The sequence below is a fragment of the Dromiciops gliroides genome, chromosome 1 (genome assembly GCF_019393635.1).
Source record: "Dromiciops gliroides isolate mDroGli1 chromosome 1, mDroGli1.pri, whole genome shotgun sequence".
Classification (NCBI taxonomy): domain Eukaryota; kingdom Metazoa; phylum Chordata; class Mammalia; order Microbiotheria; family Microbiotheriidae; genus Dromiciops; species Dromiciops gliroides.
Genome location: NC_057861.1, coordinates 125981635 through 126053723, shown reverse-complemented (window position 1 = coordinate 126053723; position 72089 = coordinate 125981635). Strand labels below are relative to the sequence as shown.

The 72089-nt window shown below is 35.1% G+C and overlaps 1 pseudogene; it reads right to left on the bottom strand.

Annotated features, from left to right (window-relative positions):
- Positions 1 to 45305: 45305 nt before the first annotated feature.
- Positions 45306 to 54451, bottom strand: LOC122746421 (annotated as a pseudogene).
- Between the last annotated feature and the right edge of the window lie 17638 nt (positions 54452 to 72089).

Genomic DNA, 72089 nt, shown 5'->3' with positions numbered 1-72089 from the left:
TAAAGCACTGGCCCTGGATTCAGGAGTACCTGAGTTCAAATCCGGCCTCAGACGCTTGACACTTACTAGCTGTGTGACCCTGGGCAAGTCACTTAACCCCCATTGCCTGCAAAAAAATTAATAAATAAAAATAAATAAACTGATGGAAGAAAAAATTAGGAAATGAAATAAAGATGATACAAGAAAATTATGAAAATAGTTTGAGAAACAAAGGACTAAAATACTGAAGAAAAGACCTTTAAAATAGAATTGGCCAAATGGAAAAAGAGGTACATAAGCTTACTGTTGAAAATGTTTTAAGAATTAAAATTGGGCAAGTGGAAGTTAATGATTCCATGAATCACAAGGAACCATAAAAATCAAATTAAAAGGATGAAAATAGAACATGTGTAATATTTCATCAGAAAAAAACCAACAACAACAAACCTGGAAAATAGATAAAGTGGAGAGAATTTAAGAAATGCTGAAATTGTTGAATGCCATGATCAGTGAAAGAATCTAGATATCATATTTCAAGAAAATATAATGGAAAACTAATTTTTGAGGGGAGTGGGGCAATGAGGTTTGTGACTTGTCCAGGGTCACACAGCTAGTAATTGTCAAGTGTCTGAGGCCAGATTTGAACTCAGGTCCTCCTGAATCCAGGGCCAGTGCTTTATCCACTGTGATACCTAGCTGCCCCCAGGAAAACTATTTTGATATCATAGACTAGAGCGTAAAATAGAAATTGAAAGAATCCACTCATTACATCTTTAAAGCAATCCCAAAATTAAAACTCCCAGAAATACTGTAGCCAAATTCCAGAGTTCTCAAGTTAAAGAGAAAATATTTCAAGCAGTCAAAAGTAAATCATTCAAATATCATAGAACTTTAGTCAGAATCACACAAAATACATCAGTTTTGATATCAAAGGAAAAGATGGCTTGGGATATCATATTCTGGAAGGAAAAGAAGCCAGAACAGAGAAAAAATAAATATAATTATTTAATAGAAAAAGTATTTAATTGATGAATTATAGGACTTTCAAGCATTCTTGATAAAATAACTGAGATGAAAAGAAAATTTGCCTTTGAGATCCATGACACAAAAGAAGCATATAAAGGTAAATACAAAACAGAAATTATAAGGAATTCAATGAGGATAAACTTTTTAATTCTATATGCAAAAATGATACATGTAACTCCTGAGAACTTTATCATTATTAGATAAGTTAGAAAGCCACTTAAATATATGAAGGATAAGGAAATGAATTGATTATGTTGGGATAATTTTAAAAGATAGATGGGTAAAAAAAGTTTCACTTGGAGAACGGAAAAAGGAGGTAGAGAATGGGAGGAAATATATAAAAGAGTCACACAAGTAAGAGCTTTTACAATGGAGAGCAAGTGGTGGAGGGTAGGGGAAAAGTTCTTGAACTTCACTCTCATCTGAATTGGTTCAAAGAGGAAACATATGTGTATACATATATATACTCCCCCATTCAGTTTGATATAGAAATTTATCTTACCCATCAGGGTAATAGGGGGGAAAGGGGGGGGGCGAGAAAGAAGGAGAGAAGATAAAAGGGAGAACATATTAAGGGACACAAAAATAGACTTGTGTGTCATTTGAAAATTTATGGGGTGCCCTATCTGTGTTCCAAGTTTTAGGTAATTTAGTTGGTATTTCTAATATATTGTTACCTAGAAATTAGAGGTTATAGCCTCAGTTTGGGGCATTAAGCATTTATTAAAACATATTAAATATTAGTAAAGAGAGAGCCATGCCCCAAAAGTTCAGAGGGGAGAAAGAAAAAAAAAAGCATGTCTGCTCCCTCCAGCATGAGAGAGAGAGAGAGAGAGAGAGAGAGAGAGAGAGAGAGAGAGAGAGAGAGAGAGAGCATAAGATACCTGTGGGTTCAGAGGAGAGGCAGCCCTTCCACACTACTCAAAGCTAATTTGCTAGCATCATTCCAATCTATTGGTTTACTAGACTTGAGGGTGTTCCATGAGCAGTACATGCTGAGGTCAGAGTACAGAGGATAGACCCTTTGAGGGGAAGGCTTTCAGGTAGGTGTGGTTTTAATCTCTAATTGTCTCTATTCACAGTCCAAGGTCCAACTACATTTCTTTTGAAATTCTGCTGACTCTGGGCTGGCCTTAAGAAAGAACAGGTGGGGGCAGCTAGGTGCCACAGTGGATAAAAGCACCAGCCCTGGATTCAGGAGGAGTTGAGTTCAAATCTTGCCTCAGACACTTGACACTTATGAGCTGTGTAACCCTGGGCAAGTCACTTAACCGTCATTGCCCTGCCCCCACCCCCAAAAAAAAAATCAGGCAAAGCTCTCTGGGTCTCATAGAACCCCATTATTTTCTCACACTTCAGAATTAAAAAGATTCAAAGAAAGAGTGATGGAAGGATAAACAGAAGAAAATAAGATGGATGGAAATACACAGTAATCATATCTTTGAATATGAATGGTATGATTTCACCCACAAAACAGAAGTGGAAAAAAGAAAGAATGAGAAGCCAGAATTCAAAAATATATTGTTTGGAAGAAGCACACTTGACAGAGAGAGAAACACACAGAGCTAAAATAGAAGTTGGAGTAGAATCTATAATGCTTCAATTATGATCGCAGGCAAAGCAAAACTAAAAATTGACCTAATTTTTAAAAGATAAGGAGGGAAACTAATTCTTGTTAAAAGGTACAATAGACAATGAAATTTATTTAATGTTTTAAGTTCCAAATTCTATCCCTCTCTCATTCCCTCCCTCCCTACCCCTGCCCCCAGGTGGTAAGCAACCAAATATTGGTTATACATGTGCAATTATAAAGTCCCTGCTTTTGAGGAGCTCACAATCCAATGGAGGAGACAACTCCCAGGCATTCTTTTCTTTTCTTTTTTTTTTTTTTTTGGGACAATGAGGGTTAAATGACTTGCCCAGGCTCACACAGCTAGTAACTATCAAGTGTCTGAAACCGGATTTTGTGGCAAATAAAATTTTATGTGGTTTCCCTATAATTGTCCCAAGTGTTAGGGAATTTAGCTGGGATTTATAATATATTCATTACTTAGAAATTAGAGGCTACTGAACCAGTTTGGGGGCATTACACATTTATAACGTATATTAAATTAATATTTAATTTAATATATGTTTAAAGGGATAGTGCACATGGCTCAGAAAGTTAAGAAGCCATACATACCTAGGATAGAGGGGAAAGAGAGAGCAGTGTGGGAGAGGGAAAAGTGTGCCGAGAGAGTGAGAGACCCCTATCAAGGGCTTTTTAACCTGCCTCACGTAGAGGTGGGTCCCTCCACTTTGATCCAAGCTAATTAGCTGGTAACATTCAAGTCCGTTGATTGACATGACTTGAAGATGGTCTTAAGTTAGTTAACTTGCTTTAGTTAGGAAGGTTGATTTACATTTCCTTTGAAATTCTCCTGATTCTGGCCTGGCCCTGCAAAAATAGCCAGAATTCCTGTGTGTGTGTGTGTGTGTGTGTGTGTGTGTGTGTGTGTGTGTGTGTTTGTGTTTGTGGTTTGTGTTGGGGGGGTGTTCTCTGAGTCCCCAAAATCCCATTATTTTCTTACATACTCCCCCTTCATTAAGAAACAGGATTTCCTTAAACAAAGCAATGAATATGACAAAATATTTATAAAGAATTCCATGATGACTAACAGTGTAAGGGGAATGAAAAGAGAGAAAAGAATTTGTGTGATACATTGACAAAAAACTAAAGGGGGCAGTTCCCTTTAGGAAGTAGATATTACAAATAGCCTATGCAATAGGAAAAGGAAAACAAGAAAATGTCAATTTACGTCTTTGAAAGTCTTATCTCAGATGGTTCTTGGGATGTCATCTGGGTGTTACTCTAGATTCTGGATCTGGATTTTGGGCATGATCTCAGGTGAGGTTGTAGAGAAGTCTCTCTTGTGTGGATGGAATTTGGAATCAGTTATCCAGGGAATACTGGGGATTGCCTGGTTCTCCATGCTGCTGGAAGGTTTCCTAAAAAATTGATCTTAACACAACTTTAAATAGTTTTGCCATTAACCAAATCAATCAATGAATTCTCAAAAACATATGTCTAAGGAAATTCAGAATCCTTTATCTATTGTCCATTTGTTACATATGAAACAGATATAATAAAAACAAAAATTGAAATAATTTCTAAAACTTAATATTACTACATACCTCCCCCTGGAGAGTAAATTGAGACGATGTAATATAAAAATTGTCAGATTAATTTCAGTTATTAATAACTTCTAATAAAAGTGGAAGCTTCCTTAATTTACTTGCAAAAGAGTCCATAAGTTATGCTGGCATACCTTTCTTTAATACAGGGCTAAGACAATTGTGATATTAATAAAAAAATGATTTATATCCTGGTTTTATCACTTTTTGTCATCATGTACCTAATTATCCTCATGCTATTATGAGAAAGTAAAGAATCTAATATAACTGGTAACAGATGCCAAGGTCAAATTCAACATAGTGTTTATCATGACACCTGAGATAATTATGGTGTTACCTTAAAAGAATAGAGAAGTAAGGGAAATGAACACTGCCAGACCTCATGGCTCTGCAGACAGCCACTGCAATATGTGAAGGAGAAACTGAGTCAGGCCAAATCAGATGCATAGGAGTGAGATTTCCATAGCATCAGGCATATAGGAGGGGGAATCAAAGTCAGGCATGCAATGAGATGACTGGGATGAAAGCGTCCAGCCACCTTTATTACATAGTTGGGATGTCCAGTGGTAGGTATATGAGGGGAAAATGAAGCCAAGAGAAGCCAACTTCAGCTCTTGTCAATGGCCATTCTCTTGGACTTTCCCACAGCAGTGTAATACCTGTGCTTCATGTATGTCACCCATCCTGTGACAGTTCAATACCTGCTCTTGTATGTATTCCCCTCACGGATGGCCGGCATCTTGGCTGCTCTGATCTGATATCTCAGAATAAAGGCAATTAATGTCTCAAATCATACGTTCCCATAATCCAAAGCTCATATGGATTTAACAAATGAGGACAATGATGATAGCAAAAAGTGTGAATTAATTGACAAATATAATTATAATCACATATAGTAAATGACAAATATAAATGACTGATATTATTCATTATTACATAATTTCAAATAATGCATAAATAAGTAAAATCACATCACCTTGAGAATCAATGTAAGCTGTCTATGAATCCCATATATATATATAAAGTTTAGTAAAGATAATAATACTTCTAGAATTAATTTACACTTGCCATGCCAATCAATTTACCAAGGAAATACTTTATAGAATTTGATCAAATAACCAGTTGGAAAAATAAACAATTTATAATATGGGAGAATAATACTTCCATACTTCATACTTTATTATGAAATCAAAGACCTGGCATTGGTTCAAAAATAGAGAAATGGATGAATGGAACAAAGTACACAAGGAAGAATAAAAGATAATGAAACTCAATAACCTAGTGATTTTTTAAAAATGTAAAACATACCGTGAAAACTGGAAAGTTCTAACTAAATATGAACTTAATAGGCTTTTACTTTTGTGAAAAATCAGAACATATTCTAATACAAGTTAAAACAGAATTTTATAAGAATGAAAATCCCTATGACAATAAACCCATACTAATAATTTCAAAATGTCAATGCAATCGCATAAAAAAGAGAATTTGAGCTGACATTATTCTTCTGAGGGAACCTAGAACTGTTTTGATTTTGATATCTGAAGCCCCCAAATCTCATAGTAATATTTTGCTGTCTAATTCTACATCCCTGCAAAATGTGTCGCTGTTTACGGCAATGAAGGAAGTGGGTGGGAGAGTTCACAGGAGGAGAAGAGGAATCTGGGCTTCTCCTTCTGAGCAATAGTGGCTCCCCAGCAGTTCCAAGAGGAGCTGTGGCCACATGGCCTGGAGCAATAACTAGAAGAGTGTTCATAAATATGGGAGGAGTCAGAGGTTTCTTAGGCAAGGGTTCATTTGAAAAGGCAGGAGTGGGGGAGGGGAGGATAGAATCTGTGTGCCCTGTGGTAAGGATTCTAAGTCTGTTAGCAGGATTTTATAAAATTATAGTCTAATTAACCAGATTAAGGTTAGAGAAAAGAAAAGCAGGTATTTAGGATCAGAAGCAGGTAAAAGAAATGCATTTGAAAATTTAAAGGGACAGACACATAAAATCAGTGAGAATAGGTGAGACATAGAAACAGAATTTCTTACCCAGCTTGTTTGCAGAGAAGATCAGAAGACTTCGGGGTTCAACACACTCTTTGTGGTGAGCCAAACTGTGGCAAATAAAATTTTATGTGGTCACCCTATAATTTTCCCAAATGTAAGGGAATTTAGCTGGGATTTAAAATATATTTGTTACTTAGAAATTAGAAGCTACTGCACCAGTTTGGGGACGTTAAGCATTTATTAAAGTATATTAAATATTAAGAAAAGAGATAGAGCACATGACTCAGAAAGTTAAGAAGCCCTACATACCAAGCATAGAGGGGAAAGAGAGAGCAGCATGGGAGAGAGAAGAGCCTGCAAAAAGAGAGCCAGAGACCCCTCTCCAGTGCTTTTTAACCTTGATCCAAGCTAATTAATTGGCTGATAACATTCAAGTCCATTGATTGACATGACTTGAAGATGGTCTTAAGTTAATTAACTTGCTTTAGTTAGTTAGGAAGGTTGATCTACATTTCCTTTGAAATTCTCTTGACTCTGGGCTGGCCCTGCAAAATCAGCCAGAGTTTCTGTGTGTGTGTGGGGAAGGGGGGGAGGACGGGGTGGGGGAGTCTCTGAGTCCCCAAAACCCCAATCAGGTCCTCTAGCTTACCCTAGACAATGAAATAATATCTACAGTAAGCATAAATGCAACAAATGGCATAGCATCCAAATTCTTTTTTTTTTTTTTAGTGAGGCAATTGGGGTTAAGTGACTTGCCCAGGGTCACACAGCTAGTAAGTGTTAAGTGTCTGAGGCCGGATTTGAACTCAGGTACTCCTGACTCCAGGGCCGGTGCTCTATCCCCTGCACCACCTTGCTGCCCCAGCATCCAAATTCTTAAAGGAAAGGTTGAATGAGTTGTAAGAGTTAATAGATGGTAAAACTATACTCAAGGAGGACTTCAACTTCCCCTTTCAGAGCTATATAAAGATGACCTTGAAATAAAAAAAAAGTTAAGGAAATGAATAGAATTTTAGAAAAGTTAGATATGATAGACCTTTGAAAAATTAATTGGAATAGAAAGGGGTATGCAGCTTTTCTCAAATATACATGCCACCTTCACAAAAATTGACCATGTATTAGAGCTTAAGAATTTTACAGACAATTGGAGAAAAGCAGGCATAATGAAATGCACATTTTTCAGACCATAGTGAAAAAAATATGTAACATTCAACAAAGATCCTTGGAAGTATAGGTTTAAAATGAATTGGATGGGGGGCAGCTAGGTGGCACAGTGGATAAAGCACCAGCCCTAGATTCAGGAGAACCTGAGTTCAAATCCAGCCTCAGACACTTGAAACTTACTAGCTGTGTGACCCTGGGCAAGTCACTTAAACCCCAATGTCCCACAAAAAAAAAAAAGAAAAAGAAAGAAAGAGAGAGAGAGAGAAAGAGAGAAAAAATCTTATATAAAATTAATTGGGCAAGTCACTTAACCCCAATTGCCTCAGCAAAAAATTAAAATAAAATAAAATGAATTGGATGGGGTAGAAATTACACTATAGTAAATAACTATAGAAATCTAGTATATGATAACACAAAGATCCAAGCTTTTGGAACAAAAAGCTCATTAATAGGCAAAAACTCCTGGGAACACTGGAAATCAGTGTGGCAGAAACTAGGTATAGACTAACATTTCACAGCATATTCTAAAACAAGGTCAAAATGGGTACATGATTTACATAAAAAGGATGATACCATAAGCAAATTAAGAGAGCATGGAATCATTTATCTGTCAGATTTATGGGCAGAGGAAGAATTTAGGATCAAAGAAGATATAGGGAGCAAAACAAAATCTAAAATAGATCATGTTGATTACATAAAATCAAAAAGGTTTTGCACAAACAAAACTAATTTAACCAAAATTACAAGGGAAACAGAAAAATGGGAAATAATTTTTGAAAGAAGTATTTCATTTCTGAATTATAGAGATAACTAAGTCAAATTTAAAAAATTATAAGTCATTCCCCAATTGATAAGTGATCAAAGGATCTGAACAGTCAGTTTTCAGAAAAAGAAATCAAAGCTATCTATAATCATATACAAATGTTCTAGATTACTCTTGATAAGCAAAATGCATATTAAAACAATTCTGAGGTGTCACCTCACACCTCTCAGTGGCAAATAGAAAAAAAGGAAAATGTTGGATGTTGGAGGGGACTTAGGAAAGGTGGGACACTAATCCACTATTGGTGGAGTTGTGAACAGATGCAACCATTCTGGAAAGCAATTTGGAACTATGCCCAAAAGGCTATAGAACTGTGCATCTCCTTTGATCCAGCAATACCAGTGCTAGTTTTATATCCAAAAGATATCTCCCAAAAGAGAAAAAGACCTACTTGTACAAAATATATTTATAATAGCTTTTTTGTGGTGGCTAAGAATTGGAAATCAAAGGAATGCCCATCAATTGGGGAATAGTTAAACAAGCTATGGTATAGGATGGTGATAGAATTTTATTGTGCTATAAGAAATGACAAGCAGGATAATTTCAGAAAGGCCTGGAAATACTTGTATGAACTGATGTATAGCAAAGTTAGCAGAACCAAGAAAACATTGTGCACAGAGAAACAATATTGTTTGATGAAATGTGAATGACTTAACTATTCTCAACCATACAAAGATCCAAGACAATCCCAAAGGACTAATGATAAAATATACTATCTACCGCCAAAGGAAGAACTGATATTGACTGAACACAAACTGAAACATACTATTTTTCACTTTCTTTTTTCCTTTTATTCAAGTTTTCTTGTGCAAAATCAATAATATGATAATGTTTTACATAATTGCATATGTATAACCCATATCTGATTGCTTACTGTCTCAGGGAAGGGCAAGTAGAGGGAGGGAAGGAGGGATAAAATTTGAAACAAAACTAAAAATGAAATATTTATTATTTTAAAAATTGAATTGGAAACTAAATAACATAATCAGAAAGAATGTGTGGTCAAAGAACAAAAGAGAAAAAATTAATAATTTCATTAAATATAAAAACAATTCGACAACACTCCCAAATTTATGTGATGCAGCCAAAACAGTATTCAGGTGAAATTGCATATCTCTGAATGCATACAATCAGAAAAGAAAGAAGATCACTGGCTTGGGAATGCATTTTTAAATGAGAAAAAGTACATATTAAGATCTCCAATAAAATACCAAAATAGAAATCCTGAAAATTAAAGGAGAAATTTTAAAAAATCAAAAGTAGGAGGCATCTAGGTGACACAGGGGATAAAGCACCGGCCCTGGATTCAGGAGGACCTGAGTTCAAATCTGGCCTCAGACACTTGGCACTTACTACCTGTGTGACCTTGGGCAAGTCACTTAACCCTCTGCTCTGCAAAATAACCAACCAAACAAATAAGCAAAAATCAAAAGTAAAAAAAAAAAAGCCATTGAACTAATAAATAAAACTAGGAGATGCTTTTATGAAAAATTAAATTAGGTAAACTATTGATGAAGTTGATTTTTTATAAATAGACAGTGGTAAACCTATTACCGGTACTAGAAATGATAAAGGTCCATGTGTCATCAATGAAGATGAAATTAAAGCAATTTTAGGAGTAATTTTGCTAAATTATATGCAAATAAAACAACCCATATAAAATGGATGAATGTTTAATAAAATATAAATTGCCCAGGTGAACAGAAGATGAAGCTGAATACTTAGATAATACTATTTTAGAAAAAGAAATCTAACAAGCTAACAAGAAGCTCCCTTAAAATAAAAATCCTAAGGACCAGATAGATTTACAAGTGAATTCTACCAAAGATTCAAGGAAAACTCGATCCCAGTAAAACATAAACTACTGGGGAAAAAAATGGTTAATAAAAGAAAAGAGTCCTACCAAATACTTTTCATGGCACAAATATGGTTTTGATACCTAAACTGGAAGAGCAAAAACACAGAAAGAAAACCACAGACCAGTCAATGGAAAATACTACCAAGGAAATTATAGCATATATTATAAAGATCATATATAAGCTGAGCCAATGTAATAAAACATATAATTCGGAGTTAATTTATTTAGACAGTGACATACCAATCAAACTATCAAAGAAGTATTCTATAAAGCAAGTAAAATAACAGGATTCATCTGGAAGAACATAACATCATGAATATTAAGGGAATTTATGAAAAACATATGAAAGAAGGTGCTATAGCAGTACCTGATTTCAATCTATATTTATAAAATGGCAATCATGAAAACAATCTGGTGCTGACTGACAAATAGAATGGTGGGGGGGCAGCTAGGTGCGCAGTGGATAAAGTACCAGCCCTGGATTCAGGAGTAGCTGAGTTCAAATCCGGCCTCAGACACTTGACACTTACTAGCTGTGTGACCCTGTGCAAGTCACTTAACCCTCATTGCCCCACAAAAAAAAAAAAAAGAAAAGAAAAAGAAAAAGAAAAAATAGAAATAGAATGGTGGATCAGTGGAATTAATACATTGTGAGAGTTGGAATAATACCCCCTGCTGGGAGGAACATTGTGAGCTCTGGCCTGAAGACAAGCCATGAGGCTTTGGCGTCAGGAAGTGATATTTGCTCCTGGGTCCTGTCGATCAAAGTTGCCAACCAATTAGCTTGGAGCTATATGTGTGTAGATGGCCCTATTTCTGGTTTTGTGGGAGGTTTTGGGAGGAAGCCTGGGGAGGAGGCTCTCTCTTGTGCCTGAGACCTCGTGTGGAGTGCAGCAGAGATGCTGGTTCCGTTAGATAGATAGATGAAGGCATCTGGGCCTCTTTCTCTCTCCTCACCAAATTCTTATGCTTTTTAATAAATTCTTAAAAGTCTAAACTCTTTCTAAAGCTTCTAATTTAGGGTGACCACTTATTAGATTTTTAGACAGCCTAGCTAGAATTTTAGCACCTTACATATGGTGATATTACAACACATTTATGCTAGACCACATCAACTGTGCCCTTGATGCTGCTAGGCCATCCTTCTATACTTCCCTTCCCAATTCACTATGCAATTCTCTTCAGAGATTCTTCTAAACCGTTTCATCCCTCCTCAAACCTCCAATGGTTTTCTTTCCCTCTCCCTCCCCCAATTAATTCAGAACCTTGTGTTATACGTTACAGGAAAAAAAATTGAGGCCATTTTGGATAAGCTCCCTCTTCTCTCATCTTCCTCATCTCATATCACTCAGATACAACCTCACACTTTCTCCTCCTTCATCCTTGTATTGAATGAAAAGGTGATCTTATTGCTCACTAAGACAAATCTTTCTACCTGAAAAACAATCACATTCCATATTGTTTCCTCCAAGAAATTTCACCCTTTATTACCCTTGCTATCACTTATCTTTATTTTCTCTTTATCTACTGGGTCCTTCCCTACTACCTACAAAAACACCTATATTTCCTCAACCTCAAGATACCTTCATGCTCCTTTCTTCCCTTTCTGATATCGTCCTATATCTCTTCCACCATTTGTGGCTAAGCTCCTATAGAAGGTTGTCTATAATATGTGCCTTTGCATTCTCTCTTCATTCTCTCTTTTTTTGGGGGGAGTAATGGGGGGCGGGGAAAGGAGGGTTAAGTGACTTACCCAGGGTCACACAGCTAGTAAGTATCAAGTGTCTGAGGCCAGATTTTAACTCAAGTCCTCCTGAATTCAGAGCCGGTGCTTTATCCACCACACCACCTAGCTGCTCCCTCTTCATTCTCTTTTTAACTGCTTACAAACTTCTTCACCATTTATACCCTGTGCTTCATTCATTAATATTGGTTAGTATCAATTAGTCAGTCAGACAATTAACTTTTAGAAAAAGGAATTTACTAATGTGAAACAGCAAGAAGAAATAGTGCAAAATATTACCCCACAAATATGTCTCTGACACATCTTCTAACAAACACATAAAAATTCAAGGAGAAATGGGCCCAATTTTAAAAAGTACATGTGGCAAAGTTGTATCTCATAATTCTGTGCTCCTAGAAGTATTCTTCATGGAGTTCCCATGATATTCTTCTAAGATATGGTATAACTTTTCTATCAAGATATACAAAGGAGGGGCAACTAGGTGGCACAGTGGATAGAGCACTGGCCCTGGAGTCAGGAGGACCTGAGTTCAAATCCAGTCTCAGATAATAAATACTTACTAGCTGTGTGGCCCTGGGCAAATCACTTAACCCCAATTGCCTCACACACACATGCAAAAAAAAAGATATATAAAGGGTCTCAGAGCTATTTTTAATCATTATATGCAGTCTGTAATTTCCTCCTTGTAATACCAGCTACCATGGCTCTAAGGACAGGGCCAGAAGATAGATAAAATAATCCAAATTATCCAGTGATACCTACAAATTTACTGAGAACTAACTGATTTCCACCTACTCCCCCTTCCTAGGCTAATGAGTTTCCTGGGGCTAACCAATCTTTGTCAATTCCAGACTCTTGATCAGCTTATGGACCTTTCCCCAAGCAAAATGATCTCCCACCTTATTCCATGAACTTTATGTTATTATGTAAAAGGGTCCACCTACATTAAGTAGTTTCTATTTAGAGTTAAGTAGTGTCTATACTTTACTCAAGAGCAGTTCTATAGTTTCTTTTGTTAAAGGTTCATTTTTCATTAAGTAGTTAGTAGTTTCTGTACCAGAGCAGTCTTTTGGCTAGCTTTGTTCTGTTACCCCATAAAAACCCTGTCTTCTGTTCTAATTTTTGGGTATTCCTAGCTTCTTGTTTTAGAGCTATATAGTTCCTCTGCCCTGATTGAAGACCTTATTTCTCCTCTATTGATTGTTTCCTTAATTTCCAGGTTAACATCAGGCATCTTTTTATTTCTTAGGACCATATATTATTGATAATTACATAAATAGCCTTTTTGGTAATAATATGAATTTTTATTTAAAGTTTTGAATTCCAAATTCTATCCCTCTTTGTATCCTTCCCCTCCCTCCTCTGTGAGGCAATAAGCAATGAAATATGTTATACATGTGCACATATGTAAAACATCACCATATTAGTCATTATCAGTTTGTTTGTTTTTTTTTCCTTTGGAGGTGTATAGTTTGCTTCATCATAAGTCCTTTGGGATCATCTTGGGTCATTGTATTGTTGAGAATGGTTGTCATTCATGATTCTTTATTGAATAATATTGTTTTCACTGTGCATGATGTTCTCTTGATTCTGTTCACTTCACTATACATGAATTCATAAAAGTCTTTCCAGGACTTTCTGAAATCATCATGTTTGTCATTTCTTATAGCACAATAATATTCCATCACAATTGTATACCCCAGCTTGTTTAGCAATTCCCCAATTGATGGACATTCCTTTAATTTCCAATTCTTAGCCACCACAAAAAGAGCTGAAAATAGCTTTTTAAATACACGAAGATAGCTCTTCTGTTCCCCAGCCCCTAAACTTTTCTTTTTGCCATGATAAATATTCCCCACCAGCACTCACATGAAATCAACTCAAAGTCCTTCACCATTGTGTTTGATCATCCATAAATATTACTTCACCCCAAATTTCTTCATTTCTAAAATGGGACAATAATAATTATGCTATTTTATAGGAATACTGTCATAATCAATGGAATAACATATTTTGTAAGTCTTAGAGTTTGAAACAATGGAATTTGTAAGGTATTTTTAAATTTTGCAATGCTAGGCCACATTCCTTGAAAATATTTTTTCATTGATTTGCTTCATTTTTGAATATTTGTTGTTCAAGATTCATTTTGTTATATTTTTTCTAGCTCTATAAAATAATACTTTGGTAGTTTGGTTTAGCAATGAATAAGTAATTAATTTTGTTAGAATTGTCATTTTTATTATGTTGGCTTGGTATACCAATGAGCTATTAATATTGCTCTAATTATTTAGCTTGGTATTTGTGTTACAATTTTATTTTAATTGTGTTCATATAATGCCTAGGTTTGTCTTGCCATTTAAACTCCCAAGTATTTTATATTGTCTGAAATTATTTAAAATATAATTTCTTTGTTTATGTCTTGCTGCTGGGTTTTGTTTTGTTGGTAGTATATATAAATGCTGGTGATTTATGTGACTTTATTTTGTATCCTGCAATTTTCTGAAGTTTTTAATTGTTTCAACTAGTTGTTTATTTTTTTGTTTTTTTTTTTGTTTTAGTGGACTCTTTAAGGTTTTCTAAGTGCATCAGATCATCTACAAAGAGTGAGAGTTTTATTTTTTCTCTGTCTATTATATTCCTACAATTTCTTTTTCTTGTCATTGCAATAGCTAACATTTCTAGTATAATACTGAATAATAGAGGTGGTAATGAACATGCTTACTGTATTCCTGATCTTACTGGGAAGGTGTTAAGCTTATCTTCATTACAGATAATGCTTCATCTTAGTTTTAGATCAATATTAATTTTCTTTTTAAGAAAGGCTTTGGGGACAGAGCCAAGATGGCAGAGGAAAGACATTAAACGCACAGAGCTCCTGATACAATCACTGCCAAAAACAGCAATAAAAGAACCCCTGGAGCAGAAAAACACGCAAAAATACGAGCTGAGATTATACTCCAGCTATAGATAGATTTCAGGGGGCCATGCTGGACCACGAGTAAAGTCTAACCCCACAGTTGAGCTGACAGTTACACCAGACATGCCAGAGGAATTTACCCAGGAGCCTCTGAATTAACTACAGTGCTGGGGTCTTCTGGAGATGAGTATACCGTCTGGTGAGAAGGCTGATCAGCTGGACAGGGGGCGGGAAGAAACTGAAGGGGTAGCAGCAGGACGGGGAAGAATTTGGCTATCCCACACCAGCAGGGAACCAGGAAGAAATCCTGAGTGGTGGGAGGCTCAGGTGGGGGAGGTGTGCAGGCTCATTGAAGCTAAGAACCACATGACAGAAAGCTTTGCTTGTTGGTTATTTAGTAAGTAGGCCTGAGGTTATCTCCAGACCAGAGAACAGGCCAGGTGAGAGCAAAACCAGCCCTCTCTCACCTCAAATCAAAACACCTGGGAACCTCTGAAGCTGGGAACAGGAGTGGAGAGGAGAAGCAGTGCCCTGCCCACCCCCCAGTGGAGAGATTAAAATCAATTAAAAGATGAGCAAAGAAAGAAAGTTCAAAACTATAGAAAGCTTTTTCAGTGACAAGGAAGATCAAGGTGCAGCCTCAGATGCGGAAATCAACCACAGGGCCCCTACATCCAAAGCTTCCAAGAAAAATATAAACTGGTCTCAGGCCATGGAAGCTCTAAAAAAGGGACTTTGAAGAGAAAATAGGAGAGATAGAAGGAAGATATAGAGAGAGGGAGGAAAGAATGGAAAGAGAAATGAGAGCAATGCAGCAGTTATGAGAAAAAAGTCAACAGCTTAAAAAAAAAACAAATGGAAAAGGAGATTAAAAAACCATCTGATAACAATAATTGCCTAAGAATTAGGATTGAACAAATGGAAGCTAGTGACCTTATGAGAAACCAAGACATAGTAAAGCAAATCTAATTTAATGAAAAAATAGAGGACAATGTGAAATATCTCCTTTGAAAAACAGCTGACCTGGAAAATAAAGCCAGGAGAGATCATTTGAAAATAATTGGACTACCTGAAAACCATGACCAAAGCAAGAGCTTAGACACCATCCTCCAAGAGATTGTGAGGGAAAATTGTCCTCATATTCTAGAAGCAGAAGTTAAAATAGAAATTGAAAGCATCCACTTATCACCTCCAGAAAGAGACCCAAAAGGAAAACCTCCAAGAATATTATAGCCAAATTCCAGAACTCCCAGGTCAAGGAGAAAATATTGCAAGAAGCTAGAAAAAAGCAATTCAAATACTGTGGAGCTGCAATAAGGATAAAGTAAGATCTAGCAGCTTCTACATTAAAGGACCAGAGGACATGGAATATGATATTCCAGAGGGCAAAGGAACTAGGACGACAGCCTAAAATCATGTACCCAGCAAAACTTGTATAGTTTTTCAGGGAGAAAAATGGAATTTCAATGAAAAAGAGTACTTTCAGGCATTTGTAATGAAAAGACCTAACTGAATAGAAAATTTGACTTTCAAATACAAGACCCTGGAGAATAATAAAAAGGTAAATCACAAGGGACATTAAAATATTAAACTGGGGCAGCTAGGTGGCTCAGTGGATAGAGCACCAGCCCTGGAGTCAGGAGGACCTGAGTTCAAATCCGGCCTCAGACACTTAACACTTACTAGCTGTGTGTCCCTGGGCAAGTCACTTAACCCCAATTGCCTCACTTAAAAAAAAAAAAAATTAAACTATTTACAATCATACATGAGAAAATAATACTTCCAACTCATAAGAACTTTTTCAGCAAGGAATACACAGAGGACACAGGTCTGAAATGAATGTGAGTGGATGGCATTTGTAAAGCATTTATTTTTTGTATATTCTTTGTGGAGCAAACAAGGTGGGTTGTCTGATGTCTGGGGCCAGATTTGGACTCTGGGCCTCTTGGGCTCAGGGCTGGTGCTTTGTCCACTGTGCCATCTAGCTAACCCATGATGACATCTTTAAAATAAGGATGAGGGGAAGGAGGAATACACTGGGGGAGGGGGGAGGGGAGAGATGGAATGGGGAGAAGTAGCCCATATGAAAGAAACAAGAAAAAAGCCTGTGGAGGGGAGAGGAAGAGGGGGAGTGAGTGAACTTCACTATCATCAGAATTGGCTCAAAGAGGGAATAACATACATACTCAAGTAGGTATAGTAATATATTTTTGCCCTGAGGAAAAGTGGGAGGAGAAGGAGATTGGGGGGTGGGAGAAGAGGGGAAGTAGGGAAGGAAGTTTGGAGGTGGGAGCTGTAAAAAGCAAAACACTTTAGAGGAAGGTGAAGATGTTCAGAATAACATCACATGTATGACATATATTGAATTGCTTGATTAAATAGGGAGAGTTGAGGAGGGAGGGAAGAAGAAAAATTTAGAAAACAGAATTAGCTCAAAGGCCATTACCTCATCAGAGGAGGCTCAAGGAGGGAATAACACACACATACAATAGGGAAGAATAATCTATTTAACCCTTCAGGAAAGTAGGAAGGGAAGAGGATAAGGATGGAAGGGTAAATGAAGGGAGGGTAGAGTGGGGGAGGGGGCAGTCAGTAGCAAAATACTTATGAGGAGGATTAGGGCAAAATAGGGTAGACAATAGAATAAATATCATTGGAAGGGAATGGGATGGAGAGAAATAGTTACGGTGACTGACTACAATGTCAAAATATATGGAACCTACTCTGCTGGGCTATTATGAAAAAAATTCTCTGTCAAGTTCAAGGTACTATATAGAAATTGTGTTGAAAAGGATGCTATCAGAAAAATCTGGAAAGACACATATGAACTGAAGCAGAGAGAAATGTACTGTACACAAAATAACAGCATTAGTGTAAGATGATCTGCTGGGAAGCACGCGGTTATTTTCAGCAAGGCAATGATCCAATATAACTGAAGAACCTAGGAAAGTTGCAATACATCTAAAAAGAAAGAACTGATGGTATCTGAAAACAAACTGAAACACATTTTTTTTTTGAGAATTCCTTAATCTGAAGCTTTATTTTTATCTGTTTCCACTCACAACCTAGATAAGGTAGAACTGTTTGCCATAACTACTCATGTATAATTTATGTTGAATTGTTTGAGTCCTTGGGGTGGGGGTAGGAGGGGAGTGAGGAAGAGAAGTTGGAACACAAAGTTTAAAAAAAATTGATGTCAAAATTTGCTTTTACATGTGATTTGGAAAATAAAAGTCTAAAATTAAAAAAATTAAAATTAAATTAAAAAAAGAAAATTAAATCTGTCATCCAAAAAAAAGAATGGCTTCACTTATTTATATTCATTCTATAGTTTTTAATATGAATGGGTATTGGAGAAGAAGCCCAATCATCCCCTGGGCCAAACTGTAGCATAAACAGTGTGTCCTGGAAGCAGCGCTACACTTTAAGAAGGAGTAAAAAGCCAAGAAATTGTAAGCCAGGATGAGTAGGCAGAGAAAGCAGATCATCAAAAACTTCTTTGGGGGAAAGGCAGATCACAATACATCCTCAGAAGAAGAAGATAATAACAAGGTCAAAGTTCCAACATCCAAAGCTTTCAAGAAAAATATGAACTGGTCTCAGGCTATGGAATCTCTCAAAAGGTACTTTGAAGAGAAAGTAGGAGGGATAGAATGAAGGTGTAGAGAAAGAGAGGAAGGAATGGAAAGAGAAATGAGGGTGATGCAGAAGAATCATGAGAAAAAAGTCAATAGTTTGAAAAGCCAAATGGAAAAGGAGATTAAAAAACTGTCTGCTGAAAATAATTGCCTAAGAATTAGGATTGAACAAATGGAAGCTAGTGACCTTATGAGAAACCAAGACACAGTAAATCAAATCAAATTGAATGAAAAAATAGAGGGCAATGTGAAATATCTCCTTGGAAAAAACAGCTGGCCTGGAAAATAAATCTAGGAGAGATAATTTGAAAATCATTGGACTACCTGAAAACCTTGACCAAAACAAAAGCTTAGACACCATCCTCCAAGAGATTGTGAGGGGAAATTGCCATGATATTCTAGAAGCAGAAGCTAAAATAAAAACTTAAAGAATCCACCAATCACCTCCTGAAAGAGATCCCAAAAGGAAAACCTCCAGGAATATTATAGCCAAATTCCAGAACTCCCAGGTCAAGGAGAAAATATTGCAAGCTGCTAGAAAAAAGGAATTTAAATACTGTGGAGCTCCAATAAAGACAAAGCAAGACCTAGCAGCTTCTACATTAAAGGACCAGAGGGCATGGAATATGATATTACTGAGGGCAAAGGAACTGGGACTACAGCCAAAAATCACATACCCAGAAAAACTAAGCATCATCTTTCAGAGAAAAACATGGAATTTCAATGAGAAAGAAGACTTTCAGGCATTTGTTATGAAAAGACCTGAACTGAATAGAAAATTTGACTTTCAAATACAAGACCCTAGAGAAGCATAAAAAGATAAACAGGTGTAAGGTCGCCATCTGTTAAGGGCTAAAATTCTAGCTAAACTGTCTAAAATATCTAATGAGTGGTCGCCAATCAATTACAAGCTTTAGCAAGAGTTAGACTTTTAAGCATTTATTAAGGAGAATAAGAATTTGGTAAAGAGAGAGAGAAAGGCCTAGATTCCTATCTATTAAAGGGAGAGCACATTTCTAGCTCCCTTCTCCGCCAGCGTCCTCAGGAAAGAGAGCGAGACTGAGCGCCAGTTTCTTCCTTCCTCCTCCCACTAGCCTGCGTCACTTCCTGACTCCTGGTCTTGCCCTCAAAGACCTTCCCTTCATGGGCAGAACTCTTCTACAGTAAGTATCCAGCAGGTGGCGTTATTCCAATCATTACAGTCCCCCCTGTTGTTCCTCAAGAAACAAAATGTTTCCTTGACGGAACAGTAAAAAGAATATAATAACTATTGCTAACTAATAATATGTGAACAACAATATAGAAAAGGAAGAGAGGAAAGTTTTGTCCAGAGGGGCGATTTTTTTTTTGTCCTCATGAACCGACGCTTTGACATTAGACTTGCAAAGGGAGGGCCTCTGCAGAGAATACATGTTACAGATGGTGTATATTATAACAGAAAGAGAAAAAAAACAACAAAAACAACAAATCAAAACTGTTCATTTAAAGTCTCTGAAAGTCTTTTCTCAGATGTCCTCTAGGTGTAGTCGTGGAATGGTAGTCTTTTCAGGGGTTGATGTGTGGATGCTGGTAATCAGCCAGGAAAATTTCCTACAAAATTGAGCTTAACACAACTTTAAAATAGCTTTGTCAATAATCAAATCAAACAATGAAAGTTCTCAAAAACATGTCTAAGGGAATTCAGAATCTTAGTTGTTACACACGTAACATATAATAAAACAAAAATTGAAACATTCTTTAAAATTATAATATTACTATAGTCCCCCCCTTATGGAGGGTAATTGAGAAGACAATTGCTGTGATATTAATTATTAAAAATAATTTTTTATCTTTGTTTCATCACTTTTTGCATCATCTGCCTAATTATCCTCATGCCATTATGAGAAATTAGAAAATCTAATATAATTGGTAACAGGTGTCAAGGCCAAATTCAACACTGTATTTATCATGACACCTGAGATAATTATGGGGGTTACCATAAAAGAACAGAGAAATGATGGGATATGAGCATTCCCACACTTGAGCAATATGTACTGTCCATGCAGCATACCAGGCTTAAAATAGGTGGATGGAATATATGTCCATGCCACCGAACATATTGGAGGAAACTGAGTCAGACTTAATCAGATGCATGGGATTGAGATGTCCATGGCATCAGGCATATAGGAGGGAGCATAGAAGCCAGGTGTAGGAGTGAGATGGGTGGGATGAATACTTCCAGCCATCTGTACAATATTGTGGGGAAAAAGAAAATAAAATATAAAACCAAGAGAATCCAACCTCAACATTTGTCAAAAGCTGTTCCCTCGGCCATACCTTCACTTCATGCATGTCTCCCCTCATGTGACAGTTCAGTGTCTGCTCTTGCATGTATTCCTCTTGTGATTGGATGGCACCTTGGCCAACTGGCATCTGATAACTCAGAATAAAGGCAATTAATGTCTTAAATGATAAATTCCCATAATCCAAGTCTCATATGGATTTAAAAATTGAAGATAATAAATGATTGCAAAAAATGTAAATACATCTTGACTCAGAACACAATATATAATTATGCAACAATTTCAAATAATACCCCTTTTTTTAACTTAGTATACAATTACTTTTTTGAAAAATCTGAACATATTTAAATACAAGTTAAAGCACAGCACAATCTCAAAGACAACTTTTACAAATGTTCCCCTCTTTTTTTTTTTTTTTTTTGAATATGCTTATCAAAAATAATACTTCTTTACACATGCCATGGCAACCAATTTGCCAGGGAAATGCTTCAAAGAGTTTGATCAAATAATCAGTTGAGAAAAAATAACAAAAACAAACAACTCAGAATATGGGAGCACAATACTCCTAGAATTAACATTGTATTATGAAATCAAAACCTTCTCTCAATTTTTTAAAATTAGATAAATGAATAGAAGAAAATACACATGGAACAATAAAAAACAGTGAAATTCAAACTAAGGAAATCTAAATGAGCATGAATTTAATATTAATAAGAGTATTATAAAATATAAACTTGATCACATGACTATAAAAAGCTTTTACAAATATTCTCCTTGTTTTAAAAACTAAGTATGACACAATCTCAAAAGCATGAAAATCTCTATGAAAATAAACCCATACCATTAATTTCAAAATGTATATGTAATAGCATAGAAATCCTATGTAACCTCTGAACTGATACTATTACTCTGAGTGAATTCAAAACACATTTGATTCCGGTATCTAAAATCCCCAATACTCATATCAATACCTTGCTGCTTACTTCTACATTTCTTTAAAATATATACCCTTCCATGGCAAAAGAATCGGAGTCTTGAACTATGTTGATGATTGTCATTCTTATTCGGCTTAAGTTTTTCTTCTTTAACCCCTCTATATTGTCTGTCGGGCTTTTCACCATACAAATGCTTTATAAAATTACTAATTAAAGACAAAAGCAGGTTAGCAAAATCATGAACAAAACGAGCATATCTGGAATTTAAAGGGTTTTCTAAGGTTGTCTCAGAAGCACAGCCAGGGTGGAGAAGGGCAGAGCCTGAAGCTGAAAATGTAGGTAGAGAAAGCTGAGCATGGGCATCAGATCTCTGGACTTCCCAGGCAGGGGAAGCAATGGGCTTGGACATGGGAGGAGTAGAGGGTGGGGTCTGGGGAGGAGGGGAGGGACCAGCGCAATTTGAATCAGACTTGATTTTGAACTCAGGCCTGGATTCCTCTTCCCCCACTTTGCCTCTAGGTGCTAGGGGATTAAAAGCTTCTAGAGGGTGGGTCATTGCCTCCAGGCATGCAAAATTAAAGCAACAATTAGTGTTAGAACTGGGAAAAGCTGCAGGAATCTCTTCAGGTTTCTCTGAAAAAGCATGGTTGGGAGAGGGAGAGATATTTCCTTGTGTGAGTAAGTTGCTGGCTCTTTTAACAAAAATAAAAAGGAAAATAGAAAATCCACAAAAACAAAGCATTAACATGATCTTATCCCCCATTTGTCTGGTTAAACAGACTAAAATCAAAAATAGGGTAATTAGGGAGTTTAAAAGGTCCAATTGAAAAAATTTAAAGGGGAAACACCCAGCAATTCAGCAGTACTTCGGATTTAAAGGGATAGGGTAGGGAAAATTTCTTACCCAACCAGAAGATCAGAAGACTGAGGTTTAGCTTTCCTCTTCGTGGTCAGCCATCTGTAAGGTCGCCATCTGTTAAGGGCTAAAATTCTAGGTAAACTGTCTAAAATATCTAATGAGTGGTCGCCAATCAATTACAAGCTTTAGCAAGAGTTAGACTTTTAAGCATTTATTAAGGAGAATAAGAATTTGGTAAAGAGAGAGAGAAAGGCCTAGATTCCTATCTATCAAAGGGAGAGCACATTTCTAGCTCCCTTCTCCGCCAGCGTCCTCAGGAAAGAGAGCGAGACTGAGCGCCAGTCTCTTCCTTCCTCCTCCCACTAGCCCGCGTCACTTCCTGACTCCTGGTCTTGCCCTCAAAGACCTTCCCTTCATGGGCAGAACTCTTCTACAGTAAGTATCCAGCAGGTGGCGTTATTCCAATCGTTACACAGGAAAAAGACTTCATGAGGGATATTAAAAGATCAAACTGTTTATATTCCTACATGGGAAGACAATACTTTGAAATCATAAGAATTGTCTCAGTAAGGAATTAACAGAGGACACAAGTCTGAACTGAACATGAAGGGATGATATCTGTAAAGCATTAATATTTTGTTCTTTGTGGGGTGTCTTATGTCTGGGGTCAGATTTGGGCTTGGGGTCTCCTGGGCCCAGGGCTGGTGCATTGTCCACTGTGCCACCTAATTAACCCATAATGACATCTTTTTTTTTAATTGTGTAGCTTACTTTATTTTTTTTAATGTATAAGGTATTTTATTTTTTCCGTTACATGTAAAGATAGTTCTCAACTTTTGTTTATACAAGCTTTACAATTTCAGATTTTTCTCCCTCCCTCCTCCCTCTCCTCCCTCCCCCCTCCCCTAGACAGCAGGTAATCTGATATAGGTTATATCTATATATCTCTATACATATACATATAGATATACATATATACACACACATATATATATACATATAATAACATTAATCCTATTTCTGCATTAATCCTGTTACAAGAGAAAAAATCAGAGCAGTGATGCAAAACCTCAAAATAGAAAAAAAAAACCACAACACCCAAAACAAAAGAAATAATATGGTTCAATCAGCATCTATACTCCGCAGTTCTTTTTTTTTTTTCTTGGATTTGGAGATACTCTTCCATCATGAGTTCCCTGGAACTCTGCTGTACCATTGCATTGGTGAGAAGAATATAATCCATCACAGTAGATAAACACTCAATGTTGATGATACTGTGTACAATGTTCTTCTGGTTCTGCTCATCTCACTCATCATCAGCTCACGTAAGACCTTCCAGGTTTCTCTGAACTCTTCCTGCTCATCATTTCTTACAGCACAATAGTATTCCATTGTATTCATATACCACAACTTGTCCAGCCATTCCCCAATTGATGGGCACCCCCTCAACTTCCAATTCCTTGCTACCACATACAGAGCAGCTATAAATATTTTTGTACATGTGGGTCCCTTTCCCCCTTCCATGATTTCTTTGGGCAAAAGACCTAAAAGTGGGATTGCTGGGTCAAAGGGTATGCACAGCTTTATCGCCCTTTGGGCATAATTCCAAATTGCTCTCCAGAATGGTTGGATCAGCTCACAGCTCCACCAACAATGCATTAGTGTTCCAATTTTCCCACAGCCTCTCCAACATTTATTATCTTCCTTTTTTGTCATTTTAGCCAATCTGATAGGTGTCAGGTGGTACCTCAGAGTTGTTTTAATTTGCATCTCTCTAATCATTAGAGATTTAGAGCATTTTTTCATATGGGAATAGATAGCTTTGGTTTCTTCATCAGAAAACTGCCTGTTCATATCCTTTGACCATTTCTCAATTGGGGAATGACTTGGATTCTTATAAATTTGATTTAATTCCCTATATATTTTAGAGATGAGGCCTTTATCAGAAGCACTGGCCTCAAAAATTGTTTCCCAGCTTTCTGCCTCCCTTCCAATTTTGGATGCATTGCTTCTGTTTGTACAAAAATTTTTTAATTTAATATAATCAAAATCATCCATTTTGCATTTTATAATATACTCTATCTCTTGTTTGGTCAAAAACTGTTCTCCTTTCCAAAGATCTGATAGGTACACTATTCCTTTCTCTCCTAATTTACCTATGGTATCACCTCTTATGTCTAAATCACGTATCCATTTTGACCTTATTTTAGTATAAGGTGTAAGATGTTGGTCTATGCCTAATTTCTGCCATACTATCTTCCAGTTTTCCCAGCAGTTTTTGTCAAATACTGAGTTCCTATCCCAGAAGCTGGAGTCTTTGGGTTTATCAAACACTACATTACTAGTGTCATTTACTACTGCATTTCCTGAGCCTAGCCTATTCCATTGATCTACCACTCTATTTTTTAGCCAGTACCAGATAGTTTTGATGACTGCCGCTTTATAGTAAAGCTCCAGGTTTGGTACCGCTAACCCACCTTCCTATGAATTTTTTTCATTATTTCCCTGGATATTCTTGATTTTTTGTTTTTCTAGATGAATTTTGTTATTATTTTTTCTAGCTGTATAAAATAATTTTTAGGTAGTCTGATTGGTATGGCACTGAACAAGTAAATTAATTTAGGCAGTATTGTCATTTTTACTATATTAGCTCTGCCTATCCATGAGCAATTGATATCTTTCTGATTATTTAGATCTGATTTGATTTGTGTGAAGACTGTTTGGTAGTTGTGTTCATAGAGTTCCTGGGTTTGTCTTGGCAAGTAGATTCCCAAGTATTTTATATTTTCTACTGTTACTTTAAATGGAATTTCTCTTTCTATCTCTTGCTGCTGGACTTTGTTGGTCATGTATAGAAATGCTGATGATTTCTGTGGATTTATTTTATATCCTGCTACTTTGCTAAAGTTGTTAATTGTTTCAAGTAATTTTTGACTTGATTCTCGAGGATTCCTTAAGTATACCATCATATCATCTGCAAAGAGTGATAGTTTTGTTTCCTCCTTGCCTATTCTAATTCCTTTAATTCCTTTCTCTTCTCTGATTGATAAAGCTAACATTTCTAGGACAATATTAAATAATAGGGGTGATAATGGACATCCCTGTTTCACCCCTGATCTTATTGGGAAGGCCTCTAATTTATCTCCATTGCATATAATACTTGCTGATGACTTTAGGTAGATACTGTTTATTATTCTAAGGAAAGCTCCCCCTATTCCTAAACTCTCCAGTGTTTTTATTAGGAATGGGTGCTGTACTTTGTCAAAAGCTTTCTCTGCATCTATTGAGATAATCATATGATTTTGGTTGGTTTTCTTATTGATTTGGTTGATTATGTTAATAGTTTTCCTAATGTTGAACCAGCCCTGCATTCCTGGTATAAATCCCACCTGGTCATAGTGTATTATCCTGGTGATCACTTGCTGTAATCTCCTTGCTAATATCTTATTTAAGATTTTAGCATCAATATTCATTAGGGAAATTGGTCTATAATTTTCTTTCTCTGTTTTTGCTTTGCCTGGTTTTGGTATCACCACCATATTTGTGTCATAAAACGAATTTGGTAGAACTCCTTCTTCCCCTATTTTTCCAAATAATTTGTATAATATTGGAATTAATTGTTCTTTAAATGTTTGGCAAAATTCACCCGTAAACCCATCTGGCCCTGGGGATTTTTTCTTAGGGAGTTCATTAATAGCTTGTTCAATTTCTTTTTCTAATATGGGTTTATTTAAGGATTTTATTTACTCTTCAGTTAACCTGGGCAGTTTGTATTTTTGTAAATATTCATCCATTTCATTTAGATTGTCAAATTTATTGGCATACATTTGGGCAAAATATTTCCTAATTATTGCTTTAATTGCCACTTCATTAGTGGTAACATCACCCTTTTCATTTTTGATACTGGTAATTTGGTTTTCTTCTTTCTTTTTTTTAATCAAATTAACCAATATTTTATCTATTTTATTAGTTTTTTTTCATAAAACCTGCTCTTAGTTTTATTGATTAATTCTATAGTTTTTTTGCTTTCAATCTTATTAATTTCTCCTTTAATTTTCAGGATCTCTAATTTAGTGTCTAATTGGGGATTTCTAATTTGTTCTTTTTCTAGCTTTTTAAGTTGCATGCCCAATTCATTAATCTCCTCTTTCTCTTTCTTATTCATGTAAGCATTTAGAGCTATAAATTTTCCCCTAAGCACTGCTGTGGCTGCATCCCATAAATTTTCGTATGTTGTCTCATTATTGTAATTCTCTTGGATAAAGTTATTGATTGTTTCTATGATTTCTTGTTTGGCCCATTCATTCTTTAGAATGAAATTATTTAGTTTCCAATTGATTTTCATTCTACTTTTCCCTGGATCTTTCTTACATGTAATTTTTATTGCATCATGATCTGAGAAGGATGCATTTACTATTTCTGGCTTTCTACATTTGACTATGATGTTTTTGTGCCCTAATTCATGGTCAATTTTTGAAAATGTGCCATGTACTGCTGAGAAAAAGGTATATTCCTTTCTATCCCCATTCAATTTTCTCCAGACATCTATCATGTCTAACTTTTCTAGTAATCTATTCACCTCTTTCACTTCTTTCTTATTTATCTTTTGGCTAGATTTATCTAATTCTGAGAGGGGGAGATTCAGATCCCCCACTAGTATAGTATAACTGCATAATGACATCTTTAAATAGGGTTGAGGTGTAGGAGAAATAGACTGGGGGAGGGGGACGGGGAGAGATGATTTGGGGAGAGGTTGTTCACATGAAGGAAACAAGAAAAAAAGCTTATGGAGGAGACTAGAAGAGGGGGAAGGAATTGAGGAGTGAATGAACCTTAAAATCATCAGAACTGACTCAAAGAAGAACTGACATACATACTCAAGTGGGTACAGTAATATATTTTGCCCTGAGGAAGGGGAGGGAGTATAAGGGCGGGGAGGGGAAGAGGGGAAGGAGGGAAGGGCAGATTGGGGGAGAGAGCAGAACAAAGCAAAATACTTTCGAGGAAGGTAAAGATGTTCTGCATAACAGCACAAGTATGACATATTGAATTGCTTTATTTCATAGGGAGGGTTGAGGAGAGAGGGAGGAAGAAAATTTGGAACACAGAATTAGCTCAAAGACCTTAAACTCATCAGAGTTGGCTCATGGAGGGAATAACATTCACACCCAGTTGGGAGGACTAATCTATTTAACCCTACAGGAAAGTAGGAGGAGAAGAGGATAAGGAAGGAAGGGTGAAAAAAAAGGAGTGCAGAGTAGGGGAGGTGACAGTCAGAAGTAAAACACTTGAGGAGGAATAGTTTAAAAGAAGATAGAAAATAGAGTAAATATCATGGGAAGGGAATAGGATGGAGGAAAATAGTTATGATGATTGAATATAATGGCAAAACATATGGTACCTACTTCGCTGGGCTAATATGAAGAAAATTCTTTGTCAAGTTTAAGGTACTTTATTTAGGTTATGATGAACAGGATACTATCAGAAAAACCTGGAAATACCTACATGAACTGAATCAGAGTGAAATGTACTGTATACAAAATAACAGAAATAGTATAAGATGATCTTCTGGGAAGCATGTGGTTATTTTCAGCAAGGCAATGATCCAATATAACACTGAAGGACTTATGAAAATGGCAACTCATCTACAAAGAAAGAAGTGATAGTATCTGAAAATAGATGGAAACACATTTTTTTCTTTTTTTTTTTCTTTGGTGATTCAATTGGGGTTGAGTGGCTTGCCCGGGGTCACACAGCTGGTGGCTGTTGAGTGTCTGAGGTTGGATTTGAACTTGGGTGCTCCTGGTTCCAGGGCAGGTGCTCTGTCCACTGTGCCACCTAACTGCCCCTGGAAACACATTTAAAATTTTTTTTTCCTCTTTGACAATTCTTCAATTAGAAGTTTTGGGGTTTTTTTGACTGTTTTCTCTCACAACCTAGCTAATGTGGGAATGTTTTCCATGATTACTCATGTATAACTTATTTTGAAATGGTTCAATTCTAGTGGGTGGGGGGAGTGGGAATGGAGGAGGAAGAGAAGTTGGAACACAAATTTTTTAAAAATTGATTTTAAAATTTATTTTTATATATATTTTGGGAAACAAAATTCTATTCAATAAAAATATGAGTAGGTATTGTATTTTGTCAAAGGATCTTTTGCATCTATTGAAATAATTTTATGATTTTTGTTGTTTTTGTTACTGTTATAGTCAATTATGCCACTAGTTTTCCTAATGTTGAATCAATTCTACATTCCTGTAAAAATTTCATATGGTCATAATATATAATTTTGTAAAATATTGCTGTAATTTTCTTGCTAGCATTTTATTTTAAATTGTTGAATAGATATTCATTAAGGGCATTGGTGTACAGTTTTCTTTCTCTCTTTTGTTTGCTTTGGTTTAGGTATAAAAACCATGTTTGTGTAATGAAAGGAATTTCATAGAACTCCTTCTTCACTTATTTTCCCAAATAGTTTATAGAGAATTGAGATTAATTGCTCCCTAAATATTTGGTAGAATGAACTTATAAATCCATCTGATCCTGGGGATTTTTTTTTCCTTAGGGAGCTCTTTTTATGGGTTGTTCATTTTATTTTTCTAAGATAGGATAAAGTTACCATTCTATTTCATATTCTGTTCATTTAGCTAATTTATATATATTGTTGTAAATATTCATCCAGAACACTTAAATTGTCAATTTCACTGACTTATAATTGGACAAAACAACTCATAATAATTTCTTTAATTTCATTTTTATTGGTGGCAAATTCACCCTTTTTGTGTTTGATACTAGTAATGTGGCTCTCTTCTTTCTTTAATTAAATTAATCAATTATTTATCTATTTTATCAGATTGTTTCACAAAATTGACTTATTTTATTTATTCAACTTCTTTTGTTTTACTTTCCATTTTCTTAATTTCTCCTTTGAGGGGAAGAATTCCCTTTTTGCTGTTCAATTGGGGATTTTTGATTTGTTCTTTTTCTAGTTTACTTTCTTGCATTCCCAATTCATTGATCTGTTCTTTATTTTTTTTTAGCTATATAAAAATTACCCTAATTGTGATATTATAGCAAATCCCAGATCTCCTAGATCAAGGAGAATGCAATGCAACCAGCCATAAAGAAGTAATTAAAGTATCATGAAATCACAGTTAGTACCACAAAACATTTAACAGCTTCTACTGTAAAGGAATAGAGGGTTTGAAATATGATTTCAGAGACAGCAACGAAGCTCAGATTACAACCATGAATAAACTACCCAACAAAACGGAGTATAATCCTTCAGGGAAAATAAAAAGGATATTTAATTTGTGAAGGCCACATTTAATATCTGGAGAATTGAGTGGCTCACTGTAATATTGGGGTCCTAGAAATAGAAATAATGAGGGACCTCTAGTTCCAAAGCTCCCTCCCCTCCAAACTACCTTTTCAGATATTTCTCCCAGGCCAATAAGAAAGAAGCCTTACAGCCTATTTTCCACAAATGGATCATATTTTACTAATTGGGAATAAAAAAAACCCAGCAAAGGTGAAATTAATAAAAGTCAAAAATAACGGAATAGGGAAAAAGAAATATGGATAATCCTCCTAGTTCTAACCTAAGTCTATACAATCCCCAACTCCTTCCAGTTAAGCTAATTCAAAAGAAAGCAGGTCTTTTATGTTAACTCACCACTGCTCACACCACCTGAAAGAAGGGAACTCTAGAAGATCCTATGGAGAGAGGTTTTCTCCTTCTGACATCAGTAGCATACATCACTTCAGGGTGGGCCAGGTGTGGCCCCTCTCAATGAAACAGCCAAATTCCAATAATCTTACCACAAATTAAATAGAGGATTTCCAATTCCAGAACTTAATACAAAGTCTGATATTCAAACTACATATTTTAAGATAACATTTTAACAATGAATTAGTTACTTATTAAGGAGGGGAAATTCTTGAACTAATTTGATTTCTCTTTAAAACAAATTATTTTAATTACTAACTACAATATTAAAAAAAATAAATCTAGTCCATGTAATATATAATAATGATATAGAATAGAATAGAATAACAATATAAATGTGGTCCATGAGTCAAACTGAGGATTTTGTTCCCTTTGTATTTTGTGAATTCACTGATTGGTACTTTGTGATCTCAGTGTTTCTGGGAATTTTTTTCCCCTGTGAAGTGGAGTATTATTTTTTATCATTGTTTTTTCTGAAAGCCCAACATTCCTTAATTTAGCTATTTACATTCTCTTATCAGTCTCTATATTTTTTTATTTTATTCTTAAAATGATCTTGCCTTTTATTTTCTTTCATTAATATTCTTTTTTTCTGTATCTGTACATTTTTATTTCTCTTTTTTGCCAGAAAAATTTAGCTTTTCTACTGTTCCATTTTTCCCATAGAAATTTTTATTCCCTTTAACATTTGTTTTTTAAATTTCTCTCATTGTTGTTTCCATATCTGTACTTACTTCTTTTGTAATTTCACAAAATTCATGTATGGCTCTCCTAAACTATTCTAGAGGTATTTGAACAATTGTGCCACTTTCATTTCTATTGGCTTTATAAATTTTAACCTAATACTATGACTTGGTTAAAGTGACAGCTCAATTTTTAAGCATCATGCTTTGGAAAGAACACTGCTTTTACAGTCAGAAAACCTGGATTCAAATCCTAGTAATGACACTCAATGAGTAAGTGGCCCTGGATAAGCCACTTAATACCCTTGGGTCTCAGTTTCTTTATTTCTAAAAGGAGAAGTTTGAATTATTTGGATTCTGTGGCCCCTTATATGACAATAAGAATTGAACCCAGGTATTCTGAATCAAAATTCATTGCTATTTCCATTTTAGCACAATGACTTTTTTTTTTAATCCATGATGAGAGATTATAAAAGTTGAAGGACTTAGTGGACAAATTTCAATAATGAAGAAAAAAAAATAAGGCACTGTCAATCATTATGCTAAAATGAATCCCATAAACAAAGGTAACACCTATCAGACTAAGAATATAGGTCCAGCATTGTGAGCATAGCATTTTAGATTGTCTTAATGAGTCTATATGATCAATATTACAGAACTATGTATTGATATACCGTCAAAAAGCCAAATGAAAATGTCATGTATAAAAATGAGAGTAGCTCTGTATACATGCTCCTAGAAATTGCCAGAATAAAGACTAAAGTTCTTTAAGATATACTAACCTGGATTCATAAAGAAGGGGTTTTTTGTTTGTTTTTTCAACTTAGATCATTACAAAATTAGCATGGGAATAGATAGCTGGCTCTTACCCAGAAGAAGAAATTTGAAAATAACCTTATTAAGCACTCTGGAAAGCTTTTAATATTTAAAATCTACTCACTTATTACATTAATATTTGTCTTCTTTAATGTGATGTGAGCAGTTCTAATGTGATTAAACATATCCATCATAATAGTAAAACACCCAAACAAAAAACAGATTCCTAATAGTGGTTGTGACAGCAACAGCATTAGCCAAGAATATGATAACATAAAGGGAAATTACTAATATGATATGATGGGATTTCTCACTTTTCCCTCTCATAACTTTCTTCCTTCCTTCCTTCCTTCCTTCCTTCCTTCCTTCCTTCCTTTCTTTCTTTCTTTCTTTCTTTCTTTCTTTCTTTCTTTCTTTCTTTCTTTCTTTCTTTCTTTCTTTCTTTCTTTCTTTCTTTCTTTTTTGGTGAGGCAATTGGGGTTAAATGACTTGCCCAGGGTCACAGAGCTAGTAAGTGTCAAGTGTCTGAGGCCGGATTTGAACTCAGGTCCTCCTGACTCCAGGGCCGGTGCTCTATCCGTTGCACCACCTAGCTGCCCCTCATAACTTTCACATTTCATTTTTCTCTCTCCTCAAGGAGACATAATAGATTTGACCCAGAAGATATATTTGAACTCAGCAATTGACATTCAGCCCCTGGATGTTCATCATATACTAGTAACAGTTACCTTTTGTGTAATTAATCAATTTCAATAATACCTTAATTCCTCATTCAAATTTAATTCAGTTAAGATTTAGTAGACATGGGAGAAAAATTTGGAACAGGAAATCTTATGGAAACAAATACTGAAGACTATCTCTACATGTAACTGGAAAATAATAAAATAATTTTATGGTTAAAAAAGAGATTTAGTGGACATGCTTACAGGTTGTTGTTATTGTGGAGTTATTCCAGTTGTGTCTGACTCTCCATGACTCCATTTGGAGCTCTCTGGGAAAAAGTACTGAAATTGTTTACCATTTTCTTCTCCAGCTCATTTTTATTGATGAGGAACTGAGGCAAACAGGGTTAAGTGACTTTTACAAGGTCACACAGGTAGTAAGTGTCTGAGGCCGGATTTGGACTCAGGTCCTACTAACTGACCATGTCCTATCCACTATGCCACTTAGCTGCTCTTTTACATGTTACTACACATTGATAACTTCACATTATTTTTTTTTAGCTATGAGAAATGACAGATCTGAAATGACATTAATGGTTCATGAAATTTGAAATTGTTCAGCATGTAGATGAATATAGATAGCTAAATTTCAGTAAGTCAAAATTTTACTAAGTACCTACTGTGTGCCATGGACTGTGCTATATGCTGGCTATACAAGGAAAGGCAGAAGACAAGCCTTGTCCTCGAATACCTAATCTAAGGGAGAAGACAATAAGAAACAAATAAGTGCAAACAAGCTATGTACAGAATAAAATGGAAATAATCAAAAGGAAAGGCACTAGATTTGAACAGAATAAGGAAAGGCCTTCTATAGAAGGTAAATTTTTAGCTGAGACAGAGGAAGTCAAGAGACAGAGATGAGCAGGGAGATACTACTTTGTAGTGAGGACAGACAGGGAAAATGCTGGTGAATGTAATTAAGCCACCAAAACAGCTATATTTATAGTGTGTGTGTGTGTGTGTGTGTGTGTGTGTGTGTGTGTGTGTGTGTGTACTACAGATCCTTTCTTAGAATGTTTTAAACACATAAAGTAGAATACATTGGATTACAAAAGACATCAATTAAATTGCAATAGTTTTCTTTTTCTTTTTTAAGAAATAAACACATAGTCCCCTGCTTTAAAAAATCCTACTGTAGATGAAAGATGTGGAAGGGGAATTACTAGAAAAACCTATCCAAGTAATGAATTCTCTGGAAGTTAGAATCAACCAAATATATGATATGTGTGTATTAGTAAACCCATAATATATGTGTATACATATACACACATATGTATGTACATATGCATTATATATATTCAGACATATACACATATACAGAGAAAGGGAAAGTGACATTGAGAAATGGAATCACAGTTTGTTTGGTCCATTCTAATTTTCAGAGAATCCATTATTTGGGTAGGTTTTTCTATTAGTTAAACATTTATAATATTTTCTTTTAAATAATTTTTTTAAATCCTGGGTTTTTCTAATATAGAGATGTATAGATATCTTTTAAATCTATATGTGTATATGTGTGTGTATTCTTCTGAGTGAGATTATTCTAATTGAACAGTAAGTCGGCACAATGGAGAGTGTGACAGGCCTCAAGTCAGTAAGAATCATCTTCTTGGGGAGCAGCTAGATGGTGCAGTGAAAAAAGCACTGGCCCTGGAATCAGGAAGACCTGAGTTAAAATCTGGCTTCAGACACTTGACACTTGCTATCTGTGTGATCCTGGCCTCATTATTCTGTGAAGAAGAAGGAGGAGGAGAAGGAGGAAGAGGAGGAGGAGGAGGAGGAGGAGGAGGAGGAGGAGGAAGAGAATCATCTTGTGTTCAAATCTGGCCTCAGATACTTACTAGCTTTGTGAAGCTAAACAAGTCACTTAAATCTGTGGACCTCAGTTCCTCATCTGTAAAATAAGATGGAGAAGGAAATAGGAGACCACTGCAGTATCTTTGCCAAGAAAAACCTAAATGAGGTCACAAAAACTTGGACATGATTAACACAACTGAACAACAATAATTCTTTTAAGAGAAGGAGAGAAACCACACATTTTTACTCCTTACCAAAACAAATAGTAACCATTCTATTTTGTATAGCAATTTGTCTTTTTCATAAAAGTACTGTCAGAGAGATAGGAGTAGTAAGCAATATTATTTTGACATTGCAGATAAGTTAGAGAGGTTAAGAGATTTGCCTAAGCTACAGACTGAATGCAATGGGAGTTTGGAGAAGGGCAAGATTAGTGTGGTCTGGATGAATTGGGAAAAGCATAACCAAGTTGAATATATCCAGCTAGAATGTAATTGGCCCAAGAGTTTAACTATATTAAAAAATACAACAAGATTAATATTGAACGTAGGCCTCAATAATTTTCATCTTTCTGACCCCTCCTTTTTTATAAACAAGTGGTATGCTTATGGACTTATTATAGGCAATAATTCTTACTTGCTTGCAGAACTCTATGGGAAAAACTTCTTTGGAAACAAATATTTTAGTTGTTTCCTTGTGTTTTTTTCCCAAGATCATAATAATTTCTAAACTCTGTAGCACGTGTTCAATTATCTTTAATTCTATGATGCAGTCAACTAATAATTATAAGATAAACTGCCTAAATCAACTCCACTCAGACAGGTATTTAATCAGGTATATATATAAAATATTTTATTCAACTTATCTTTTGGAGTATATAGTTCTACTAATTAAAAACTAGGAGACTAAGATCACATGGGTCTTGATCTACTTCATTGGAAGAAAACAATGGAGAATTGAGTGTAAGGAAGAATGTGAATTTCCAAGTTTCTGAGAGGGGAAACTGTCCTATCTTTTCTAGTAGAATACATTCTATATAACCTCCTCTTTCTGCTCTTTTCCTAACTACTCTTTCCTTCCCTACTGCCTTCAAACATCTCCCCCATCCTTAGACAATTTTTGCTATACCATCCCTCAATACTATATCTTCTTTTATTTCCTTAGCTAACTTTTTAGGAAAAGTTAATCATACCTGTTGCCTCTACTGTTCTTTAACCCTTTGCTATCTGGCTGATGCTGTCATCACTCAACTTAAATTGATCTCTCTAAAGTGTTTGATAAAGAAACAAATATATATACTGTATATAATTATATATATATACATATATATATATATATATATATATATATATATATATATATATATATATATATATATATTTGTTTCTTTATCAAACACTTTAGATTCTAGGCTCCTCGTAAGTAGACATTATTTCTTTTTTGTACTCTTGCTGTTACTGAATTATTTCACTTGTGTGTGACCCTTCATGATCCTATTTGGGGTTTTCTTGGCAAAGTTGCTGAAGTGATTGGCCAATTCCTTCTCCAGCTTATTTTACAGATGAGAAAACTGAGGCAAACAGGGTTAAGTGACTTGCTCTGGGCAACATAGCTAGCAATTTTCTGAGGCCAGATATTAACTGAGGAATGTGACTTTTCCTGATTCCAGGGCTGCCCCTCTATCCACTGTGACAGTTAGCTGTTTCTTATAGTGCCAAACAAGGTGCTTGGCCCATAATAGGTACTTAACATATAATTTTTGACTGAATTTAACAACTCCCATTTCTCCCCAGAGGATATGGAATTCTCTTACACTAAAACAAAATACAATCTCCTCCCTCTGGGAACTTCTGTTCTATTGAGGATGATACACCATATGTATATGAGTAAATATAAAATATGTATAAAAGAAATACAAAGTCTGACAGGTGGGAGTAAGCTGTTTTGTTTAGAGTTGATCAGTGTTATAACTGTCATTGAAGGGGGCAGCTAGGAGGCACAGTGGATAAAGCAAGAGTCCTGGATTCAGGAGGACCTGAGTTCAAACCCGGCCTCAGACACTTGAAATTTACTAGCTGTGTGACCCTGGACTAGTCAGTCACTTAACCCTCATTGCCCTGCAATAAAATTTTTTTAAAAATCATGCAAAAAAATAGATAAATGTCATTGAATCAATGACAGTCTCAGGAATATTGTAAAGTGTGTGCCTGCGTTGGGTAGGGATAGTTGATTAGATTACTTCTGAAATCATACCAATGTTAGGATTTCATGCAGTTTAAGAAGTGATGAAAAGAGTTCTGGAAATGTTACATGACTTAAAAAATTGATCCTAATTTGTAAACTCTGAGCCTTAATACTTGCCTACTTAATTTTGTCCACATTTCCATCAGACAAGCCAAATTAGACCCAAGGAAACATCCAGTTCAGAGCTACTTACTCTGATTTGTCCATATGACTCCCAGGTAAATGATATCCCCAAATATCGCTCTTTTGTTCAGCAATTGTACCAAATTTTTCAACTTTCTGGAATTTCTGTAAGATCCTATTCAGCTAAAAAGCAGAAATATTCCCCCATGTCATCTCCAAGAAGGAAAAATGTCTCCAAATGCAATTCCTCAACAAAATTTCCTTATAGAATCAGTTTCAAGTGGTTACTTTTTTAATCTGAATCCTTTGGAATTTGTACTGATATCAACAGGAAACATTCATTAAATTCTGCCCATTTGAGAAAACTCTGAAGAGTTGGTTTTCTTCCTATTTATATAAGTATATACAGAATATGACTTCATGAAGAGTTTCTCCTCTAGGAAACTTGGAAACTAACAATCATCCTGATTCTCAATTCTTGTCATCTTCTTCTTTTGCTCATTTTACAGATGAGGAATACTGAGTCAAAGAGGGTTAAATGAGTTTCCCAGGGTCACACAGCTAGTAAGAGTATGAGGACAAATTTGAACTCAGGAAGAGTCATCCAGACTCTATGCTCAGAACTCCATTATGTCACCTAAAGCACACTTACCAAAACATATCTGAGTAGTAGTTATCCATCTTTGCTGAAAGACCACCAATCACAGGAAGCCCATTATATCCCTAGGCTGCCCATCATATTTTACAGTAGCTCTATGTGTATTTCTTTTGAACCTAAATTTGTATATTTGTACTTTTTCCCATTTCTCCTATTTCTGAGCAATGAGTTCAAACTAAATATTCCCACTACCTTCAAGGGATCCTCATATGGTCATGTGGTAGGAACTTAAAGTCCTTTAGCTTACTGGTTGTCCATCCCCTCAAATCATTGCTCCTTTTCCTTGTTAAGACTAACCTCTTTGCATGTGCACTTGATGTTATCCTGTCCACTCCACTATCTTCACCAAGAAAACCCCAAATGGGCTCATGAAGTCTTGGAAGGGACTGAACAACAAAATCAGGGTTCTTTCAGGGACATTGTTCAAGATGAAATTTCTTGCAACTCTTCAACTCCATCATTTTATTATTCTGTGACCTTGCAAAGAGATATTGCTTTTGTTTGTCGTTTGTCTTTCCTTATTGAAGAGTAGTACCAATGACATCAGCAAAGCGATGTCATGACTTGCAAGTGAATTGGATTTAAGTAAGGCAGAGCTGTGCAAACTTACCAGCCTCACTCTCTCCTCTGGAGCCATCTGGGTCAGGTGGCCAGATACAAATCAGGATGACTGGAGATGAGAAGGAACAAGAGGGTAATGTAGATATCTGCTTTCTAAATATCTGGAATAGATACATGCCTGTCATTGCACTAAAGAACTGTTTTTTTCTAATTGATTAGAATCAGGAAGAGTCATCAGAATGGTCTTTCTCATTGTTTTTTTATCTTTTGAATGTCTCAGCAAAGATAGGTTTTATTTGATAAATTTCCTTTTAGTATAATGAGACTTCTGAACAAAATTCTTAATATTTAAAATCTCTTACATTTTGATCCTGGACCAGTTTTTCAGACTGTCTTATAACTTTCTTTTTTCATCCCAGCCAATTCATTTTAAACAAGCTTCTTCCTGTACACACATAGATTTCAAAAAAATTAAAACTGAACTTTCAAGGTTATCCCACCTACCTTTCTAGACAACACATTATTTTCAGTAATCTTGGGATATGCTATATATACTACATATCTTCCTTCAGGCACCCTGTCAATTCTGTTATCATAAATTGTGGTCAATGGTTATATATGCAGACTTGGGGCAAAGCTTTACAATTTTGTGTATCTTCTTTCCAACTCAATTTCATCATCTATAAAATGGGGATAATCATACTGACATTAGCTACCTCAGCGTTAGTCTGAAGATGAAATAAGACATGCTCCAAACCACTTTGTAAATGTTAAAACTATTAAAATGTCAGCTGTTACTATCATAATTATTATTATTGGGTATAAGAATTTTCTTCATTTATACTTAAATTTTAATATCCTGTATTTTCCTATGACTACTTACATTTATGCATATTCAAATCAGGCCTAAATGTAATTTTCCCCATGGCTACTGTAATAGCTTCAATGGATCTCACTAAAGTTGTTTTCTTTTGCCCTCACTAAGACTTCTCTAGAAAGTGTTGGAAATGGTGTCCAGGGACAAGAGGCACTCAAGAGAAAAAACTATGCTTGTATGTCCTGACCTTATTTCTTACAAACACTATAGTGTTAGCGCCATATTTTGAGGTTTTCTCTGTAACAGGACCATGGAACACCGTACTATTCTCCTGTTTAGAAAGTTGTTAGGCAGGGGATTAGGGGAGAGGCAGAAGGGTATCTCCAACCCAAGGAATAAATTAACAAAGATCTTCCTCATATCCTTATATATTCATGAATATATGTTCCTGAATCCCAGGCTTGCCTCACCAAAACTAGTAATTATGTTTTTAAAAATGAAAAAGAATTACCAAGATATTACATGAAAGCTTTGATTTGAGTGGTTGGGTTATCTGACCTCAGATATCCCTTCCAACTCCAAGTGTCTGACTCCAGGAATTCATAGTATCACTAATTTTCACCTATGTATCATCATATATGTGTGTGTGTATATATATATATATATATATATATATATATATATATATGAAAACTGAATAAAGAAATTATAGGTCATGATATAAAAACTGAATGCTTTGAAAATAAAGAGTAGTAGAACCCTATAATAGATAATTTTATACTAATACAGAGAGCAAAATGGAGCAGCATGTAAGGTCATAGAGTTAAAGTCATAATTGGTTTTGAATCCCTGCTGTGCTACTTACTCCTTGTGTGTTCTTCAGAAAATCATTTAATCACTTTGTCTCAGTTTCCTTATTTGTAAAATGAAGTGATTTGACCAAGATGAGTCTCTTCAACTTCTAAATTTTATGATAATTCAAACCTGTGCACCAGTCTAGAGTTCAAACACAGGAAGCTTTCCACTAAAAATTCAAAATTTAAATACAATTTACTGGCTGTTTGACCCTGGGCAAGTCACTTAACCCCTAATTGCCTCTCAAAAACAAAAACAAAATCAAAAATGGAAATGGAAAAAAAATGTTTTTTAAAAGTCTCCTTTTTAATTCTATGAAAAGAAACATAATGACATCAACATGAATGTTTTTCAAATACTAATTTTGGGCAGGCAGTTGTTCTGTCTTATTCCTAAGTGCACTTGTCAAGGTAGAGCCACATATTTAAAATGTCATTGCAAAAATAATAATTAAAACATGGTGGCAGTGTCCTTTATAATTTACTACAAAGACATTCCAATAGCAAAGGGATAGATAACTGGACCTGACAGGCACATCATTGTGGAATTGTGATGTCCATATTTGATTCTGTTTCCCATATATAGTTCACCAAATTAAACTAATTAAAAAACCTTCAATTTCAGTTATTTTATGGCCTTCATATTAAAAAGTACAAATCATCTTGAAACTATCAACAGATATGGTCTCATTTTTTTTTAGGCCGCCTTTTGAATTAACCTTTCTGCTTCATTTTTTAAGTGATGCTTACAAAATATGTAAGCCATTAGTATGTACCTGCTGGCATTATCCCGATGATTCATTACCATACAGTAACATCAGGATGACGGTGTTGTGATGATGTATTATAGTAATACATTAGCAATGTAGCAACAACCCGATGATGTATTGGTATAATATATCATAAAAGTTATTCTGGTTGGAGAATCCAGGAGACTGGTAGCACTTATAAGCTTTTTCCCCCCACAATAAATAAAAAAATAAATAAAAGATAACTGAATGCTACAACAAAAACAGGAAAGGTAGGTGGAAAAGGAAACATAAATGGATGAGATTAATTCAATTCAATTAAAATATGACATGTTAAGGGGTGTGACAGTGGCCTCTGGACTAGACAATAAAAAGAGGCAGTATAGTGCCTTGGAATAATAGGGTCTATGAATTTAATGGTACATGTTGATGGTGTGCAGTCAAAGTTGTCAATCTACATTAATCAATGGATAATATAATATTGGATGAATACATGAATAAATGCATACATGATCAAATGAATGAATAAAAAAATTAAGTACTTACTATTTCCAAAACATGGTAAATTATAAATATTCATATAGAAGTACAACAGAGTCCTGGCTTTTGTGGATGTCAAATACCAATGGAGGAGACAGGATTTATGATTGGAATAGAAGGAAAGTTCTAACAAACATTAGGGTTCAGAGGCAAGTTAGATATTAGTGCACCTTCCTCAATGTCATTTCCATTGATACAAATATAGCTTTCTGATGTTAAATCATTTGACAGTGCCAAGGACTTTATTGATTTTATTAAACTTTCTTTGTATCCTAAGTTGCTATGGCTGATAAAGAGGTAAGAAGAATCCAGAAATTAGACCTTTTTATACCATTTGACCTCTTGAATTGTTTTGCCTACATAACCCAGCTAAAGAAGAGCTGATGGTATAAGTTAGGGAAGTCTGCTATTCTTGGAGTCCTTCAAATAACCTTACCCCATCAGTGGCAGTGGGTTAGTAATTAGTTTTGGTGGTGCTAGAAATGACAGTCCTTTCTCTATGGGTGTTATAGCATTCACTTTGAAATTTTCAAGATTCCTGATTTCACCAATGGAAGTCATCCCTCTACCCATACATATAAAAATACCTTACTAAATGTTTTTTGAGGAGTTCCTATGGCCAAAACAAATCATCCCTAGGTAGCCAGTCTTTTGAAAACAAGCCTCTTTGAACTGAGTTGGTCCCCAGATGCTTTATACATCTGTCCCTGTGGTCAAACTTGAATGTTTTCCTGAGCTTGTACTCTAGTGTCATGGCTTTTAAGAATTCAGGGGAATGGAAGCCAAGACTATAGACTAGCAGGAACAAATATAGTGGACCTAATTCCTTCAAATAGTCTGATGCAAAGATAATGTACCAGACAGAATACTGATTATAAAATCCAAGAAGAAATAATTGTCAGCCATTTTCCCAGCCTAGCTCAGCATAAGGAGACTGATAATAGAAGTCTGTGGACTCTGGGGAGAAAGTCTAACAGTAGTATGTCTTGAGGAGCATTAACGGCACAGTGAGAGGCTATACACCAGGGCAAAAAGGAGGTTCCAGATCTAGCACAGAATAACCTAGAGATGAGTAGGATGCAGGCATCATTTCTGATAGCTCTTATGTTCACCACCACCAACGTAGATCAAAAACAAAGTAAGACGACCAGCACCTAGGAGTACCATTTCAGAGTGATGAGTAGTCACTGGCCCTGGGTTATGTATGTCTCAAAGAAGGAGCAAGTTTCAAAGCAAGAAGTAGCTGTGTGTCTCTGACTCCAGAAGTTGAGAGGGTCTCATTTCAAACAGCTAATCCAGGCTAAATCTTAAGAGAAACACTCATGGTAGGACTCCCAGGCCAAAAGGGATTACAGTTAGCTCTTTCATTATAAACCAACTTAATTTTTTCATCTGAATGACAGTGGATGAGTCCAGTAATAGTTCACTGAAGTTCTACACAAGGCAAGTCTACAGTCCTGTTGCTTAAATCAAAAACCTGAGTTAGAAACTTGCAGAGTTCAGAGCAGGGAGGCAGCAATCAGACTTTAGGAGTTAAAAGCTTGTAAGGTTTTCTTTTGATATTTTATTTTTTCCTAGCTTTCCATCCTGAACTGACTTTGGAAAAACACAATACTCAATGTCCTAAGAAAGCAGCAGGAGGACTAACCTAGATATTACCCTCTAGAAGTCTAAAGAGTCTTTCCCTAACATCAAGACTAAAGTGAGGAAGTAGGTTGGAAGAATGAACAAATAGAAAAATAACCCCATCCTTAAAAACATATTCCAGTGACAGATATGTTCAAGATACAAACCCAGAAGAAGAAAATGACTCCAAAATAACAAGCAAAACCTTACAGAAAAAAGCTTTAGTAATAAATTCAAGTTATAAAAGCGATAAAGAAATAGTTTTATGTTTTAAAAAATAAATGAGGGGCAGCTAGGTGGCACAGTGGATAGAGCACCAACCCTGGAGTCAGGAGGACCTGAGTCCAAATCCGGCCTCAGACACTTAACACTTACTAGCTGTGTGACCCTGGGCAAGTCACTTAAACCCAATTGCCTCGCAAAAAACAAATAATAATAATAACAATAAATGAAATAAAAGCATTAGAAAAAACAATGGAAAAGAAATGAAAACTATGGAAGAAAGAATATTCTTAAATGTTTCCCTCCTTAGATTTAAGTAATCCTTTAGTTTTATTGTCATTCATCCAAACTGTGTTTGCAGATGAAGTTATTTCTTTTGATTGTCTTACAATTGTCTATTGTGTTTTATTTTGTGTTCATGTGATGCTAGCAGTACCAATGATGAAACAAGCTATATGAAGTCCTTGCTTATAACTGGTAAGATATATGTCCATTTTCTCATTAGTATGGGTGTATGATTAAGGCATTCATAGCTTCAATCTATGTCATGCACACTTATGCTTTGCCTGCTTTAATGGTCAGTTTCATATGCACAAAATCATTTCAGGAGAGAACATTGGTATTTCTTATTTATTCAAGGACATTTTACCTTTATGTTAACAGAAGACAAAGGAGCATTTAGCTCCACTCATTGTCCACAGCTCCTTTGTCTAGCTCTACTGTACTCCATATCAAACTATTCATTCCAATGATTTGGAGTAAGAACAACCTAGATCCTAGTTCCAACCCATCCATTTCTTTGACTCAGGAGCAGTTGCATAATATTGACTTCTGTGTTATTCTGATATCATCATAGCCCAAATCATTAATGTTTCAGGTTTCCTGTCAGTCCTTCAAAGCTATAGTAATGATTTCAGGGCATACCAAGTCCCTACTGTACATCACTCTGACTAGCATTCTCCTATTATTCTGTCCCAAATCTCTATCAACTTTGCATGGGTGATGGGTTGGACTTTATTGTGTTTATTGTTTCTGTTGTTTTCTCATTTTCATTCATTCACACACACATATATACATATACATACATACATGTATATACATATATATATATATATATACATACACACACAGAGGGAGAGAGAGAGAATTTCATAGCTTTTTATCTGTAGCTAAAATACAAGGTATCTGTTTTATAAGACAAACAATTGGCTATACTGAAGATTTATTATATTGTAATATAGATCTCTTAAAAATGCAATTTTCATTATTAAAAATGTTTCCACCTTTTAAAAATTGTTTACAGTTTGCAAAATTATTCAGAAATCTGAGGGTATGTGCACAGGTCTGCAAAGAGAGCTCAATTAGAATATGGTAAATCCTTTACAAGTTGCATGCAAAGGACCATCTGCCAGTGTAAGTTTATATCCATCATGACTTTTTTTGTTTTTTTGTGGGGCAATGAGGGTTAAGTGACTTGCCCAGGGTCACAAAGCAAGGAAGTGTCAAGTGCCTGAGGCTGGATTTGAACTCAGGTCCTCCTCAATCCAGGGTCACTGCTTTATCCACTGCACCACCAGCTGCCCCTTCCATCATGACTTTTTTTTTTTTTTGGTGGAGCAATGAGGGTTAAGTGACTTGCCCAGGGTCACACAGCTAGTACGTATCAAATGTCTGAGGCTGTATTCGAACTCAGGTCCTCCTGAATCCAGGGCAGGTACTTTATCCATTGTGCCACCTAGCTACCCCCTCCATCATGACTTTTTAAAAATTGTAAAACATTTTAATGTGAGCTTACTTTCCTTCCATTTTCCTAAACAGTAAAGTATTTAATAATGAATTGAAATTAAGGAAGAACTGTGGTTACTATGGAAGAAAACAGTTCTATTGGGTTTTGGGTTTTTTTTTAAGGGCAGTGAGGGTTAAGTGACTTGCCTAGGGTCACACAGCTAGTAAGTGCCAAGTGTCTGAGGCCGGATTTGAACTCAGGTCCTCCTGAAGCCAGGGCCAATGCTTTATCTAATGTGCCATCTAGCTGCCCCAGTTATATTGATTTTGAGGGTTCAGTATCCACTAAAAGCAAGAAGCTAGTCATAAAGAGATAGTGAGGTTGATGATTGTGCAGCTCTGCCTCACTTAAATCCAATTCACAAGCAAGTTAAGACATTGCCCATAAAGTCTTTGGTCCGCTGAAAATGAAGGATACACATCAACAATGGATAGAGCACATGGCCAGGTTTCAGGAAGACCTCAACTTAAATCTAGCATCGGACTCTTACTAAATGTGTAGCCCTAGGCAAATACCTTAATATAACCTATGTCATTCTCCTCATCTAGAAAATGGGGACCATAACAGTACTAACTTCACAGGATTCTTTTAAGGAATATCTGAGACTATATCTATCTATCTGTCTAGCTTGTGTATGTATACATATACCTTTATATGTGCTGAGTGATTTCATATTTATCTATCCATTTATGTGTGTATACACACATGCATATATGAATATATATGTGTATAGCAAGCGATTTCATATCTCTCATCTCTCTCTCTCTCTCTCTCTCTCTCTCTCTCTCTCTCTCTCTCTCTCTCTCTCTCTGAAATCACTTAGTACAGTGCCTGGCACATGCAGGCACTTAATAAATGTATATCCCCTTCCTCTTTAACCCCAAATGCCTCAATGCTTATTTGCAACTTTATCTTTATAAGAACTAGTCTGGGACCCCATTTAAAGTATAAGGATGGAATGCTTAAATATTCAGAGTCTCAGTGAATTGTTCATATTCCAACTGCATATTTCATTGAACTATATTCTATGTTTCTACACTGGCTTGAGTGGGCATAATCCAAAAATGAAAAGCTTATATTCATTCAATTCTTCTAGAGCTCTCTGGCAGCATCTATTAATAGTACAATGGGATGACTTCTCATACTGTGTCATGTTATTTCTTCAACTAATTCCTAAAAAATAAGGGATTTAGTAGTTCTGTAATATGCATACTCATTTTGTCTAAATGTTTAATAGATCTATATATCTCCCTCTGGGACTCATCATGGTAACTCTAATGGAATCTTTGACCTCAGTGTCAGAAATCAGAAGGAAACACAAAGATATTTCTAGTATCAAATAGATATTTATTAAAAGTGTTTGGATACTTGTTTTCTTGATTCATAACTCTAACAAATTCAAGAACAATAAATGTATGCTTATGGCTTTAGTACTATAAGGCAAATGTATTTCAATGCTGTATTCATCTTCATCTATCTGTCCAGACTTGAGGTTATACATTCTTATGTTCTATAGTTCTCCATAAAGTGTTTTTTTTTTATCAGTATGAAGGTCATTCAAAGATGCTATATATCCACCCTAGAAAGCACATATCGAGCTAGGGGAACATGATAAGAACTGAATATGAATAATGTCTGGGTAAAAGATGGAGACACCTGGGGCAGCTAGGTGGCGCAGTGGATAGAGCACCAGCTCTGGATTCAGGAGTACCTGAGTTCAAATCCGGCCTCAGACACTTAACACTTACTAGCTGTGTGACCCTGGGCAAGTCACTTAACCCCAATTGCCTCACTAAAAAACAAACACACAAACAAACAAACAAACAAACAAAAAAGATGGAGACACCTGTTTATAATCCTGAGTAACACAACACCCATAGTAAGAATATCCTACATAGGGAAAATAATGTCTCTTGCAGGTCTTCTTGGTGGCTGTGCTTGTGAAGGACAACATTCTAGTTGTATATTCAGCTGAAGACCTGAGAGGCTGTGTATTAGCTCCAAGCATGCCCAGCTTTCAGGTCTAACCATTAGATTGGACATCTTAAAGCCTGTTCACAGATGATACATGGGGTGATATTTATGAAGGTAGCCTGTAGTGGGAGGTGATTCCTCAAGAAAGGCTTAGAAAGGGGACAAGCTACTACAGGTCCTGCCTAGGAAAAGGAGGAAGAGATGACTTTGATTGACTAGGGGATTGCTGGATGGGGGACTGCATAAGTGCTACTTGAATTGAAATGTATTTCTTTGGCATAAGCGAAATGTTAGTGCAAGGATATGTTCACTCTAATGGATTCTATACTTATGCTACAACAAGTAACAGACTGAAATGATTATTTATTTTCACTTACTTGATTAATGAAAATGTACCTATTGCCAGCCTCCAAAAGAAGGCACCTAAAATTAATATAAAATATTAATGGCTACATACACTGTAATCAATGAAAATGGCTCAACTTCATCATCTGTCTCAGGGAAGTAAGCTGGGTATAGGTGTGTTACCATTATAAATGTTTAAATGTATTCTTGGAATGAAAAAAAAAAACACACTAGCTAATTACTATTATTTACCATTTTCTTTAGAGCTTGTTCACATTCTAAATATTTACTATATCCTGCTTATCTGCTTTTTGTGCAGTTTTCATTCTTTAAAATAAAATTATTTTAATTTATATTAATAAAGTGCTTAGCCACAGTACTTGGTACATATTAAGTGATTAATAAATACCTGTTCCCTTTCATTTAAGATTTCCCCAGTATTGACCCTAATATTCTAATGATTTAGTCCTTTCATGTTTGGGTAATTACTGATGAAATAATACCTTAGATCAAAAATAAAATAATATTTTATATAAAATTACCTAAAATGGTACTCTTATCAGAGTACCCAACAGCTCAAGATGGACATTCAATAATTTCTGATCATCTATTTTTACAAATAACCTTAAAGGTAAATGGATCATAATATTAATTGTCTAGTTACCAAAAATTCATATTATTTGAAGCAAATATTTATAGCAATTGTTTTAGGGAATCAGAATCATCCTACCTTGACAGTATGCTCATTGCCTTCACTTATTTGTATATTTTTCATAATTCCCCTATTAGATTATAAGTTCCTTGAAGAAAAAATGTTATTTTTCTTCTTTCTATATCAAGCACTTACACATAGTGCAACTTAATAAATCTATGCTGAATATATTTGAATTGTAGTTCTATGGAAATAACAAACACTTTCCCTTTTAAATTAAAATGCCCTACTTTTAGCCTAAACCATTGGCATCAAACACATAGAAATGGGGCCACTAAACTATAGCTATATATCACTGTCAATCTCATATGGACTTTGAATATTATATACTCACATTATCTATGTTTTTTGTATTTTTATTTATTTTGTTCAATATTTCCTAATTACATTTGAATCTAGTTCTTCCACAATCAGGAGCATTCTAATCTGTGGGTTTGATACTTCTGGTCAACACAATTTCAGATGTTTCCAAACTGTCCTTTATTTTGAGTACTAACAATTTTATTAATGTGTATTAATAATCTCTATCATTCACTCTTTTATATTAATGAAAAGATATGTTTAAATTGGGTGTGCTTAACTTTGCAATCCAAATGTTTCATTTATATGAATAAATTACCCATTTCCATCCTCAGCCAAGGAGAAATACTAATAGCTAGGTGGCAAAATAGAGTGCCAGACCTTGACTCAGAAAGATTTGAGTTCAAATATGACCTCAGACACTCTCTGTATGACCTTTGCCAGGTCACTTAATCTCTCTTTGACTCAATTTTCTCTTCTATAATATAGATAACATAAAATCATCTATTTCTCTTGGGTTGTTATGAGGTATTAATTTGATAATGATTTTAAAGCATTTAGCAGAGTACCTGGTACACAGAAAGCACTATAAAAATGTTAGCTATTATCATTAACCATAAAGCAAAATCTCATGCATTTGGATGTAACTGTTGACTAAAGCATCCCTACATAGATGATTTCTTGATGTTTAAAGAAGACTTCACCAAAGGAGATTTTTGAAAGTCAAGATGGTGTAGTAAGTAGTAAATTGCCATAACTCCTATATTCACCTCCAAGCAACTATAAAGTAGTGCTCCCAAACAAATCCTGGAAAATCAGAACCAGCAAAAAGATGGGGTGAAACAATCTTTCAGCCCAAGAAACTTGGAAGATTAACAGGAAAGGTCTGTCTCACTCAGATAAAAGCCGAGCATAGTATAGGACAGGAAGTATCCCAACAAGGCACACCTCAGCAAACCAGTGGTAGATCCTAAGCCCCAGTGAAGTGGAACAGTCATACACCAATATCAGTACCTTCCATGTCCCTCAGAATATACAGGGGAATGGGCAGACTCCAGTTCTGAGTTTTGCCACTTGGTTCATATTAGCACCAGGCAAACAGGCAGCCTCCAGCAGAAAAAATATTAATTGGTTTCAGGCCATAAAAGTGCTCAAAAAGGACTTTGAATGTAAAGTAAGAGATGTAGAGGGGAAAAAATAGAAAGAGAAATTAGAGTGATGCAAGAAAATCATGAAAAAAAAGTCAACTGCTTGGTAAAGGAGAGCCCAGAAAATACTGAAGAAAATAACACCTTAAAAAAGACGAGACTAGTTGGTAAAGGGGGTACAAAAAGCCAATGAGGAAAATAATTTCTTAAAAAAAAGAATTGGCCAAATGGAAATGAAAGTACAAAAGTTCTCTGAAGAAAATAACTCCTTAAAGTTAGGATTGAGCAAATGAAAGTTATTGTCATTATGAGAACTCAAGAAACAATAAAACAAAACCAAAATAATGAAAAAAAAATAAGGCAATGTAAAATATCTCATTGGAAAAACAACTGACCTGGAAAATAGATCCAGGAGAGATAATCTGAAAATTATTGGACTACCTAAAATCCATGATAAAAAAATAGCCTTGACATCATCTTCCAAGAAATTGTCAGGGAAAATTGCCCTAATATTCTAGAACCAGTCATTAAAATAGACAATGAAAGAATTCACTGATCACCTCCTGAAAGAGATCTCAAAATGAAAACTCCCAGAAATATTATAGCCAAATTCCAGAGCTTTCAGGTCAAGGGAAAAATATTGCAAGCATTCAGAAAGAAACAATTCAAGTATCGTGGGGCTACAGTCAGGACAACACAAGATTTAGCAGCTTCTACATTAAAGAAACAAATAGTTTGAAATATGACATTCCAGAGGGCAAAGGAACTGAGATTACAACCAAGAATCATCAATCCAGCAAAGCTGAATATGATCCTTCAAGTAAAAAAAAAATAGGAATTCAATGAAAGTGAAGTCTTTCAGGCATTCTTGATGAAAATACCTGAGCTGAATAGAAAATTTAACTTTCAAATACAAGACTCAAGAGAAGCATAAACAGGTAAACAGGAAAAAGAAATAATACGGGATATTAAATTTAAACTGTTTACATTCCTAAATGGTGAGATGATACTTGTAACTCATAAGAACTTTCTCATTATTAGGGCAGCTGGATTGAATATATTTGGACAGAGGGCCAGGTGTGAGTTGAATATGAAGGGATGGTATCTTTAAAAAATAAAATTAATGGGTGAGAGAGGAATGCCCTCGGAGAAAGGGAAATGGAGAGGGGGAATGAGGTAAAGTGTCTCACTTAAAAGACGCAAGAAAAAGCTTATACAGTGGAGGGGAAGACAGGGGAGGCACCCAAGAGTGAATGAACCTTACTCTCATCAGAATTGATTCAAAGAGAGAATTACACACACAATTGGATATAGAATGCTATCTTACCCTGCATAAAAGTAGGAAGGGAAGGGGATAAGGTAGGTATGATAGAAAGGAAGGTAGATTGGGGGAGGGGGCAGTCAGAAACAAAACACTTTTGGGGAGGGACAGGGTATAGAATCTAGAGAATAGAGTAAATGTTGAGGGGGGGAAGAGGATGGAGAGAAATACAGTTAGCAATTGTAACTGTGAAAAATTTTTGAAGCAAGTGTGTGTGATAAAGCTCTTACTTCTCAAACATATAGATAACTGAGTCAAATTTATTAAAATAAGAGCCATTTTCCAATTGATGAATGATCAAAAGATATGAACAGTTTCAGGTGAGATAATCAAAGTTCTCTATAGCTATATTAAAAATGCTATAACTCACTATTGATTAGAAATATGCAAGTCAGAATAACTCTGGGTTACTACCTCATATGTATTAGATTGGACAATAGGACAAGCAGAGGAAAAAGACAAAAGTTGTAGGAGATATGGAGAAAATGATACAGTAATGCACTCTTGGTGGAATTGTAAAGTGATCCAAACATTCTGTAGGATAATTTGTAACTACCGACAAAGGATTATAAAACTATTCATATTTTTTGATCTAGTAACACCACTACTTGGTTGGTTTCTAAAAAGGTGTAAACAAAAAGTTAAAGCACCTATATGTACAAAAAATATTTATGGTATCTCTGTTCTGGTGCAAAGAATATGAAATTGCAGGGATCCCCATCAACTGGGGAATGGATGAACAAATTGTGAGATGTGATTATAATGGAATACTATTGTGCTCTAAGAAATTATGAGCAGGATGCTCTCAGAAAACCTTGGAAAGACATTAGCTGATGCAAAGTGAAATGTACTATGTACAAAGTAACAGAAATATTTTAAGATGATTAGCTGTAAATGACTTAGCTATTCTCAGCAATAAAATGATCTAAGTCAACTCTAAAGAACTTATGATGAAAAATGCAATCCATATCCAGAGAAAGAACTGATGGTGTCTGAAGACAGATTAAAGCATAATTTCTTTCATTTCATTTTCTTGAGGTTTTTTTCTGTTTGTTTTCACAACCTAACATGGAAATGTTTTGTATGATTACACATGTATAACTTATATTTAAAAGCTTGCCGTCTTAAGGGGAGGGGGGAGGAATGAATAGAATTTAGAGCACAAAGTTTTTAAAATGGACATTAAAATTGTTTTTACATGTAATTGAGGAAAAACAAAATTCTAAACAAATGAAAAAAAGAAATGATGGGAGAATGGTTTAAAAAAAAACTGGAAAGACTTACATGAATTGATAAGCAGTGAGCAGAACCAAGAAAACACTGTACACAATAACAGCAATATCGTATAAAGATCAGCTGTGAATGACTTAGCTATTCTCAGCAATACAAAGAACCAACAAAATTCCTAAGGACTATGCTGGAAAATTGTATCCACCTCCAGAGAAACAACTAATGGAGTCTGTATGTGTGTGTGTGTGTGTGTGTGTGTGTATATATATATATATATATATATATATATATATATATATATATACATACCATTTTTAAACTTTTTTCCCATTTTTTTATTCTGTGTTTTCTTTTACAACATCAATATTATGGAAATATGTTTTGCATGACTTCATACATATAACCTATATAAAATTGCTTACTTTCTCTATGAGTGGTAGGAAAGGGAGAGAGAGAATTTGAAACTCAAATATTAAAAATCATTTTTACATGTAATTCTAAAAAGATGGATTATTTTTAAAAATAAATATAATAACTGTAAAAAATATAGAATACTTGGTTCAGTACCTGCCAAGACAATTTCAGGAACTATATGAACACAATTATAAAACATTTTTTTTCCCACAAATAAAGTCAGATTGCTCATTGGTAGGCCAAGCCAATATAATAAAAATGACAATTCTGTCTGAACTAATTTATTTATTCAGTGCCACACTAAACTAGAAATTGATAGCACTACAAAAAATAACAGTAAAATTCATCAGCAAGGACAAAAGGTCAGAAATATAAAAGGTGTTAAAGAAAACAAATGCAAAGGACGGTGAACTAGCAATACCAGATCTCAATCTATATTATAAAGAAGTAATAATCAAAACTATCTGGTATTGACAAAGAAATAAAGTGGTAGATCAGTGGAACAGTTTAGGTACATACACAAGACACAGTAGTAAATGACTATAGTAACCTAGCGCTTGACAAACCCAAAGATCCCAGGCTTTGGAATAAGTACTCATTATCTGACAAAAAAAAAAGACTGGGAAAACTGGAAAATAATAGGACACAAACTTGGCAGAGAGCAACATCTCACACAAAATACCAAAATGAGGTCAAAATGGATATATGATTTAGACATAAAGGGTGACACCATTAGCAAATTTGAAGAGAAAAGAACAGTCTCCTGTCATATCTATGGGGAATGGAAGAGTTTGTGACCAAACAAGACAGAAAGCATTACAAATTTAAAATTGATCATTTTAATTATATTAAAATAAAAAGCTTTTAAAGAACAAAACCAATGCAACCAAGATTAGAAGGAAAGAAGAAAACTGGTAAACAATTTTTACATCCAGAGTCTCTGATAAAGGCTTCATTTCTCAAATATATAGAGAACTGAATTAAATTTATAAGAATATAAGCCATTCACCAATTGAGAAATTTGGTTAAATTATTTGAACAGACAATTTTCAGATGAAATCAAAGTTACCTATAAGCATATGAAAAAGTGTTCTAAATCACTATTTATTAGAGAAATGCAAATTAAAACAACTCTGAGGCACCACCTCACACATGTCAGATTGGCTAATATGACCAAAAAAAAAAATGAAAATGATACATGTTGAAGAGGATGTAGAAAAATTGGGATACTAATGCACTGTTGGTGAAATTGTGACCCAACCCAACCATTCTGGAAAGTAATTTGGAATTGTGCCCAAAGGTTAATAAAAATGCATAATTTTTGATCCAGCAATACCATTTCTAGGCCTGTATCTCAAATAGATCCTAAAAAAGTGAAAAAAGACCTCCATGTGAAAATATATTGATAGTAGTCTTTCTTGTAATGCAAAATATTGGAAACTTAGGAGATGTCCATCAATTGGAGAATGGTTGAACAAGCTGTGGTATATGAATGTAATGGAATACTATTGTGCTATAAGAAATGATAAGCAGATAGATTTCAGAAAAACCTGGAAAGATTTGTACAAGCTAATAGAAAATGAAAAGAACAGAACCATGAAAACATTGTACACAGCATCAGCAAAATTGTGTGAGGATCAGCTATGAATGACTAAACTCCTCTCAGCACAACAATGATCCAAGACAAGTACTAAGGAATCATGATGGAAAATGCTATCCACAACCAGATAAAGAACTGATGGTCTCTGAATGCAGATAAAAGCATATTTTTTTCACTTACTTTGCTCTATTTTGTTTTTTTGTTTTTTGTTTTTTGCTTTGATTCTGTTTCTTCTCTCACAAATGTGTATAATATGAAAATATGTTTTACAAGAGAACACATGTATAACCTATATCAAATTGCCTACCATTTTTGTAAGAGGACAGCAGAGGGAGGTGAGGAAAAGAAAAATTTGGAATTCAAAACCTATAAAAATGAATGCTAAAAATTGTCTTGACATGTAATTGGGGAAAAAATAAAATTCTATTAAAATAAAATTTAAAAAACTGAAAATAATAAAGACTTTCCAATCAGGTTTTAGTAAATGCAAATAGGCCCTGTTTGTTCTCATACCCTACAATGATTTCAAATATCTGTTTACCAAAAAAAGCAAAATGTAATTTAAAGTTTCCTTTTTATTGAGTCATGTTTGTTCTACATTTCTTTTCTCATTGTGTATAAAAAGGCAGAATTATTATTGACAGGATCACTAAAAGTTTCAGATGATTCAAATAAAAGTTTTTGAAATAGAAAATACCCAGGAATATATGTCTGGCTTATTTCTGGTGACATATTGCTAGTGTTTTCTCACTACCCTTCCTTCAAAACCAAAATAATTTCACTTTTTCCCTTCTCTGAACAATAACTCCCAAAACAAAATAATTCACTTGTAGTGGCTATGACACTGCCCAGCTGGGAAGGGGCACACTCAATATGGTTAAACCACAAAAGAGATGACACATCTCTATAAAGAAGTCTCATACATTTTGTTCCATTAGTACAAGGACAGAAATACAAATGGATGGCCATAACTGAACTTCAGCAAAGATGAGGAGCATTGTAGAACTAGAGGAGACCTGTGCAGTTGAGGATGGTAAAATCAAATCTAGCTGCCTTACCTTCACCCCCGCATATGCAGCTTTCTGGAGACATCCTGAAATTTCCATATTAATTTAGTGAGTATCAATTTTTCTTCAGTCTAAAAATAAAAAACTTTTTCCCCCTTGGCTCTGAGCATCAAACTTCCCCTATTTTTCTTTACTTACAACTCAGAAAGGTTGAAGCATGGATTGAATCAATCTGAAATGGACAGTGGATAATGATTTGGCATTAGCATGTTATGTCTATTTAACTACTTTCACCAAAAGTATTTCTAATGCTCTGACTCACAAGGTGAAATAGGAGGTACTTAGTTGTCTAGGTGCCTTCAAGTATGCCAGACACACAATTGCCCACCTCTTTCAATAACCTTTGCTTGATTCAACTTTCTGCTAAAGTTTTAATCCTATCTCTCTCCTCCCTTTCCATGGTCAAACTTCTAGAAAAAAATTGTCTCTGCTCTTTACCTTAACTTTCTCACTTTGTACTGATTTTTCAACACTTTGTAATGTGTCTTCTTCTCATTTCCACTTGACAAATACTGGCCTCTCTAAGCCTCTCAATGTTCTTCTTGCTAAATACAATCATATTTATTCTTGCTTCATATCCTTCTTGATCTCTTTTCAGTGCTGGTCACTATTAAGCACGCCTCTCTTTGAGATTACATGGGTTTGTAACATTATACTGTTAGATCAATCCTTCATACTCTTCTTTATAGAATTATCATTCATACTCCACCTTATAGTCATGCTAACATGCCACAGTTTCCCTCCCCACCCCTGGGCCTTTCTCTCTCCTTTATACTCCCTTTGTGATGTTACCAACTCTCATGTCAACTTTTTGCATATTACTTTCACATTGTAATATTGCCACATCATTCTCTTTTGGACTAGTCCTTATTTCTCAACTGCTTATTAGATATCTCCACATGAATGTATCATAAGCAGACACAACATATCCACAATATGCCTTAGTATATTTCCCCCTTGAAGCATATCTCTTCCTAGCTTCTGTATTTCTATTGAGAGAACCATTATCCCTCTAGTTACCCAGTTTCACATCCTTGATATTTCATTATCATTCACCACTTAATTGCCATGCCTTCCCTATCGCTACATTTTTCATAGCTGTGCCTTGTTCTGTATTCATATCACAAGCACCATAAAATAGCCCATTCTCTGAAGTATTGCAATAGGTTACTAACTGTTCAACTTGCATTTATCCAATCTTGTGTTCAATATATCTTCCATATTAACATCAAATTGATATTCTTAAAATATAAGTCCAAACACATTATTCCCAAATTCAGGAGTCATAATCAACTTCACATTGACTTTAGGATAAAATATAATTTCCTTTTTTTAGGCATTTAAAGCCTTTCTCAGGAATATTCCAGCCTGTTTTTCACACTGATTACATATTAGTACACTTAGCACAAAGTGTGGCACACAGTAGAAATGTAATAAATATTTATTGACTATTATTGACATTATCCACTCAAACACATTATTTTCCAACTAACACGGAGTTTTACTGTTCCTCACAAATGGCATCACACCTCTCATATCTATGCCTTGATTTTAGTTTTGTCTGTCTCCAGTGCCTGGCATGTATTCCCTCCTAAACTCTGATTTTTGGAATTCTTCATTTTCTTTTAGACTCTGCCAAGACATAACCTTCTACAGAAGTCCTTTCCTGATTCCCCTTGTCTTTTTCTAAGAAATTACCTTGTACCTATTTTATATGCATATTTTCATATGTATCTTTCTTAATAATGAGCTAACATTTATATACAACTTTTAATATCTGAAAATTATCTCATTTGATCTTCGCAACAACCCTGTAAAGTAGGTTCTAATAGTATCATGACTTTATAGACGAGGAAACTTAGTCTAAAAGAGATAAAGTGACCCCCAGTGTTACAGTTAATAAGAGACTAAAGCAGGATTTGATAATAGTTCTCTTCTGATTCCAAGTCTAGCACTCTCTCTCTTATATAATACCTCATTGGTCTATGAACAACTGATACTGAATCCATGTCAAATTATATTTAAATTCCCTAAGCTCAGTGCAACAGAGAAGAACTTGCAAAGTACTTATAGAATCTTCAAGAATTCAGGATCACCTCCATATCTCAATGAAAAATTATATTAGAATTTTAGTGGCTATTGATTATCCCCTCCCCTCTATATCTTATTCAAGTTATGAATATGCAGGAAGCATAGCTGCTGGAGCACCAGGCCTGGAGTCAGGATGACTTGAGTTCAAATCTGGATTCATATACTTATGGTGTGATGCTGAGCAAATTGATTAACCCAATTTGTCTCAGTTTCCTAAACTGTTAAAATGAGCTGGAGAAGGAAATGACAAACCACTCCAGTATATTTGCCAAAAAATCCTAAAAGGGCATCAGGAAGAGTCTGATGTGACTGGAAGAATGAAATAATAACAAAACAAACAACATTTAATAATGATTTGGTTATGTGAAAAAAAGTTATAAGTTCCTTGAATGCAGGGACAATTTAATTCTTATTTTTGTATTCATTGTGCCACGGACAATGCTAGACATATAGTAAGTACTTGATTAATGAGCCCCTTATTTTTGGAACAGGAAACTAAAATCTATTGAATTTATTTGTCCAAATCTACACTAGTTAGGGGCAGATCAAAGACTGTTACAATCTATTCTGACTGATCAATAATCCAAAGTTCTTTTGAAATTAATTAAGGCCCATTAGATTCATTTGGGAATGGACTTCCCCTTTGAGCTATTTATAAAACCTGAATTGATGAAATTATTGCTAACTCTCATTGTTCTTTACACTATGTAATTTCCACCATAGTTAGAATTGACTCATAATATTGGGGAATACTCAGGTGTTGATGTTTAATTTGTTTTGCCATCTACACATTCCCTAAATCACCTGGATAAAATTTAAAGATTGAGATAAATATCTAGATACTGGGAAATATTTAGATACGTGGCCATTTTTTTTTTCCTTTTCCAGTTTCCTCTGGATATTTGACATCAGCTAGATATAACCATTGATAAGTATTAAACATACAGTAGAGAACTCCAGCTGTCAAAAAAATTGCTTCCAAATTTTACGCAATTCTCAGAGTTCAAAATATTGCATTGCAGAAATGACCATGCTGTTTTCCTAATCCTTGTTGCACTGTGGATAATGCAGGTGATTCTATATGGTATTTTATCTAGAATATTGCTCTTTCTTCAGACATTTTAGTTATGGATTTTTTACCCTTGGAGTCCAATGAACAGCCTGTTCCTGATTTTCTCAACTAACAAAATATTGTTTGTGCACAAAAGTGGTGATTTCCCCATTGAAAGGAGGCTGATTCACTCTCCCAGTATCAAAGAAAAATGTATTTACTAGACTTTTCCCCTCACTCTCCTAAACTGACTTAACAACACGTGAAAAGATTTTCTATGGTCTCTCCATTTATCACATCTTTTTTTATAATTCTTTTAAAAAATCCTTAATTATGTTTACCTAACTTCTAATAATTTAACTAAAAATAAATTGTCCTTGGAAGGTATATCAGATATTGGAGCTTATTCTTTGTATTATGCTACAGGATGCTTCTCCATAGGAAGAATGAGTCTGCCTGGTTTTACTTGGTTGCCTTATTATTATTTTGTGCTTAGCACACAGATGAATCATTTTGTCGCCCCTATCCCTAAATGTGCCCTTACATCTTTTCTAAGAATTGTGCTTTTGTAATAGTGTGTTATGAATGGTGTCTGGTAAAACTTTTTTGAATACTACTTGGTGGTGTTAATTATAACTCATTCTCACATAATCACAGCAAGAACAATAGGTTCAAACAAGGTCTTGAAGGGTAGTGGTCTTGTCTGCCTCTTCTTTTCTATGCCTTGTGGTATCTAATGCTGTACCAATCACACTGTAGATGCTCATGTGTTCTAAGTGAATGATGCTGCTCATTTTTGTTTACAATTTCATAGTGTCTTGCATTTTAATTTAATTCAGTATTATGTGGAAAAATATAATATTTTACATCTTAAGTCTGCTTAAGAAGTAAACTCCCAATAGAAAACTGATAGAAGACACCATCTAGCATAATGGAAGGATAGATGGTTTTAGATGAGCCAGGAAGTAATGAGTTTTAATTCTTCCCCCTGGATCTTTTATGATGGATAACCCTGGGCAAGGCAATCATTTAGTGACCCCAGGCAATTTTCTAAAACTATATTTTTTAGATCAGTTATAGCTTTGAATTGGTAGAGAGAGTTTCCTCACATAGAATTTCCTGTATCAATGACTGAAATCATAGGTTTGTGTCAATCCCCCCTGCCATAACCTGGTATATTTTATGACAATATATTGAACCAGTCTGCTGGCATTTCACTTTCACATAAGACAAACATAGCTTTGTTCTCTCCTAATTATCCTTCTCTCCCACCATACACATACTGATCATCTTTGTTCAGACTTGCCTAGCTTTATATGCTGGATATGTTGCTGGATGTATATGAAATTTCATCATATTTGAAAAAAATTGAGGGATATTCATATTTAAAGAGATTCTATTGCTAATCTTTCTATAATGCAAATAATTATCCCCCTAGTGAAAATTTTTATGGAATATAAATTTTTATTGAATAAATTTATCAAAATTGTTCCTATACCAAAATATGTTTTTAGGGATATAACCCAGCATGTAAGATGGGAATTATCAACTACCTCAAAGACAGAAACGTGACAAGTTCAGTAGCTAAGTTTTAGCAAGCATAATAGCTCCCACATTTCTATTAAGGATTCCAGATTTTTGGAGTCATAAAGAGAAGTGTAGGCTCTTTGGGCCTTTTGTTCTTTGCTTCCAATTTTTTTTTGTTGGGAGATCCTTGATATTAAAGAAGAAAAGACCACCAAAATCATATGATTATCTCATTAGATGCAGAGAAAGCTTTTGACAAAATACAGCACCCATTCCTAATAAAAAACACTAGAGAGCTTAGGAATAGGTGGAGCTTTCCTTGAAATAATAAGCAGTATCTACCTAAAACCATCAGCAATCATTATATGTAATGGAGATAAGTTAGAGGCCTTCCCAATAAGATCAGGGGTGAAACAGAGATGTCTATTATCACCAGCAATCAGAGAAGAAAAAGGAATCAAAGGAATTAGAATAGGCAAGGAGGAAACAAAACAATCACTCTTTGCAGATTATATGATAGTATAATTAGAGAATCCTAGAGAATCAACTCAAAAATTACTTGAAACAATGAACAACTTTAGCAAAGTAGCAGGATATAAAATAAATCCACATAAATCATCAGCGTTTCTATACATGACCAACAAAGTCCAGCAGCAAGAGATAGAAAGAGAAATTCCATTTAAAGTAACAGTAGATCATATAAAATACTTGGGAGTCTACTTGCCAAGACAAACCCAGTAACTCTATGAACACAATTACAAAACACTTTTCACACAAATCAAATCAGATCTAAAAAACTGGAAAGATATCAATTGCTCATGGATAGGCTGAGCTAATATAATAAAAATTAATTACTTATTCAGTGCCATACCAATCAGACTACCTAAAAATTATTTTATAGAGCTAGAAAAAATAATAACAAAACTCATCTGGAAAAACAAAAAGTCAAGAATATCTAGAGAAATAATGAAAAAAAAATCCACATGAAGGTGGGTTAGCTGTACCAAATCTGGAGGCTTACTGTATAGCAGCAGTCACCAACACTATCTCTTACTGGCTAAGAAATAGAATGGAGGACCAATGGAATAGGCTAGGCACAGGAGACACAGCAGTAAATTACATTAGTAATGTACTGTTTGATAAACCCAAAGACCCCAGCTTCTGGGATAGGAATTCAGTATTTGACAAAAACTGCTGGGAAAACTAGAATATAGTATGGCAGAAATTAGGCATAGATCAACATCTTACACTTTATACTAAAGTAATGTAAAAATGGATACGCGATTTAGACATAAGAGGTGATACCATAGGTAAATTAGGAGAAGAAGGAATAGTCTACCTTTCAGATCTTTGGAAAGGACAGCAGTATGAAATGCAAAATGGATGATTTTGATTACACTAAATTAAAATTTTTTTGTACAAACAGAAGCAATGCATCCAAAATTAGAAGGGATGCAGATAGCTGGGAAAAATTTTTTATGGCCAGTACTTCTGATAAAGGCCTCATTTCTAAACTATATAGGGAACTAAATCAAATTTATATGAATTCAAGTCATTCCCCAATTGAGAAATGGTCAAAGGATATGAACAGGCAGTTTTCTGATGAAGAAATCAAAGCTATCTATTCCCTTATGAAAAAATGCTCTAAATCACTATTGATTAGAGAAATGCAAATTAAAACAACTCTCAGGTACCACCTAACACCTATCATATTGGCTAACATGACAACAAAGGAAAATAATAAATGTTGGAGAAGCTGTGGAAAAATTAAAACACTAATGCATTGTTGGTGGAGCTGTGAACTGATCCAACCATTCTGGAGAGCAATTTGGAATTATGACCAAAGAGCTATAAAGCTGGGCATACCCTTTGACCCAGCAATACCACTGTTGCATCTTTTTCCAAAGGAGATCATAGAAAAGGGAAAAGGATCCACACGTACAAAAATATTTATAGCTGCTCTTTTTGTGGTGGCAAGGAATTGGAAATTGAGGGGTTGGCCATCAGTTGGGGAATAGCTGAACAAGTTGTGGTATATGAATGTAATGGAATTCTATTGTGCTTGATCAATGAGTAAGTGGAGTTCAGAGAAACCTGGAAGGATTAGCATGAACTGATGATGAGTGAGATTAGCAGAACCAGAAGAACATTATACACAGTATCATCAACATTATGTATTGATCAACTGTGATAGACTAGATTCTTCTCACCAATCCAACAGAACAAGAAAGTTCCAAAGGACTCATGATGGAAAAAGCTCTCCAAATCCAGAAAAAAAAAAGGAACTATGGAATATGAATGCTGATTGAACCATACTATTTCTTTTCTTTTTGGTGCTGTTGGTTTTTTGATTTGAGGTTTTTCCTTTGTGCTCTGATTCTTCTCATCTAACATGACTAATGCAGAAATATGTTTAATGTTATTATGCATATATAACCTATATCAGATGGGAGGGGGGAAGGGAGGGAGAAAAATTTGAAATTGGAAATCTTATATAAACAAATGTTGAAAACTAAAAAAAAAACTTAAAATAAATAAGAAATAAGAAAAGACGTTTCTGCTGATAGGGCCACACATTGTATTACTTTATATTCTGTTCAATACTTGTGGTGTGAGAATATTAAATGATGATTTATAGAATGCAGGTGGGTGCCAAGAATTCAGTTATCTCTGTTCAACTAAGGAACAGATGGACTTTATCAATCAACCTTTTCTGACTGTAGAATGGAAGAAAAGTTGTTGATAGCCTAAAATGTACAGCCAATCATATTTTGTTGTTTTATTGTTTTTGTTGCCTATGATACTTCAGACTGTTTCCTTTTCTTTGTTCTCTTGCACTTCCTAAAATTATACGAAGGCTGGTAATGTCTACCTCATGATCTTTTGGTTGAGGATTTAAGAGACCCCTTTTCTTGATAATTGCTAGCCTTATTAATACTTTGAACATGCTTGGAACTTTGTGCCTCAGTTTACCTTAATTTCAATAGCTATTGTTATGTAGTAGCACCTAAGATTTTTAGCTCTGTAGCAGCCAGGTGATACAGTGGATAGAGTGAAAGTCCTGGAGTCTGGAAGACTCCTCTTCAGAAGTTGAAATCTTGCCTCAGATACTTACCAATTGTGTGACCCCAGACAAATCAATTAACCCTGTTTGCCTGAGTTTGCTCATTTACAAAATGACCTGGAGAAAGAAATGACAAAGCACTTCAGAATCTTTGCCAAGAAAACAAGAGGATATGACTGAAAAACAACTAAAAAATTAATCAGTAATTCCATGGTGGGGGAGGTTGTCTAAATATACAAGACTTGCTTGTAACCAGCCTTCATACCTTTGCAAATGTAAGAACTGTTATACTCCCTAAAAATTAGCTGCTAAAATTTTCAAGTTTCTGGCTTTGATGTAGCAAGATAATTTCCATCTCTCATAGTCCTAGGTAGGATAACATCTCTTTTGAATCAATTAGAATCAATTGATCAAGTGAATTAACTATATCTAAAAGGGTAACTCACATGTATTATATGCTAGAAAGCCTTTTATCTCATTTATGGAGTTCTTGTGAAGTTCTCCTTAGGTATTTTATAGCTTTCTCCTGAGTTCCTAGGAGATTCTGGAAGCTGTCTTTTCTGAGGTAGTCATTTGTCTTTAATGTGTTTCTCAACACCCAATGAAAATGTTGCTGTCAGCCACTGATGTTCCAGGATTATTTTTACTTATAACAGATGGGAAGTCTCCATGGCTTCTGACAGTTTGAAGCTTACAATTTCCTCCTTCTCATATGAAAGGAAGTGAGAGATAGAAGACCAAGACTCCACTCTTCCTTCTCCTCAGTGTTTCCCTCTCATGGGCTTAGCTAGAACTGCTGTAATATTAGGCAGGCACCAGTTCACCACTAACAATTTAAATGATAAATAATGAACTTTCATGTTCTATTTATCTAAGTCACAAAGAATATTACCAAGATGACCCTTCTCCCAGATTAAATACATTCTTTATATAGCATCTTCTGATTTCATCTAATGGTGTCCACTCCTAACAATTTGATGAAGAACTTTTTGAAAATATTTCACTCTATTCATTCAATGAACATTAAGTGCCTACTATGTGCCAGACACTAAGTCCTAAGATACTAAGTGCCAGTATACAAAAAGAGGCAAAATACAGTCTCTGGCTTCAAGAAGCTCAAGGCCCTATTTTAAAACATTTAATTTATTGATTGATTCAGAAGAGATATTCTTGCCTGACAAAATTATCAAGATTATATATATATATATATATATATATATATATATATATATATAAATCAGGAGTTCTTAACATAGGGCCCATGAATTTTTTTAAAGAATATTTTGCTAAGTATTTTAATATAAATTAATTTGTAATCCTATGTGCCTTATTTTACTCATATAAAAGCATTATTCTCAACAGAGACCTATAAGCTTCATCAGACTGCCACATGCATTCATAATACAAAAAAGATAAAGAAATCATGGCACTTAGCATACTGTTGGTTACTTTAATTGAGGTAAGGATAATTGAGTGATTATTCAAATGAATTTCACTATTCTACAAATATTTAGATTGTAGTTGTTTAAATGATCTGAACCAAAGAAAACATGTACTCAGAGAGCTATGTTGGCTATAACATTAAGCAATTATTAAGAAATGTAATCAAATCTTAATTTCATATTAAACAGAATCCAACAAATATTTCCCTTCCCTAAAACATCATTGTGTTTGCTCAATGCAGATTATTTCAGAAAAAAAATGTTATCCAAATCACAACCCTTATTCAAAGAAGGATTCTGTTTAGGCTTTTTCTGAACATATTAGCATCTAAATACTAATCTATAACACTAGAAATCATGCGTTGGTTCATTAAATTCCTTAATAATTTTCTATATAGCATTCTTTCATTTTTTGTCAATCAACTATATTGATGAGAAGCCCAATACAATTTAAGAGATCACTAATTTTCAAATACTGCACTAGTCTATTAGAAGTCAAATTGTTTCCAAAAGAGAGGAGCTTGCAAATTATTCAGTGTCTTTCAAATCGCTCTACTATGAGGAATTTAATCAATATCCTGGGAGGAAAATGTGTGAATAATATATTCAGTTGTAATACAAATTACGCCCTAGTTTCACTTGATGCTATGACTGGGAACATCAGCTGAAAATGTAGTGAAATGAAATTGCCTGCTTTCCTGTGAAGTTGTGCTCCTGTAATTTCAGAGCCAATATCCTTCAGACCTTGCATTTCCCCATAATATCTTTCATTAAAATAACATGATAAAAGCAATGAGGAGGGCAAAGCTGCCATTCACTGTAAAACCATGCTGAACAAGTGGGTTTTAGCCATTGTAACAGAGCTACATTATGAACCACTACATAAGCCAAGGGGAACAGAGTGAGGGTGGGACTTAGTTTAAGAGATAAACTGGGAAATAACATTGAAGAGATAACAAAAGTGTAATTTTGTGGGATGGTTTCTTTTAAATATTGCTTCAAAATTATTATTTTTTTTTTGGCGTGGCAATGGGGGTTAAGTGACTTGCCCAGGGTCACACAGCTAGTATGTGTCAAGTGTCTGAGGCTGGATTTGAACTCAGGTACTCCTGAATCCAGGGCTGGTGCTTTATCCACCGTGCCACCTAGCTGGCCCCAAAATAATTATTTTTTTAAAAAATCAGTTAATGCTTTTTAAAGTGTTTTATTATTTTCCAGTTACATGTAAAGATAGCTTTCCACATTTGTTTTCATAAGATTTTTAGTTCCAAATTTTTCTCCCTCCCTCCCTTCCAAAGACAGAAAGTCATTTTTATAGGTTATATATGTACAATCACATTACACATATTAATGCATTAGTCATATGTGAAAGAGGAACTAGAACACAATGGAAAAATCTCAAAAAAAGAAAAGAAAAAACAGCCCCAAAGTAGAAACAGTATGGTTCAATCTGCATTCAGAATCCACAGTTCTTTTTTCTGGATGTAGAGAACATTTTCTATCATTAGTTCTTTGGAATTGTCTTGGATTATTACAATGCTTAGAAGAGCCAAGTCTATCACAGATGATCATCACACAATGTTGCTGTTACTGTGTACAATGTTCTCCTGGTTCTGTTCACTTCACTCAGCGTCATTCCACTTACATCTTTCCAGGTTTTTCTGAAATCTGCCTGCTCATCACAAATATATTTTTCCGATGTTCTATCTCTAGGAAAGGAACATAGCCCTTTAGTTACTCTTCTTCCCATTCTATCACGCAACTGCACGTCAAATGCTATTCTATTACCAAAATAAATTTTGTCCCTGAATATACTTAGATGTCCAATTTTGTACCTCATAATTAAAATAATAAATATTTCTTAGAATTTATATACTGTCTTTCATCAGGTTAGCTAAAGAAACCTTTGTCATTAAAAAAATAAACTAGAAAATATCCCAATAATTGATATGTCTTTGTTATATAGAAAAGCTGAGACATAGAACTTAATTTACATTGGGGAATGTGATCAATTTGAAATTAGGGGGGTCAGTTAGGTGGTGCAGTGCATAAATCACTGGCCTTGGATTTAGGAGTAACTGAGTTCAAATCCAGCCTCAGACACTTGACACTAGCTGTGTGACCCTGGGCAAGTCACTTAACCCTCATTGCCCTGCCAAAAACAAACAAAAAAAAAAAGAAAAAGAAAAAAAGAAATTAGGGAACATGGATTCAAATCCTAGTTCTACTGCTTACAGACTGTTGGACCTTTGGCAAGTCACATAATTTCTTTAGACTAGGTTTTTTTTTTTTGCGTTGTGAAAGATGATACTAGATGACTTCCAAAGTTTCTGCTAGCTCTAAGCCAATGATTTTTTTGGTTCTAAGAAGCTGTTGTATTTATACAACAAATAGTGGATATAAATTTATATTTGATACCATTAATTTGAGATAGACCCAATTTAATGCACTTTGAGGGGGGACCAATGAAGTATTTTAGCCTAAAGTAAAAAAAAAATGAGTAAAAACAGTTGAAAAATAAACACAATTTTAGGCAAAGGAATTTGAAATTTGGTCCTATTAATATGGGAAATTCAAAAAATGTTTCTTTTCATAATTGTTCATCCAATGGTGTGAAGAAATTAATATAAATATGTATAAAGGTTAATTGAACACAGCATATCTATAAGTTATTTGGGGAAGGATCAACTGCAATCAATGCAAATCCCTGTCCAAGTTACATACTAGCATAATGACCATAGTACTCCATTAGTGTGTGTGTATGTGTGCGTTTATTGATATTGATCATTTAGTATGATAACTATTAAAGTTCCTGGAAAGATAATCAAAATGAATAGTCTAGGGGCAGCTAGATGGCGCAGTGGATAGAGCACCGGCCCTGGAATCAGGAGTACCTGAGTTCAAATCCGGCCTCAGACACTTAACACTTAACTAGCTGTGTGACCCTGGGCAAGTCACTTAACCCCAATTGCCTCACTAAAAAAAAAAAAAAAATGAATAGTCTAAGTCTAAGCTCTTCCTTCCAGTATGATGTATGTGAGAATCGGATTAGCCATTTAATCAAAGTATCAAAGATCTAGACTAAGGAGAGATCACAGAAGACAACCAGTCCATCTCCTTCATTTTAGAGATGAGGCAAATGAGTTGTAGAAAAGTTATGTAATTTGCCCAAAATCACACAGATAATAAGTTCCCCATCTAGAGCTTAAACCCCGTTCCTTTGAGGCCACAATTAAAAGCATTAGTTAAGTGATTTCTATGTTTCAGCCAGCAAATACACTTCTCTCAGAAAAAAGATATAAATTTTTTTTAAATCACCTAAAAATTGTCCATCTCTATGCCTTTTTTTAATCTTGTGCCTAGAATGCTTTCATTAGCTAATTATGAGGGACACAAAGACAAAAGTGAAGCAGTACTAGCCCTCAAAGGCTTAGATTTTTCAGGGTAGACAAGTCCATATTTAAGTATATATAAAATTTATAAAAATATAAATATACATATTTAAGTATAAAAAATAAATACAAGATAAATTTTTGAGAGGTAAGAAAGACAGTGGTGGTAGAGGAAGCTAGTATTTATCAAGCACCATCTATGTGCCATGTACCTTGCTAAGTGATTTACAAATATTACCTCATTTTATCCTCAAAACAACTCTGTTGGGTAAGTACTGTTGTCTCCATCTTACAGTTGAAGAAAGTGAAGAATATAGAGATTAAATGACTTGTCCAGGGTTATGCAGCTACTAGATGAATGAGTCTGGATCTGAATTTCAGTTTTCCTCACCCCAGGCCCAGGACTTCATCCACTGTGCCACCTAGCTGCTTCATGTAGAAGGTACGACTTGAAATGATCTTTGAAAGAGACTAGTAGAAACATGAAGTTTTGGTGAAATAATAATTGCCATTTGCCCTTTGATCCATTGGCTATGTGACCTTGGTCAATTCACTCACCTTCCCTTTCAGTGCTTTAAGCAATCTCTGATACTATAAGTTGCAGAGAATATGTCTATCTACACTACTAGAAGGAGTTTCTTCATTCAAGTGTTCTCTACACCAAAGAAATAATGGATCCAAGGGTTTCATCAACTAAGCCAATGCAAACATAACAAGTGAACAGCTTCATTTAATGATCAAAAGTTTTTGTTTGGCTAAATAGTTTTTCCAGCCCAATGTTCTTTATTATGAACAATAGTTCACTCATTTCAGTTGTGTCCAACTTTTCATGACACCATTTGGGTGGAACACTAGAGTGATTTACCATTTCCTTCTTCAGGTCATTTTACAGATGAGGAAACTAAGGCAAACAAGGTTTAAGTGACTTGCCCAGGGTCACATCTAGTAAGTATCTGAGGTAGGATGTGAACTCAGGTCCTCCTGACTTCAGACAAGGCACTCTATCCATTGGGACACCTAGCTTCTATGTGTATTTACACTAGATTAAAGGCTGCAAGAATTACAAGATATAGAAGCTTGAGAAGACCTTAGAGTCTACTCAATCCAAACATCTCATTTGAGAAGAGGAAATTAAGGCACAGACAAGTAAGTATTGTCAACAAGGAACCTTCTTTCTAAATGAGGGGTTCAACTAGTTCAGGTTATTATCCCTTTATGAGAACTGATTCCCCAGATGAGGGCTGAGACAAATCAAATTTGAAACTCAATCTTCCATATGAACACTGGCTAGGATCCTGATGGGGAAGATTAACCATAGCTAAGAGCCTAGAGACTATTTTGGTCCTTTATAGTGCTTGTCTACATGGAGCCAATGAGGTTATTCAAAATATGATAAATTAGAACTCTCAAGAACTTTTTTTAAAGGACAAAGGTTGGTAATATTGTCATCTACAATAGTGGATATCCATTTGTATTAATGACAAATCTTCCTAATAGTCCACCTCAAAAACCAACCTCATATGATAAGTTTTTCCCCCCAGAAATCGTTAACTAGAAATATCCACGTCATAAAAGGTAAATAGAAATGTAGTGATATTTATTTGATTCCATTGCAAAAAAATCATTACATTAATGATAAAATAAAAAAGGTTATTTTTTTTAATTTCTTAGAAAAATATTTTTAAAAGAAACTTTAGAAAAGGTTATGGTGCATTTAAATTTCAATTAGATCATTTATATTTTTTATGGATTAGATTTAGAAACCAATTAATTGAAACCAAAATTAACCCAGCCTGTTACATTATTTGGGGGGGCGGGGTAATTTCTACTCCAAAACATTAAAATAGTTGCCCATATACCAATATACAAAAGTTAAAAAATATTTCTGTTGAACTGAGCATAGTTTTGAGTTTTGGAAACTAGCCAAAAAGGACAATTGTACCTTGCTAATGTGTCAAGTTAATGGAATGTGGTAGATAAGGGGATTTAGCAGATACCCAAAGGCCCACCTGGAGATAAATCTAAACTGATTGAATTAAGTGAGAGTGATTGATTGCTTAGTAGCCTGCTTCCAGTTAACTAGATTGTAAGCACATCTGGCTGGCCCTTAAGAGGGTATTGTTCTCAGAAGCTAAAAACTTTAAACTTTATATTGAGACCACCTTCAGGTCCTGTGAACCAATGAATTTGAATGATGCTAGCCAATCAGCTTGAAGAACCTCCCATTTCTGGGAGGAGAACACAAAGTAGGAAGGGGACCCTGGCTGAGGGTTGAGGTGCTCTTTTGGTTGGAGACAGCAGCTTGATGGCAGGACGTCAAGTGGGAGGATTAGAAAGGCTAGGATTTCCATGCCATAAGAAATCTGTTCTCAATCTTTCTCTCTCTTTACTATCTTATATCTTTTAATAAACCCTTAAAAACCTAAACTCATTTATCAGTGATTTTAGCCAGTTTCTCCCAAAAACTGGGGCTATAGATTAGAACCCACATTTAGAATTTTAAAATACACAATAACAAAAGAGGAGAAGAAAGTAGAGGAGAAGGAGCAGGAGGAAGAAAAGGAGGAAGAGGAAGAAGAGAAGGAGGAGGAGGAGAAGAGAAAAAAATCTCAATTTGGACATAACTTTAAGATATTGTTTCAATCACTTGATTTGAGCAAATGTTATTGAAATTCTATACTGAAAACTTGCTATGTATATTATGTAATTTAAGATTCTAAATGAGGGTTCTAATCTGTTCCCCCAGTTTGGGGGGAAACTGACTAAAATCACTGATAAAACGAGTTTAGATTTTTAAGGGTTTATTGAAAGATAGAAATAGAAAGATTGAGAACAGAATTCCAACAGCCTGGCATTCCTATCTTTCCTCAAATTTCCTGTCCTCTGCCGCTGCCACCACCATCAAGTCAGGAACCCAAAAGAGAGAGACCTCTCCGAGCAGGCCCTCCTTCTTCCTTCCTGTCCCCTCCCAGAAAATGGGAGGCTCCTCAAGTTGATTAGCTGGTAATCTTGGTGGACAGTACCCATGCACAATTGTTACTTCCTGACACCAAGGAAAAGCCCCATGGCTTTACCCTCTGAGGCATTCTCCTCATGGTGGAGCTTTCCTATAGTAAGTCTCCAGTAGGTGGCATCATTCCAGTCATTACAATATAATGATATTTTTTAATTTGAAAATAAATAAGGTATAGTACCTATATTCTTTTACCCTATATTGTAGGACAGAGACTCACTATCCCAGTGAAACCAAGAGAATAGACCTATACTGAAATAAATGAATAAATGTATGTATATATACACACACATATAATGTAAAGTGTAAAAGTATATGAGGGCCCAATGGACAATGATAATTCTAAGTGGAGGAATAATTTTTCACAGGAGTGATAGGGTAAATTTACATGGGAGATGTAGAATCTCTAGTTTGAAGATGGGTAGGTATTCAACAGGTATGGAATACTATAATAAAATACACAGAAAATTAACATTTTTTTGAGGGGCAATGAGGGTTAAGTGACTTGTCCAGGGTCATACAGCTAGTAAGTGTCAAGTGTCTGAGGCTGGATTTGAACTTAGGTCCTCCGTAATCCAGAGCCAGTGCTCTATCAACTGTGCCACCTAGCTGCCCCGAAAATTAAAATTTTAGAGTATATTCATGGACTGGCATTATTTAGTTCAGTTTTGCTATATAGGCTATAGGGAAAGTTGGGTGTAAAACAGTGATCAATAACATGTTTCAGAGAAGTTAAGAATATCATAGTGTAACTCTGTTAGAAAAAAAAGTTTGCTTTAATTCTAGGGGCTACATGATGGCCCTCAAGCCCAGATAGTTCCTTCTTCTGCTTCTTTAGGGAATTGGTTTAAGACAAAAGTCAGGAATACCACAAATACTTTAATCCTCAGATTAATAAATATTTCAATATTTTAGGCAGAGGTTTCACTCTCTTATTTAATTAACATTTCTATCTCTTTCTAATTAAGTCAGCCTTTTAGTTGCAGAGAGACAGAGAGACAGACAGCAAGAGCAAGAATGAGAGCAAGAACACAAGGGTAAGGATAGGGCCATTATTCAAAGTGGATGGTAAGACCACAACCATAGAGAGATGGTGGAAATAACCAGTTCCTATTTTACTACTTCCCTTTGTCACTATTTACAAAGAAGAATTAATTTTATATATTCCAAACATATTTTAGCTTGAGTTGAAATCTAAAGTAAGTGGAAAGATGTTAAGAGAGTATATCACTCCCTTCAATGAACGTCAATCACCTAGCCTAGACAAACTACAATGTTAGGACAGTGAACAAATTTGGAGATCTGATTACTGTAATATTGTTGGCAGTCATTGCATAATCATGGTAAAATGGAAATGAGTAAATATTGTTCTGATTTTTTTAAGGGAAGAAGGTAATAATGAAACAATTTTGGAGCTTGATCAGCTGAAAAGACCAGCTTAATAGCTATTAAAGTTACCTACTCCCCTTTCCTGTTCCCTGAGCAAATGTACCAATATTCTCCATCAAAGAAGGCTTTGCTTGTGGTTTATGCAAATGTTTGGTTCCTTCTGGATTAAGTCCATCATCAAGTCAGAGTCTAGACTACCCTTCTATGAAGACAGATTTTCCCAGAGTGACAAATTCTGAAGATAGTTGTGGATTGCCTTATAATAGGAATTCTTAATCTGAATTTTTTAAAAAATTGCTAATATCATTTCAGTATAATTAGTTTCCTTTGTAATGCCATGCATTTAAAAACAGGATTCTAAGAATAGACTTTTAGGCTGTCAGATGGGTCTGTGACACCAAAATACAGGTTAAGAAACCCTGAAAAGAAGAGTACTTCTCTAAATAAGTTATAGTCTGGCTGTTAGCAAAGGTTTAGCCTGGTTATCCACAATAATTCTCTAAGAAGGGCCCACTTCTTAGAGTTTGCAGAGTTCACTCCAGACCATCTATTCTCAGGGTCTCCCCTAATTGACTAAGTACTGATACTTATTCACTCCTTTTGTAGAGATCACCTCTTCTGAGTAGCTCCAGCTGTTTCCTACTCAACTAGGATCCCCTGAAGCAGATGGTGGCACATAATGATGGTTTACTGT